Below are 70861 nucleotides of genomic sequence, written 5' to 3' on the forward strand. Positions count from 1 at the left end.
CTTTATAAAGAGAAGATTCAGGAAAAACAAACCCTTTAAGGATCAAATCCTTTAAGTGGATCAATTGTATCAGATCAACTAGTAGAGTTTTTTTTTCCCCCTCTGGAGACAAACTTGGCTTTGGATCAGGAAAGAGAATATTTTCAAGTTGTTCTTTTATTTTTAAACTGTATCCCACGTTCCATACATAGGCTTTAATTTGCTTTCCAGAGCACTTCAGTTAAATCCTCAACACAGATAGCATTCTCACCTAGCCTGAGTCTATGAATTTCCATTCAATGCTGATTTCACCCTTTCTTTGGAACATTGGCCCAAGGCCGGGCGGATTCTAAATGAGGGGACACTTGGTGATATCTCTGTGGGAAGGTTCTTTGTGACCGGTCACATCCTGATCTGCCAATTTATGAGTGAGGAGGCAGCTGCTGCTCCAACTTCACAACTGCAGCCCAGAAATAGAACTTGAGGTTCTTTTAATATGCACGTTATCTAGATAAAGCTATATCTGGGATGCCCCTGACAGGTTCTCTGACTCTTCGCTTTGTTTCTACAAACTAAATATAGAACTGTGAGCGACTCTTTTTTTTTTTTTTCCTCTTCTTCTCCTCGTGTGCATCTAAGCATACAAGGAAATCAGGCTGCTTCTAAAAGAAAAATAAGCCCTGTTTCTTCTTGGAAACCCTTTTGAGGTCAGCAGTTCTGAAGTACAGGGATCGGAGCAGAAAGGAGCAGAAAGGACTTCTTCTCTGATTTTCCCACCCTGCCCTGTGAATGATGTCCTTCCATGGTCAGGGCGGGGGAGCAAGGCATTTGTTGTAGTAATACTGAATAACCCTCCTGTGTAAAATCACCTCAGGTTGACCCCCACTTTAACTCCAGAGACCGTGGAAGGAGGAAAAAGTGCAGCCACCCTCCTCATGGTGACAATGACTGCTGGGTGCTTGCTGAGAGGTCTGTCCTGCTTGGTGTGATCACGGCCATTATTTTAAAAGCAGGTGACACTCTGATGGTTGGGCTACATCAACCGGGTACTGGGAGGTGTGCAGAAAAAGAGAGCTTTGTATTTTGAGGAATCTATTCGACTGTGGGGCCATTCCAAGGCAGAGGGCACAGTTTCTAAGCTACCACATCTTCATCATAGGACCTGGCTACCACACAGACTACTCCTTCAGCATGTTGTCTTCCCATGATGAATTTGATTTAGGATTTCTTATAGTGACCAAGAGGGAAATGTAGCAGCGATGAATGAGATTAATACATCTTTCAAGAATATCCGGGGGAGGGGGGAGGAGCCAAAGCCAGGGAGCATTTTATCACTGAGCAACAACAGCCCAGGCTCCTAGTGCGTGCGTGCATGAGTGAGTGTGTGTGTGTGCATGCACTCAAGTACATGTATCGCATGTGCCTATGCCGTGTGCTGCATATGGCGAGTTATGTGTTTGTGTGAATGTATGGTGTGTTTTAGGTATATGTCTGCGGTTCTGCAGTGTGTGTGTGTGTGTGTGTTGTGTATAGTGTATGTATGAGGGAGTATGATGTGTGCACATGGTGTATGTGTTTGTGTGTGGTGTGTGTGTGTATATGTCTGTGTGTGTATGCCCTATACATGTACGGTATATGTGTGTGGGTGTGTATGCTGCCAGAGCAGGGAGTATGAATGTCTACATGTTCATGTTAACACAGACGTGCATATGTAGAGGTCAGAGGACAAGCTCAGGTGTTCACTCTCGACTTGCACTTTTGGCTCTGTGTACACCAAGCTTACTGGGTCATGAGCTTCCAGAAATCCTGCCTCACCTCCCATCTCAATAGGAGTGTTGGGATTATAGATCTATGCATCTGTGTCTGGCTTTGTGTAGGTCTGGGACACTGGGCTCAGATTTTTGTGTTTGCATGGCAGATGCTCTACCCACTGAGCCATCTCAGCCCTTTAAGGTTTTCTTCCTCCTCCTCCTCCTCCTCCCTCTCCCTCTCACTCTTTTGTTTTTTTCAAGACAGGGTTTCTCTGTATAGCCCTGGCTGTCCTGGAACTCACTCTGTAGACCAGGCTGGCCTGAAACTCAGAAATCCGCCTTCTTCTGCCTCCCAAGTGTTTTCTTTCTTTCTTTCTTTCTTTCTTTCTTTCTTTCTTTCTTTCTTTCTTTCTTTCTTTCTCTTCCTTCCTTCCTTCCTTCCTTTCTTTCTTTCTTTCTTTTTTTCTTTTTTTCTTTCTTTCTGTTCTCCATGCATGTATGCTTGCATGCCAGAAGGGGACACCAGATTTTCATTATAGATGGTTATGAGCCACTATGTGGTTGCTGGGAATTGAACTGAGGACCTCTAGAAGAGCAGTCAGTGCTCTTAACTGCTGAGCCATCTCTCCAGCCCCAGCCCTACCCCTTTTTTTGTAAATGTTTGAATGTAGTGTGAGGGGGGATGTAAATGCATGTGTGTTTGCACATGGAGGCTAGAGATTGACTTCCACTGTCTTCACCTACACTCCATTTGATCTTTTGGGAAAGATCTCGGCACTGCTGATTGGCCAGCCAGCTTCAGGGATTTCCCTGTTTCTCCAACACTCCCGCCTCACTGTCCCCAGCACCCCTTGATTAGGGATGCACTCGGCCACCTGGCTTTTGAGATGGATGCTGAGGATGTGAATTCTTTGGTCATCTTGCAGCCTGTCAGGCATTTTACTCACTGAGCGACTTCCCAGCCCTGCTTGCCTGTTTGGAGATAGAGCCCCATCCTGTAGTCCAGGCTGGCCTTGAACTTATGGCAGTTGTCTTGTTTCAGCACCCTCCCCCGCAAGTCCTGGGATTTTTGAGAGTGAGCCACTGGAACCTAGATCACTCCACAGATACTCTGGTTTGTGTGTCAGCAGGGGACACAGTTGTGCTCAGACACAATCAAAGCAGGTACTTTACAAGGGGTCTCTCTTTTTGCAGAGAGGTTCTGGGTCACAGGTGTGTCTCTGCCTCAGTGGCCACCTGCACACTTCTCCTTTTCAAAAGATATGCTGGTGTGGGGGTGGGGGAACAGCTGAGTTGGCTGGGAGATAGAGGGAGAATAGTGGGAAATGTCCCTCCCTCCCTCCCTCCCTCCCTTCCTCCCTCCCTCCCTCCCTCCCTCCCTTCCTCCCTCCCTCCCTGCCTTGCCCTTTCCTCTCTGTGGTCTGTGTTCTGCTCCACCACCACCACCACCGCAGTCTCTCTTCTCCCCCTCCCACCCCTCTTCCAGTCCTTCCCTTTCTCTCCTCTTCCACCCTCTCCCACCCTCTAGCCAAACTGCCAAATTCATCATCCACGATAGGTGAGTGCGAAGGAAACATCTTGGAGTTCCCAGCTACTCCACATAGTAGTCAGACTGCAGCAATAGCTTACAAAGCTAAGTCCAAGCCAAGTCCAACAAGGCTGTGTGGATGTAGCAGAAGGAGCGTTCCCCAGTGTTTTGGGAGGTATTTGATAGACGCTATTTACTGTCCTTGTTTGACATACATCATTAATGGGTTGAACACTGTCTTATTTTTATTTGTAACAGGGAACTAAAACCCAGAATAAGCCCTTTCTCCCCTGAATTGCTTTCATCAGAGTATTTTAACCATATCAACAAGAAGAAAAAAATACAAAGACACTTGGTTACTTGATGGCTGTGTTGCCGCCACCCCACAAAGCTGAAACCCCACAAAGATAAGAACCACACTGACAAGCACTGCACCCCTGGAAGCTAACACATTATACACTTTAATCAACATCAGTGGCTAAAAGAGTTCCTACGAAGAAGACACGGGTCGGGGCAGTTTTACAGGCCAGCTTCCCGAGACTGCAGGAACAGATAACTCATCCTACGAAAAGAGACACACACCTACTGCTGACCAGCTGTGAACCAGCTGTGGACCCTTTCCGTGTTACCCAGACAGGAGAACCATCAACTCCAATCTTGATTACAGATTCAAAGTCTTAAGTGTGTTAGCATCTCTCTCTGCTGCACACTCAAGTGTGTGCGAAAGATAATGATTAACAAGGCTTACTTCAGGAGTGAAAGATTACTGCAGTATTAGAAAACATGTACATTAACAGATTAAAAGAGGTAAAAACATGGTCATTTCAAAACAAGGCTTTTCTTTTCAATCCAGGAAAACCCTACAACCTGTTTATAATAAAACAAACTAAAGTGCCTTAGTCAAACAAAGATGGGGGGAGTTCTTAGCATAAGTAATAAACTGTATCTTTAAAAACATCTCCCCTGAACATCATGCTTCACAAACAAGCTAAAAGCATTTCCTTCACAAATGAGGAATAAGGTGAGGCCCATAATTTCAATGCTGAAGATCCAGGCGTCATCCCCGAACCCTGACTGCAACAGCGGAGTGTGAAGGAGTGTTAAGATTTGGAAAGGAAAAGTGAGACCAAAAAAAAAAAGCAAAACAAGCTAGCATTATTTATTTTAATTTATATTTATTTCATGTTTATTATATTTATATATTTATTTTTATTATGTTTAATTTATCTTATATTTAGCACTAGAGTATTAAAGGTTGTCTACATAGAAAACTTCCACAAACAATAAGAGAATCTGGGATGTGACTCAGCCAGTAATACGTTGCTCATCAAACATAACGAGGGGAATTGGGATGCCCAGGACATGTGTGAATGCTGAGTGTGTGTGGTAAGACACACCTGTAGCCCCGGCACTCGGGAGGTGACGACCGGGACTCCCCAGAGCAAGCTGCCTAGCTCAACTAGCCGGATCCGAGAGCTCCCGGGCCAAATGAGAGACGGTCTCCATGAAGACAGTGGAGAGGAACGGAGGAAGAATCTACAGCCTCCACGGGCACCAGTGCCCACGTGCGTCCATGAACACACAACTCACTTGTGTGCAAATACGCATACTACACACACACACACACACACACACACACACACACACACACACACACACACGAGAGAGAGAGAGAGAGAGAGAGAGAGAGAGAGAGAGAGAGAGAGAAAGAGAGAGAGAGAGGGAGGGAGGGAGGGAGGGAGGGAGGGAGGGAGGGAGGGAGGGAGGGAGAGGGAGGGAGGGAGGGAGGGAGGGAGAGAGGGAGAGAGGGAGAGAGAGAGAGAGAGAGAGAGAGAGGGAGGGAGGGAGGGAGAGGGAGAGAAGCAGATTTCCATTGTAAAAGGGCACCATTTATGGTACTATACAACATAAGGGGCCTGGGAATAAATCTATCTTGAATATTTTGAGAAAATCGTCTAGAACTCTATAGAATTGGCTGAAATGCACACAAAGTCCACACCGGCCGATGGAGAAGCATGCCACAGGAACAGACAGGTTCCATTCTAAAGATGTCTGTTTTCCTCAAGTGCCATAGAGTGAACTCGAATCCAAATAACCTTAGTAACTTAATCTTGACATTTATATGAAAAACCCAAGGTCCAGAAAGTCCACCAGACGTCTAAGAAAGTTGAAAGCCCCTCCCTGAAAGCCCCTCCCCAGCAGGGATGGGAAGATATTGTAAAATTGTATTTATTAAGACAGCATAGAATTTCATTCAGAGATGGACAAGCTGACCAACTGAGTAGAAAGAGATGCCCAGAATAAATGTTTGGCAAAGCTGGCATTGTGGGCGAGTGGAGAAAACAGATTTCCCAATAGAAAGAACACTAGAATAACTCATGTGATGGTCAGAACTGGTCCTGAATCTCACCCTGTGCGTGCACCCACAGGTGAATAAATACTGTCACAGTGGCATGACACAGGCAGGAATGTTTGGACGTTTTGGAGGGAAAGTATGGATAGATTTGGTTATGTCTAAATTCATAACACTTCTCTATCAGAAGCCTGCCCCTGACAGGGGCTGGGGATGCAGCTCAGTTGTCCAGGGCCTGCTCAGCATCACTGAGATCATGAGTTCAATCTCTAGGACAGAAGCAAAAGCCAAATGAAAAACCATCACGGATTGAGAGGTAACACAGACAAGCCAACAGCCAAAGGAGGGAACCGGTACCAGCTTACAGTGGAAAACCTGTGCTCTGACGGGAGTAATTCTGGAGAATAAAATGAAATTGATACAATGATTGATAAAATGATACAATCCTATATTGGACAGATGAACTAAACTGTAACAACTGAAGGAGACGGATCAGCACAAATGTGGAGACACAGGAGGATCAGCACAAATGTGGAGACACAGGAACGGAGTGAGCTGATGTATAAAGTTGCTTTAGTAGTTTAATTACCATTTTAATATTTTTAAAAAAGAACTATAGACCTTCTCAAAAGGAGTGAAATGACTGATAAACACTTTTAAAAGTTTTCAGCATCAGCAGCCCCTAGGGAAATGCAAATTTAAGCGACTAGAGAGTCCACTTCAGCTCACTTGGAACAGCTGAGCTCAAGACGACAAAGGACAGGCCCAGCATGGGGGCTCTGGTCTTTAATGCCAGCACTCTGGAGGTAGAGGCAGGCTGGGATCTCTGAGAATCTAAGGTCAGTGGGGTCTCTGTAGTGAATTCCAGGACTTCCAGGGCTACACAGTGAGACCCTGTCCAGACAACCAAACAAATGACTGCAACTGGTGACAGATCGTCAAGAGACTGTGGCCACTGTGGAAATAAATCAGCGTGGGGATTCCTCAAAAGTCTAGAAATAAGAACTGGAGAGATGGCTCAGTGGTTAAGGGCACTTGCTCTTAGAGAAGCCCCAGGCTCAACTCCCAGCACCCCCGTGGCAGCTCACAACCACCTGTCACTCCAGTTCCGGGGAATCCAGCGCCCTCCTCTGGACTCTGTGGGTATTAGGCATGCATATGGTATGTATACATACATGTGAGCAGAACACTCAATAAATATAAAATAAAATGAGAAGCCTTTCATCTGGAAATAGAACTATCACAGCATCCAGCCAGACCATTACTGGCAACACCCAATGGTCTCTATCTTCCAGAGATACTTGCTCATCTGGGCTTCCTGCTCGTAATAGCTAGGAAATGCAACCGGCCTGTGAGTCCACCGGGGGATAAATGGGTAATGTAAATGTGGCACATACGCACAACGGAATTTTATCTAGCCATAAAGGAAAAAAAATGAAATTATGAAATCTGCATTTTAGATGCATGGAGCTAAAAGCTATTATACTATCCGAGGTAAGCCAGGCACAGAAAGACAGACAGCATGTGTCCCTCCCAGTGGATCCTAGTCTTGACTGTTCAGATGTGTGCGTTTAACTGAGAGAACGTGCAGAGTCCTGTAAGCTACAAAGGGGCCACTGAGGCGGGGATGCCCAAAAGAGGCGGGGACAGTGGAACGAGGGTAACCTGGAAGCAGAGGACAGATACGGGCGTGGAAGCGTTCTAATAGGGATGAGGGAGAGGTTGGAGGAGGCAAAAGGATGAGGTAGGGGCCACCTAAATCAAAGGCTGTATAAAAAAGCCACAGGGAAGCCTACTGTCGTGTAAGTCAATGGCAATGGATATGCTTTTAAAAAGAGCTTGCAGATATCCTGCATGGCTGGAGAAGACTGCTCTTAGAAGCCATGGGTCATTTTAAAAAAAAAAAAAATCCCAGTGCCGGGTGTGGGATACCTTTTTATGCATTGTTCAAAAACAAGGTTGCAGATGACCCCCTCCCCCCAACAGTTCATGTCCTGTCATTCCTCTTGGTTGTCCACCAGAACTAGACATTAAGAGCTTATTGATGAAGATACCACACACTTCCATCTTCAGATCTAAGAGAAATCAAGCTGGAGGCTTCCTTCCTGTGGGCTAGCTTTTATAGTACTAGAGTACTATACAACTATATAACTGTTTGAGATAGATGTTACCGTCGCCTCGTTGTAGACGTGAGAAAACAAAGACATGTTAAGTAAATATACCCAAGGAGACATGTTAAGTAAATATACCCAAGGACCCAGCCTGAGTTCAGAGTTGCTCCAAATACTACACTGTATTGCTTTAAGTGTTAAAATAAATGGTCCTGTGTTTGGCCACCACGACTTAAGCCACCATTACTTAAGGCAACGACTTTAAGACTCACTGGGCCAATAGTCAAAGGATAAGAGCTGGCTCATTTGGTAGTAAAGTATGTCTTAGTTAGGGTTTCATTGCTGTGAACAAACACCAAGACCAAGGCAACTCTTAAAAGGACAACATTTGGGCTGGTGAGATGGCTCAGTGGGTAAGAGCACCGGACTGCTCTTCCGAAGGTCCGGAGTTCAAATCCCAGCAACCACATGGTGGCTCACAACCATCCGTAATGAGATCTGACTCCCTCTTCTGGAGTGTCTGAAGACAGCTACAATGTACTTACATATAATAAATAAATCTTAAAAAAAAAAAGGACAACATTTAATTGGGGCTGGCTTACAGGTTCAGAGAGTCAGTCCATTATCATCAAGGCAAGAACACAGCAGCATCCAGACAGGCGTGGTGCAGGAGGAGCTGAGAGTTCTGCATCTTCATCTGAAGGCTGCTAACAGAAGATTGGCTTCCAGGCAGCTAGGGTGAGGGTCTTAAGCCCATGCCCACAGTGACACACCTACTCCAACAAGACCACACCCACTCCAACGAGGCCACACCTCCTAATAGTGCCACTCCCTGGGCCAAGCATATACAAACCATCACCGTATGTAAAGGAGAATTATTAGACCTGCCCATGCAAACAATGAACTGGGTGTGTGTGTGTGTGTGTGTGTGTGTGTGTGCATATTGAGCCCAAATCAGAAAATGCTGGGAACTGAACATAGATCTTTTTTCATTTTTCTAGCCCTTATAACTGCAGCTTAAGAAAAAAAAATCTCAGGGCATCATGGCCCATGCCTGTAATGGTAGATTCAGGAGACAGAGACAGGAGGATTATGAGTACACACTCACGTTCAGACACAGAGTGAGCTGGTGGGCAGTGTGAGCTACTGGAATCCTACTTCAAAAACATAATCATTTAATGTTTGTTGACTGCACATGCTGAGTGATACAGAGTCAGTCCTGAACACTTGCTGAACATTTCTTTTAGTACTGGGCAATGAAATTATAAAAAAAGGAATTTCCTTACGTGTGAGATGCTGGAATTTTCCTGGAGGAACAGATATGTAAATAGATATCTTAAATGCACTTAACAAAGAAAGGGCTCATGGGATCAGGCCAAAGACATGTTGGTATGGTGATGGTCTTTGGTTTTATGTATCTGTGTACATGAGTACAGTTCAAGGCCAGAAGAGGGCATTGGATCGTCTTAAGCTGAGTTACAGATGGCTTTGAGCCTCCTGATGAGAGTGATGTGAAAGGAACCCGGGTTCTCTGAGAGGAGACAGTCTGGGCATATCAGTGAAGTCATTTACATCATTTTAAAAATGATGTACCCTGAATGTGGGAGGCGCCATCCCATAGGCTGGGGTCCTAGGCTGAGTAACAAGACAAAAACAAGAGGACGACATTCATTTCTCTCTGCTTCTGACTGCAGAACCCAAGTGACCAGCCGCCTCATCCTCCGGCCAGCACAGCTAAGACCTGTTTTGTCTTCTTCTCCTTCGTGCTATGCCATACTCTCATAATGTGAGCAACAGGGCTGGAGAGATGGCTCCGCGGTTAAGAGCATCTGTTGCGTCCCTTTCCCAGCACCCAGAGGGTGGTTCCCAACCATCTACCTATAACTCCAGTCCTATAAGACCCTAAGACTCTTTCGTGTTGGCAAACACCGCTAATGTTGCAAAAGAGTGTGAGGGCACCAGGCACACACCTGATGCACACGCAGACAGTCAAACAAAACGTTTTAGAGGAATCCTTTAAAAATTAATTTTAAAAAGCTTAATGAAAAGCCGGGCGTGGTGGTGCACGCCTTTAATCCCAGCACTTGGGAGGCAGAGGCAGGCGGATTTCTGAGTTCGAGGCCAGCCTAGTCTACAGAGTGAGTTCCAGGACAGCCAGGGCTACACAGAGAAACCCTGTCTCGAATAACAAAAAAAAAAAAAAAAGCTTAATGAAAAGACTTAGGGAGATGACTCATGTACAACATGTAGAACCACGTTATTTGTAATTCTAAGAGCCTGACATACGTTAGCTCTGATGACCCTGACTTAAAATTGTCACCACCACCACCCCCATGTCACCGAAAAGGACTTAGTCCCAGGGAACCTCCCAAGTCTTTGCTGTCTTCCAGTCTGGCCACACTGACCATATCGCCGCCTTCTGCCTCCCGCTTTTAAGTTGCTTATTATGAACGAACCGGTGGCCAGACCTGACTTGGGACTCAGGTTGTGATTGCCCCCCAAGTTCGGAAATATCCACACCCCACAACCCTGGAGCCCGCCTCTGCCTGAGGCTCGGTGCCTAAGCTAGCTTGGTCCTTTCCTTAGGTTCTACACATACCCAGCCTCGGACCTTCGATTTATAAAACCGTAAAGGCCTGTTGTCCCACTTTTGACTCAGCAGAAGGACTTTATGTAAATCACCACCGTGCGTCCTTGGATGGCCCGTGGGAAGTCTGTGCATTTGCACACGCCCATCTAACACCGTCCCGCGAGGCCAGGGCCAGTGCACACCCGAGCTGCGCCCTTGGCCCTCGCTCACCGGGGGACAGCGAGCGTGGGAGCCCCGGCCCAACGCTACTCCCTGCTCCTCCCACGCCCCCTTTCCTTCCTGGCCGGAAGGACGCACTTCCGGCGGATGGGGCGGAGGGGTGGGCGTCTCGGCCCCGGAAACGGAAGTGAGCGGTTTGGCCGGCGGACTCGAGCAGGTTTATAGATCTCACAGAGCTGTTTCAAAGATGGTGAGTGAGCGCGGAGGGCCGCCGTCGCGGCGGGTACTCGTGGTGCGGGCACGATCGCGACTGCCCGGTCCCGGCGGGTGTCTGACGTGGGCGGGACCCGGGCTGCACTCTCTCGGGTGGTCCTGGCTCCGATCGGACGGCGCGGGTCAGTTCCCCGGGCCTCCCAGGCCACAGCGCCCCTTCCCAGCAGTGGAGGCGGATGCACTCCATGCACTGGGCACCTCCGAAAGCCAAGCCTTGTGTGCGTGTTGGGACACGCCACGTGCCTTCTCCCTTAGGGTGACTGCACCCCTACACCCGCCAAGGCGCACGACCGCCCGTTGCATTCGTACAGCTCAGCCTCGGTTTACAAACATCTCTCTGTGTGCCATGTGTCGCTCCCGTTTTGTTCGTATAGTTAGTGCTTGAACTCCCTCGCATCCCCCTCTGGCCTCTCCTCCCCTTCTGGCCTCTCCTCCTGCCCCACTTTCTGTTTCTCTTTGAGCATAGTCCTGAGTCACTATGGCACTCCTCCGCACGCCATCTGCCCACGTCCAGAAAGCTTGGATTGGCAGAGACCGCTAACCAGTGTAAAGGAATGTGAGAAACGCTGAAATATGAATGGTTTTTAGGTCTTCATAGACTTAACTTGTATCTGACACTGAACTAGAACCTTAAGGAGTCCTCATATTTTACAAAAGGACACCGGGACGATAGTAACAGCAATACTAGAGTTCAGAATTTCCCCTTTGTGTGTAGCGAAACTTCTCCTTTGGTGCTTTTCAGTACATCTGTCCCCAGGAGAACACTGTACTGTAGTGGTGTCAGTCAGCATTGGGACAGCTATAATCATAGACAGGGCCAGTCCTGGAAGTCTGTGCTTGACTGGCAGTCACGGAGTAGGTGACTGTCCAGGATAGATTACCTGTTGTCTTCCTGATCCCCGTGGTTTCCTGTGTGAAGAGTGGGGACACCAACAGTACCAGGCCCTTGAATTATAGAGTTGGAGCCCCGAACTCTATTTCTCAGATGTTAATGAGGTCTAGAAGGAGATTGTTAGCGATTTTGTTGGTGAGGTGGTGTGTTTTGGGGAAACCTTGTGCAGAATTGGGGAGACTGGTGAGGCTCAAGCAAGACCCAGTTGGGGCTGCTGACATTCCCCCCCATGCGAGCTGCCAGGTCAAATACACAGGTGAAGTAAGTCTATCAACTAGCTGCTTTCTCAGAATTGTTTGGTCTAGACTAGTAACAGAGACCAGGTCACCTGTATCTAAGCAGTTTGTGCTGTCAGATGTCGGGTGACAGTGACAGTTCCAAAGGAGCTGTTTTTAGCCTTTTGCACTGTTTCAACTAGCTGCATTTATTTTTAATCATAGAAGACAGCTCCTCCCCCTTTCTGTCAGATCCTATGACCTCATGTCTAGGTGTCATGCCGTAATTCCACCTCTGGTATTATATTTGACCTGCCTGTTCCCTGGGGTTCTGTCCTCAGCCTTTTCATTGGGTTAAAACACTACAGCCAATGGGAAGGTTCTTTCCAGTGAAGCAGATCTGGCTGATCATACCAAGATTAGGGTAAAGCTCAAGTTTTTTGGTACATACGACTGTCCACCTTTGAATTTTACCCCTTCAATCATGTCAGTCATCTCAAACTGGCCGTAGTTTGTCTTCATTCCTTTTCTTTTTCTTCATACGATGCTCTCCCTGCTGCCACATTTAGAAGTCAGAGCAGGAGTCTTTCTACCTTCGGATGCGGTGCTCAATGTACCCCGTGCGCTGGCTACCGCAGCACTTAAGGCTCTCTCTGTAGATCCTGGGTTCCTTAAGGGCACGGTTCTTAGCGCCTCTGTCCTCTAACCAGCGCATTGACTTTGTGTTGTAGAACGCCAGAGGTCTTGGGTCGGAGCTGAAGGACAGTATTCCAGTCGCGGAGCTCTCAGCCAGCGGGCCTTTCGAGAGTCACGATCTTCTCCGGAAAGGGTATGTCGGGGAGCTGGGGCTGTGTCTCGCTCGTTCTCACGAAGCGCTTCTTGTGGATTCTCTCCAAGGTGCTCTCCCTGGAAGGCTGTAAATGTGTATTTGATTCTTGCATGTTCCTTGTAGCTGGAGAACTCTTGTAGCAGAATAACAGCATGCGGGCTTGCAGGAAGGGGGTCCTCCTAGTGTCTGGGACTATTGGTAGGATTCTCTGGGCTCGTTTGATGAGGGAGCTAGCCCTGGAGTTTGAACCTAGGGTGTCGTATAATGGGAAGCAAGCGCTCTACCTCTGAGATCTATAGCCCTAGCCCTTAGTTTAGTAGGATTCTTACTGCTCGTAACTCAGCCGTTGACCTCTCGATGCTACTGACTGCAGGAGACACGAAAATATAGCATTTATATAGCAGTGGTTAACAAAGGACTGGGCAAGTATGACTTGAGTTTGGATCCCCAACACCCATTTAAGGGCAGGTCACCCTAGCCAGTTGATGGTCACTGTGCCAGTGAGAGCCTGCCTCAGAGCATAAGGCGGAGAGCAGCAGGGGAAGCACCACTGAATGTCAGTTCTGGCCTACATGAAACACACACACACACACACACACACACATGCACGCACGCACACACACATGAAACGCACACACACTCTGGCCTACATGAAACACACACACACACACTCTGGCCTACATGAAACACACACACACACACACTCTGGCCTACATGAAACACACACACACACACTCTGGCCTACATGAAACACTCACACACACACTCGAGCACACACACACACGTGCACACACGCACACACACACACACACACACACACACACACAGGAGAATCTCCGAATGTCAGACCTGGCATACATGAAACACACACACACACACACACCTCCTTAAGAAAGGATGGTGGCTGGGTGGCGGTGGTGCATGCCTTTAATCCCAGCACTTGGGAGGCAGAACTGTCCTGTGAGTTCCAGAACGGCCAGGGCTACATGGAAAGCCTGTCTTGAAAAGTCTCCCTCACCCCGTCCCACCCCACCCCTGAGAGACGGGGTCGGGGGGGGGGGGGGGGGGGGGGAGAAAGGATGGTGGGTATACACCGAGGAAACAAGGCCTTCTTTCCTGACACAGCAGTGCTAAAGCAAACATGAACTTGCAAAGCCTGTGGCAGGCAGCAGGCACAGAGCCGGCACAAGCCAGATGGGGTACCAGTGCTTAGGCAGGAAGTGGACAAAAGCCCCCGTCCATAACCTAGACGCTACACGTAAGGGCAGGCCAGACAAGCTCAGTGGAACTTCATTTTTTTCTAACTTAGAGATCTTTTGTTTATATGTTGTGGTTTCTGGCTTTGTGTTTTTATGAGATTACTGTGTGTGTAGAGGTTTGAGAAAACTCTTATTGTCAATAAGAATCAGAAAGGGAGGGAGAGAGGCAGAGACGGAGAGAGAAAGGATGACGTGCTGTGGCTGCTTGGTTTTGGGTCCCAGCTCTGTTGTCCCCTGGACGACGTCTTGTGACAGGTGCTCAGCGTTCCAGTCGGTGACCAGAGTGAACAGTACTTGTGTTACACAGTCGGAGCAAGGGAGTCAGTACCCGAGAACACGCACGTGTGCCCAGCTCGCTCTGGCACTTCGTGGTGGCTGCTTTTGTTTGTGTTCTCCAGCTCCCTGTCCTACCTGCTTCTGTGATTTCCTTCTTTAGACACCTGTTCCAGTCGTCTGCCCCTGGCACATCACTTTTCTGCTCATACAATACAAGGTCGATGTGACTTCCAGTGTATTTCCATCCTAACTGAAAATGCTGACTTTTCCTGCAGTAGAGTGGCATTCTGGCATCCTGGTGCTGAGGTCTGGGCACATACATAGTCCATTTTGGATTAGTAGGAAAGACACAGGATATGGCCTCTTGGAGTCATAATTTGATCTGTAGTAAAATTAATAGGCTGAGGGCTGGAGAGGTGGCTCAGCAGTTATAGTATTTGTTCTTCCTGAGGACCCTGGTTTAGTTCCCAGCAGCCCCATGGAGGCTCATAACCACCTGTAACTCCATTTCCAGGGAATCAGATGCCCTCTTCTGGCCTCTGTGGGAACCAGGGCAAACATGCACAGACAGTTTTTAAAGAAAATTAATAGGCTAGCCACCAGCTAGTCCTGCTGAGCCCCACCAACGACCGAACCCCTCCAGGAAATGTCATTTTTTTTCCCCAATTGTACAGGGAGACTGCACAGGAAGGCCGTTTTCATGTTCTCCCTCTCTGATGGCGATCTGTTCACAGTGCTCAGTGGGTGGCTGTGGCAGGGCTTGTAGGCTTTGGGGCCCTCAGACCCTGCTTTAGACAGTACTTAGCAGGACAGTGACCGTGGTCGGGTCCTAACTGTGGGTCTCTTAAGCATGTGGTTTGACATGTCTTTATAAAGGTACAGCACTGAAGGAAGAGTCTTAGCTAGCCTGTCTTAGGAGCAGCATCCCATCAAAGTGGCAGTAATATTAAACACATGCTTGTTGAGTTCTTGTAAAATAACTTAAACATTTTTACTAGAAGATTTAGGAGACAGAGGGATGGCTCAGTGGTTAAGAGCACTAGCAGTTTTTCTAGAGGACTGGGATTTATTTCCCAGCACCCACATAGCAGCTAACAACTGTCTGTAACTGCAGTCTTGGGAATCTGGTGTCCTCTTCTGTTCTCCAAGGGCATCAGACACACAGGTGCTACAAAGACAGACATACAGGCAAAACATCCATGCACATAATAAATATTTTAAAAATTAATTTACATGAGAACCCATGAAAGACATCAAAATAAACAATGAAACTCAGTGGGAACAGTTAAATGGTAAAAATATTGCACAGCTTTTCAGTGGCATTACTATCAGGGCTTTATTATAGATAGAGGACTGAGCTAGCATCCACGTTTGCAAAGCCTTTGTCTTAGGGTTTCACTGCTGTGAACAGACTCCAGGACCAAGGCAACTCATAGAAGAACAACATTTAATTGGGGCTGGCTTACAGGTTCAGAGATTCAGTCCATTATCAAGGCAGGAACATGGCAGCTTCCAGGCAAGCATGGTGCAGGAGGAGCTGAGAGTTCTACATCTTTATCTGAAGATTGCTAGTAGAATACTGATTTCCAGGCAGTTAGGAGTAGGGTCTTAAAAAGGCCAGGCCCACAGTGACACACCTACTCCAGCAAGGCCACACCTCCAAATAGTGCCACTCCCTGAGCCATGCATATACAAGCCATCACATTCTGCTCCCTGGCCCTCAAAGGCTTGTTCAAACACATGAATCTGTGGGGGGCCATACCTAAACATAACAATGCAAAATACATTTAGTCCAACTTCCAGAGTCCCCATAGTCTATAGCAGTCTTAGCAATGTTAAAAATCCAAAGTTTCTTCTGAGATTCATCCAGTCACTTAACTATAATCCCCAAGGCAAGACAGGAAACCAGCGGGGCAAACTCCAAACTCTGCATCTCCACGTCTGATTTCAAGGCGATCTTACAGATCTCCAACTCCTTTTTCATCTTTGTTGACTGCAACAAACTTCTTTCTCCTGGGCTGGTTTCACTCCCTGTTAGCAGCTTTCGTCAGCAGATAGCTCTGGCATCTCGAACATCTTGGGGTCTCCAAGGTAACTTCAGTGTTACAGCTTCTTGTTTCGATGTCTGGGATCCACACAGGAACTTCTGGGCTCCTCCCAAGGGCTGGTATCACTTCTCCAGCTCTGTTCTCTGTAGCACTCTAAGCTCGGCTTTCATCCACTCCACTACGGCTGCCGTTCTTACTGATTATCCATCTCCAATACACTAGGGTCTTCCTCTGTACCTAGGCTTCACCAATAGCCTCTCATAGGCAGGCTCTCTTCATAGTGCCAAGCCTCAACTCCTTTGCATGACCCCTTCAGTCCTGGGCCATCAACTGTAACTGAGGCTGCACCTTCACCAATGGCCTTCCATGGTCTTTCACAGTGCCGAGCCTCAGCTGTTCTTCATGACCCCTCATGCCTTCAAAACCAGTACCACCTGGGTAACTCTTACACATTACCAAGTACAGCTACAGCACAAGGTACAACCTTGTCTATCTCTGGAACACAACTTCTTTGTGCTCTCAGAAAACACTTTCCAGAAGATTTCACCTCAGTGATGCTGGTCTCTTCATAATCACCACTAATTTCTTAGCTCCAGCTAAGTAGAATCAGTTGTCCAGGTAGTCCCTTCTACTTTTCACTCTAAAGCCAGAGCCACATGGCTGAAGCTGACATGTTCTGGAGCTTCCTGAGGCTGAAACATAGCCCCCACTTCCTCTAACACCAGCTTTCTGTTTTCTGACTCCTCTGCCTAAGCTTAGCTGTCCCGGTACTTGCTCTGTAGATTGACGTTGAACACAGAGATCTGCTGGCATGTCTCCTAAGCATTGGGATTAAAGATGTGGTCCACCAAGCCCGGATTTAAGATTTTCTTCACCTAGAACTTGCTCTGTTCTAGACTGGCCTTGAACTCAGAGACCTGATATTCATTGCCTCCTGGGATTAAAGGCTTGTACTACCACGCCTGACCTAAATTTAGCTGCAAGGAATCTTGCCCCAAGATCACTCACTACTCCCTTAATTCAATTTAATCTCCTTGCGCATAGGATTCAGCTCCATTTCACTTCCTGGTGCCCCTTTAGTATTCAAACAATAGATTTTATATTTTTCCTTTCTCAGCTTGCTACACTTACTTAAAGTGCTCTTCATGAGACTTAGCCAGAGAACAGAGTCTATGATAGGTGTTTTTGAGACTTCCTTTGTCAGTGCAATTAATCTGAGTCTCTTCACCTTAACCTCAGGCAGACTCTTCAGACAAGTGCAAAATGTCGCCACGTTCATCACCAAAATACCATATTTTGAAATTCACCTCTTGGGCCACTCCCTGGGCCAAGCATATCCAATCCCTCACAGCCTCCATGTCATTGTATAGCAGCAGTGTCTGTAACAGATGCGTGAGGAGTCTGGCTGCCTTTCATTCATAGTTATATGTATTTCCACAAACGTTCTGTCCCTATACTGAGGGGCACCATCAAGATGACATCAGTGTTCTCTCCCCCAGAAAACCTATTGCACACTTAGGGTTTTTGGGGGGTGGTGGGGTGGTGGTTTTTTCCAAGACAAGGTTTCTCTCTGTGTAGCTCTAGCTATTGTGGAACTTGCTTTGTGGCCAGGCTGGCCTCGAACTCAGAGACCCGCCAGCCTTTGCCTCTCAGGGGCTGGCATTATAGCCCCCACCACCAGACTAGGTGACTAGGTGACTGGGTGTGTCAATTGAGATCGTGTCCCAGGCCTCATGCTTGCTGAAAACACGTTCACCCACTGAGCTCCACCCCACGCCCCAGATACTCCACAGTTACATGTGCTGTCTTTTATTGAAATATTTCCTTGTTGCTTTCTAATCAGCTTGCATTCTACTGTTGCACTGTTTATGTTATCTATGCTGTCATAAGAGTGGCGGCCATCCACCTTCCAGTCCACAGACTGTGCAGTACCCAGGAGAGAGTGCTCTGGTCAGAGACCCGTGTTGTGTCTGATGGGCAGGGTTAGCAATCTCATCAAAAGTGTTATTTCCACTGAGTTTAATGTCTTCTGCTTCTTTCTGTTAGTTGGTGGCTCCTCCAGGGCTTTGATGGTGAGGGCAGAGGCACAGGGCACCACCTCAGTCTGGCCCTGTCTGTTCTGATTGGTCAGGTTCTCTGTAACCCTGAGACTTTTCCAGTCGCCAGTAGCCTTGGCAGTGTCATCACCAACTTGTTTTGGATATGGACCCAGAGGACTGATCTTGGGGGCCGAGGCAGTTGTGTCACCAAATTGGCCTCTGGTGCACCTCACGTACGACTTTGATCTTGTTGGGGCCAAACTTGGGCAGCATGGTGGAAGCACCTGGTGTCAGATAACCCGGATTTGGGGTGATCAAAGAAAATTGCACTGTAGCCCCCTCTGAGCAGAAAACCAAAAAGATGGATGTTCACCTGTACAGCTTCGAGCTATGATAGAGCAATATGCATAGGAGCCTGTTAAATATTTGTGGGTTTTTTTTTCCTTTTAGGTTTTCTTGTGTGAAAAATGAACTTTTGCCCAGTCACCCTCTCGAGTTATCAGAAAAAAACGTGAGTGTGTTATGTGTCTTTCTTTTTTAAAACAAACTATCTTAGGTATATTGGTATTTTGTTAGCATTTACTTCTGCATACCAGTAGAGGGCATCATGACATTGTGAGCTGCCATGTGGGTTCTGGGACTTGAACTCAGGACCTTCAGAGCTCTTAACCACTGAGCCATCTCTCCAGCCCTATGTCTTTTTATCCCGTGGTAGAAAATTAGAAGTAGGTATGGGCCCTTTGAGATCAGACAGCCATATTTGAAGACACTTGGGGTGCCGTTACTGTATACAGGAGGGGAGGCGGGCAGATCCCTGGTGATCACTGGCTGGCCTAGCTGAATCTCTGGGTTCTGGGTTCAGTGAGAGACCCTGTCTCACAAAATAACACGGGACTGTTGAGGAGAAACCTGGCGTTGACTCTGTCCGGTGTCTGCAGGAATACATATACGTGAACACACATGAAAACCACACATACACATGCCACACACACACACAGATGCAGAGACATAAATGTTATAAAATCTATCAAGAAATGTTAACTCTTGGCTTCAGGATTGTTGGTGTCGCGTGTTCAGAACAGTGTTGCTCCCTTCATAACTAACGAGCTTTTGGGTTAGAGTCACTCTGTCTTCTGTAGTTCCAGCTCAACCAGGACAAGATGAACTTTTCCACGCTGAGGAACATCCAGGGTCTGTTTGCTCCCCTGAAGTTACAGATGGAATTCAAGGCAGTGCAGCAGGTGAGTCTGCCTCTGTCCCTTGTGCCGATGTTCTCATGGTGGCTCTCAGACCTGACCCTCCATGCTCCCTGTCCTGCCTCCCTCTGTAGCACATGACCCTTGTTACTGCTTCGCATAGGAAAAGTTGTTAGGTGGAGAACGGCTTCATGTCATAGACGCAGTGTCTGAGAATAGCATAGTTTTCTGCCTTCGTGATTCTCTGCCCTCTGCAGGCAGCTGTGCATATACAGCTGGGTGTGCCTGTTGCTAAGGGATAGCTGTGTGCAGATGTCCTTCTGCCTGGGAGAACTGTCCCCTGCCTGGGTTCTGGGCCCCATTGCGTCACACTGCTTCAGGGAACAGCTCCCTGCCAGCAGCCCTGCCTGCTGGGACACCTTTTTCTTCTCTCCTTGCTTCAGCTCATCAGAAGCAGTCACAGACATTCAAATCCCATCTTAAAATTGTATCGATCCCTAACTAATTAGTTTTGAGATAGGCTGTCTCACCAGAAACTTTAACTGGCCTCCTAGAACTTGCTTTGTAGAACATGCTGGCCTTGAACTCCCAGGGATCTGCCTCGCCCCACATCTTTCCTCACTTGTCTGCTGGTACAGGTTGAGCTGCTGGGAGCCATTGTTCCCTATGTCTGTCACTTTGCTTCCTTCTCTGAGCCAGTGTCTTCTGGCTCCGGCCTGTGCGGGGTTTGCTCCTGAGCAGGGCAGACATTTTCTCACCCCAGCTTCTCCCTTTTCCCTGTATTTTTATAGACCTTAAATTGGTGTCCCCTTCCTCTCTGAAACCCATTTGCAACTCTGTGGTTCCTTCTGTCTGTCACCTGAGATGCTGGTGGTGTTGGGGGCCAGCTTTGTTCTCTCTCCTGTTTCCTGCCTGTACTCTGTGCTGTTGACTTTCTCTAACTCTCCTGACCTGTTTTTCTGGTTGGAAGGCCCACAGGCATCTTGGATTTCACAGGGGGTATGTAGAATAACTCATTATCCTTCACCTTGTGGGTGAATGGGCTTCTGTCTAAGGACGTTGAAGTGTTTGTCTTGTCACCCTCACCCTAAAGATCTGGTTCTTACCAGATCTCCATGCCACCCAGCCCCCTTCCCCCAGAGTGACTGTAAACCTCTCACTGTGTCCTGCTTCTCACTTTGCCCTCTAGATAAAGCCCAACTGCCTGGTGGATCAACATCTGCCTCCTGCTTTAGACTTCCATGCATTTGTTTCCTGCTACTCAGGATCGGTTCTCTGGCCTAGCGAGACCTTGAGTCTTGCAGCCAGTGCTATGAGTGCCATTGATTTTATAGGTGTGAGATTCTGGAAGCTACTTTTAGGACTTCTTTGCAAGAATACAACTCTAGCTGGGCGTGGTGGTGCACGCCTTTAATCCCAGCACTCGGGAGGCAGAGGCAGAGGCAGGCGGATTTCTGAGTTCGAGGCCAGCCTGGTCTACAGAGTGAGTTCCAGGACAGCCAGGGCTACACAGAGAAACCCTGTCTCAAAAAACCAAAAAAACAAAAAAAAAAAGAGTACAGCTCTAAAATGGCTTCAAATGAGAAGACCTGAGTCTTGAGTGTTTTAGACTAATCTAAATCTCAGTCTCACACTAATCTGAAAACTCGAGAGTAGCAGTCTGAAGCACATTTATTGTTGCTTAAGGTTTATTTAGTCTTATTGTGTGTGTGTGTGAGGGGTTGGGGGTAGGACCTGACTCATAGGCTGTCCTTAGCCTCTGTGTAGGTGCTGGGAATCTAGCCTGGTTTTCCTGGAAGAACAGCCAGAGCTCATTGGTAACTGTGAGTCATCCCTCAGGTCTTGCCAGTGTGAAACGGAAGGCCAGTCAGGACAGCACAGGTTACTCTGAAGGTTCCCATGAAATGGCGTTTGACACAGAGCGCAGCCTCCCTCATCTCTGTCTTTGCCTTGGTTTGAGCTGCATATTGCTAATAAAACTGAAGGTCTGAGTTTTTAAATATCATTTTGTTGAAAATCTTTGCTCCTGTATAGTCCTTGTTTTCCTGATCCCCGTCCTTGGGTTTTGCGAGCCCTGCCTCTGATGCTCTCCACCTCGGATGCTCTCCCGGGCCCTTTGCTCTCTTCTCCGCTTAGAGGTTCCCGTTTCTATTTCTGTGTCTTCCTCCTTCTCTCTTCTCCATGCTTCCTTTTTCGGTTTTGAATGACAGCTGGAGAAGTTTTTTTCACATTGTAAAGACTAAATAACGTAGGCTGTTGGCAACTGAGAATGGGTCCCCTCACTGAGTAGTGGGGGAGGTCTCCCGTAACTGCCTCTGCAGACACTGACCACGGGATTAGTTTCCGTCTTGGTGTCACTTGCTGCTGACCACCTAACTCTTGGTAAAGTATAAAGTGATCTGCAGCTCGAGTGGCAGTGGCCACCCTGTCTGTGCACGGGCTTTGAGGTGGGTAACTTGTACTGAGCCACATGACTGGGTCTGTGATCGTCAGACGATGAATGTTTCCAGATGTTTCTGTCTGCACAGCCTGTGCCCCTTTCCCGTGTTTCACTTGGTTTCCAGTCCACACCTGTCTATTGCATGACATTGGCTGCAGTGACACTGTAACTTTAAAGGCCTCCTGAGTGAGTTTGGTCTGCATTTCCGGTTAGCACTGCGTTTGGAAGGGTTACCTTTTTTACCTCTGTGCTAAGCATTGCAGAGCAGCAACAGTGTCCTTGGCTGAGGAGAGTGACTCTTTACTCGCCAGGTCCTGTTGGAACTTGGTCTCCCTGAGCTGGAGCAAGGTGGGCTCGGGGTGGGCTTTTCATCGTGCTATCGTTTCCCCAAACAGAAGCAGCTCCCAAGCGCAGGTGGGCCTGGTGGGTTAGGTGGTGGTAGTAAGCACTGGCAGATGTGCTGGGTAAAGTTATGGTGCCAGCGCCAGCGCCATCATCAGTGCACTTTAAAACCCGGTCTGTCCCTAAGACGTGAGTTCTTATTTCCCACTGGCTGAATGACAGTTTTACTTAGTTGTATACATTCTTCAAATAAAGAGCGAAGTGCATGGTTGGCCTCCCTGAGCCTTCTGCAGCTCTCTCTTCCCTTCTCCCCAGGTTCACCGTCTCCCGTTTCTCCCGAGCTCAAACCTCTCACTGGATATTTTGAGGGGCAACGATGAGACCATTGGTTTTGAGGATATTCTTAATGGTGAGTGGCACTCAGCACTGTGGAACACTATACTTACTATACAAGGTGACATCAGCCCGCTGCGTCTGTCCCAGGGACATCACAGAAGTCACTCGTAGTCACTCACAGCCCTAACATAGATTTAATGGTAATTATTGTAAGTAAAGCTGGCTCGTTGTCCTGAGATCTGGCATTTCAGTCAGTTTAACAGTCATCCATTCATTCTGTGTTGTGCTTATTGAAACTGAAGTCTGCTCTGTACATCTGGAGATCCATGGTGATGTGTGCTTCCAGGTCCACAGCGTTTGTGAGCCACTGTTCCCTGAGGGGACTTCATGAATGCGGGAAACTTGGAATTGCTGAGCTTGCTCAGACTATTATATATATAGTTGACGCATATCAAAGTCTTCAGAACTTACGTGTTTAAAAAAAAAAAGAAGATTGTGAGCATCAATTCGGTCTCATATTAAGGCACTGGGCAAGGCTGTGAATACAAACTGTGAACCTTAGATTTGCCCTCAGATAGAGGAGGTGGACTTTAACTGGGCGGGCGAGGAATGAGTCTTGTTGGGTTGGGAGAGTCAAGTGCCCTCAGGATATGATAGATAAGCTCAGTTCAAGTCCGAGGAAGACTGTCTACAGCCAGAGAAACCTTAGACTCGGGTCTGTTGGCTAAGGCTTGAGAGGGGCTGCCCGACGAGCAAGCCGACAAGGTAGCGTGCTGCAGGTTTGTGGATGGTGGGAGAGATGGGAGACTCCTGATGGCAGATAGACAGATGCCTGCATTCTGTGGTCCCTGGTCCCTGAACTGCACTTCCTGTGGTGTGCAGAGGGCAGGTGACACTTGTGTATTTGTCCAATTTTTGTTCCGGAAAGGAGGACTCTGTATCCAGGGCTCCTCAGCCCTAAATCAGGCATTAAAGCTGCTTATTGTGGCCATCTCTGCCTTTGGGGACTGCTGCAGGTGTAACCACCACAGTCGGGCACGGCAAACAGGCTTTCATTGTGTGTGTGTGTGTGTGTGTGTGTGTGTGTGTGTGTGTGTTGAGCACAGAGGCCATTGTCTGTCTGCACTGTTTGTGTAAGACTCGGGTGTGCAGTAACGTGGCTCAGTGGTGCTTGTTTCAAGACTCACACAGTCTGTGAGGACTTGGGTCCTAGAGTGGTGGGGACCAGTAAGAAATGGCATGGAGTAAGGTGAGGTTGAGAGCCAGACAGGCCAGACAGAGCAGAACCTGCAGCCCACAGACAGACAGACTGGCCAGATAGAGCAAAACCTGCAGAGCACAGACAGACAGACAGACCACATAGAGCAGAACCTGCGGCCCACAGACAGACAGACTGGCCAGATAGAGCAGAACCTGCAGCCCACAGACAGGCACTGGATGCTCACTCGGAGTGCACCATTGAGTCAGCTTAGGCTGAGCAGATCTGATCTAGTCTCATGTCTCAGACAATCATGAAATGAGCTCTCTCTGTTGTGCATCTCTCTGGGGTAGAAATTAGCTGCAGAGTTCCCCTGTTGAGAGGGCTGATGTCCACTGCCGTGAGACTGCTACAGTGCACATGAGTAGCACCCCTTGGTTGGGAGCTTTGTGTGCATAGATGGTGTAGCTGAGGACTACCATGGCTACCCAGAGTGGGTCTCTCCCTCTTTGCTGCATTAATTCACTGTGGAGACCTTCCTTGTCGTCCGTCTTCCTTGTTCCTCACTGAGTGACCTGCACACTCATTGCTCCTCTACCCGCTGCCCAGATTGCAGTGTGATCTCAGGCAGCGTTCGCTTTCTCTGCACATTTTACGAGAGCATCAGCTAAATCACACTGCACTTTTCAGGGCTCTCCCACCTCCATACTTACGGTAATTGAGTAAGTGCACTAGTAAAGTTACACTGGACATTTCAGGGTCTCCCACCTCCTTACTTACGGTAAGGGAGTGAGAGAGTGAGTTGCAGGTTGAGGCAGGGCTTGTCCTGTGTCCTGGGAGCTCACTGCACATCTCCTAACTTGCCGCCTTGCTGTGTGCTTCCTGTTTTGGTAAGGGTGATGACACACTCTTCGAAAGTTGGATCTTTAAGAGCTGGAATGGAAAGAACGTTAACGAGTGAGCGCACTCTGTGGTCACAACAGCACACCAGCCACGCTGGCTCTTTGCTTTCCCAAGCCTGCTTTGCTCGCCTGTTTCCTTGGTCTTGGCTTTGTGCAGACCGTACGGGTTTGGCACGTTCGGCTCGGTCAGTGTTGCGAGGGTGAGACTTGGCCTGGAAGCTCTCTTCCATTGCCAGGACTTGATGGCGGCTTTCGTGTTACCACAGTCCAGAGCAGTGTTTCCAGTCTAAACTCCAGGTGCTGGGTTTTAAGGTGTTTGTGCTTTGGAATTCTGATTTCTCTGTGTGTGTATGTGATGGAACGGAAAATGGGAAAGATAAAATGTTTTTACGGCTTAGATTGTCCTCGGTTAGGTGAGGCACCATGGGGAGCATCAGAACCTTGGAAGAGGGTCTGTCTGTCTGTCTGTCTTTCTCTCTCTCTCTCTTTCTTTCTAGGTTTATTTTTATGTGCATTGGTGTTTTGCCTGCATGTATTGCTGTGGGAAGTGTATGTAGTTGGGTCCCTTCAAGCAAGATACAAACTTGTTTTACCGCCCACCCCAACTTCCCTTGGCCTCTTGGCCCCTTTGCAGTCAGTTCCAGCTCCAGCCCTAGCCAGCCTGCTTGTTGTCACACTGGGTTGGTTCAGATGATCACAGATCCTGATATGATGACTCCTGCGTTCCCCTCTGTGTCTGAATGCCCACTGATAGCGCTTCTTTCTGTTTCTTTCCAGATCCATCACAAAGTGAACTGATGGGTGAGCCCCACGTGATGGTGGAACATAAGCTGGGCTTGCTGTAATAAGGGGCCCGCGCAGGGAGGAACGACGAGTGTGCTCAGCATAGTTGCCTGCTACAGTCTGATGTTCACAGCAGTAAAGTACAGAGAGGATCACTGGGCCATGTGGAAGCATTTGAGGCTTGGTTTTGGGTTGTGGGTCAGTTGAGAGCCTAGAGGTGGTTCTGAGGTTATAGCAAAGCTCAAATTCTGAAAATGTGTGTCTTATAAATGTTATAAAAACGCAATAAAGTCCCCGGGAGTTACCTTGAGAATCATGTGTGTGGTTGGGTTTGGTAGCAGCATCCGGCGCAGAGCCTTAGTGTTGCTCGGTAGAATGCTACTCGCACTTTAAGGGTTATAGCCAAGTATTCTTACAAGTTGAGAAGTTTAAGTTTGCAGAGTTTGGCCTTTTTTATGTGAGAAGTTAGGTATAGCAGCCGGGGCATGAAGCTTGAATGATTGTGGTTCAAAGTTTTATCTCACCTGTTAGCTTATCAGTGTTCTGTGGAAGGAAGGTACAGGTCACTTGGTTTTAAGTTATGTATCAAGGTACAGAAATGTTTTTAAGTTATGAGAATATTCCTGTTATACACCCATGAATAGTTCCAGGATGACCGCACAACCACCATGTCTCCCTACCCCCTGACACACTGGCATCTCTGGGTTCTAATATCCAGCCGTCTCTTTAGAACACTGACCACAAGGCAGCCAGCCCTTGTTATCAGCCCCTTGGTCCATGGAGACCTGTTCTGGGACCTCCAATGGATTTCTGAAACTGCGGGTAGTATCTAACTCTGTCATGCTAGGTTTTTTCCTTCAAGACATAATGTCTGTGATACTTAATTTAATTAGGCAAAGTCAAAGGCTAACAGCAATAGCTGAAAATAAACTGAAGCAGTTGCTGCAATACCCTGTAATAAAGTCCTCTGACTGGGTTTCAAGACAAGATACTGTTTGTGGACTCTGAGCACGGGTGACTAAGCCATTGAGTTGAAATGATGAAGAGATGGGTGTATAGAACAAGAAGAAAGGACATGGTGCTTGTGCGATCATCCTGGAACATGTTCCTCTCTCGTGACGCAAACTTTGAGGACATGAGACAGCCACACTCACTGGGCCAGCAGTTGAGACCCTCAAAATATAGGCCACTCAAGTAGGTTTCTGCTCAGCCAAGAAGCTGTCTATTGCCCCTCCACTGTAAGACCATCCTGTCTAGTCTCAATGGCAGCCACTGTAGGCTGTTCAGGTGAGGACAGGCAGTATAGTGCATGCTTGCCGTTGCTTTGCCGTATTGGGATCTAATTCAGGGCCTGGCATCTGGTATGCAAGTGCTGTGCCACTGTGTCCAGTCCGTCTGCATATACTGATACTATAGAAAGGCCAGAGTCCAGCCTCGAGTTCCTGAGGCTCACCTTCCTCGCCTGTCACGTGGGAAATGAAGAGCCACTTTACAGGGTCACTAGCAATGCCATACGTTGATAAGGAACGAGCTTTGTAAACATAAGTGGTTTTTCCCAGATTATAGAAAAGTCACGGCATCTTTATCATTACGTATGAAAATGGAGAAGTCTGGTAAAGGGCCCGGGGAGGCAGCCAGGTAAAGTGCTTGCCTTGCAAACAGAAAGCCCTGTTTCCAGTCCCTCAGGCACCATCTGAAAAGCCAGCTGTGTTGGTGTGTCCCAGTTGGCCAGCCAGCCCAGGCTCCTTGCAGAGCCCCAGAGCAAGGACAACCATTCTTAAGAAGCTAAGGTGGGTAGTGATTGAGCATCAGCAGCCGCAGTTGTCTTACACAGGTACAAACAAATGCACCTGCATGGGAACAAAGGATGGAAACAAGATGAATTGGCTTGAATGGTGCACGGGCCAACACTTCCATCTGTTTGCAGGTTTAGCTTAGGAACCGGAGAGGAGCGGTTACTTCACAAATCATTAGGGTTGGAATTTAAACAGTTCTTGCAAATGAAAATAAAGAAATTGTAGCCTTCACATTTAGTTCTGCAGACATTTACCAAGCATGCAATGAGCAGAGACTGTCCCTGTCCTCAAGGAGACCTACCAGGAAAGAAAGAAATATGGTCTTGGGCTGGAGAGATGGCTCAGTGGTTAGAGCACTGGCTCCTCTTGCAGAGGACCTGGGTCCAGCTCCCATCCCCACGAGGCAGCTCACGACCATCTGGAACTCCAGTTCCAGGAAGTGTAGCACCCTCTTCTGGCCTCCATGAGCACTGCGTGCAAATGGTGCACAGATCCTCTGTGGAGCTCCCGCAGAGCACACTTGGTTTAGGAGACAGGGCAGGCGCACACTTAAAAATCTCTTTAAAAATACATTGGAAAATGCTGGGTGGAATTCTTGTTTATACAAAGGACTGTGGAAGCCCTGCTGAGACTTGGCGGGCAGGCTACATGTCAAGAACCCTGGGCACACAGGGAAAGCAGGGATTTTTGGCTGAGACAGTTTTACGAAAACACGAGAGGAGGGACGAGTTGAAAGTGTAAACAGGAGAGGAGGTAGTATTTGGGGGACAAGGATGGATCTAGGTATGGGTATGGGGGTGTGTAACGTGGAGTGGGGTCACATGCTTGCCCGCTTATTCCCCTATGAGCAACAGTTGCTGGAAAAGATAAGATCTGTGTTTTAAAAACATCCTTCTCCGTACAGTGTGGAGCCCGAGAAGGGGGGAAGGGAAGAAAGATCAGAGGCAGAAGCCCAGCCAGGGTCTGTGGACTATGACAGCCTTCTGCCATGCCACAGGGTGAGCACAGGCTATAAGGTGTGCCTTTATACCACACTGAGCTGTCAGCTCAGTTTTAAAGTTTAAGACAATTGTATTTATAATCTGATGTTCTACTCACTCCCTTCATTACACATAAAAACATTGTCAGGCTTGTCAGTGAATAAAATACTAGGAAAAATGAAAACCACATATTTTAAAAGGTACTTCTGTTCAAGGACTTTTCATTCCATTAGTAGAGCCTTAACAGGCTCTTAAAACATCAGTCAAGTATGGGAAGAACTAGAAATGCCTGAAACATTATTTCAACAGTGATTATTCTGAATAAAAATTCCTCATTATGTCTTCAAAATCCCTGAGAGGCCAGCAAGCCCATTGTGCAGACGGAGAGACTGAGGTCAGAACTCCTCAATCACATGGGAGACTGGAGCATGCCAGTGAAGTTATTGCTTTTAAGTTTTAACAAGGTTCACAAGCCTTCCTCGGCTCTTCACGGGGTTTCTCTGGTCCATGGAGAAGTGAGCATGGTAGGTGCTGGGCCTGTTCTCTGTAGAACACAGTGTGCTGCTGGGTGGTCCCAAGAAGCAGCAGAGCTGGGTGCCTTCCTCCCGACTCACTTGGGTTAGGAGACAGGGTTTTGTCCTGTGGATTGCTGATGAAATGCGATTGTGGAGTTTATATTCTTCAGGAGTTGCGCAGAGGGACGTGTGCATTGCTGCCGACTGTCACTAGTCTGATGTGTGCTCACTGCATAGGGACATGTGCATTACTGCCGACTGTCACTAGTCTGATGTGTGCTCACTGCATAGGGACGTGTGCATTGCTGCCGACTGTCACTAGTCTGATGTGTGCTCACTGCATAGGGACGTGTGCATTGCTGCCGACTGTCACTAGTCTGATGTGTGCTCACTGGGTTCTTCGTGGACGAGGAGTGTGTAGCTTCCCTCTTCCCAGCCAATGCTCTTGACGCAGCTGCAAAAACAAGAATTTGGAATGGGTTAAGAGATACATAAGTTACCAAGATTCTGTCTTTCCCGCCCACATGTGGCTTTTAATAAATTGCTCAAGTTCTATGTAGCAGGTTTATCCTGGCATCTTGAACCCCACTGATTTGTTACATATAGTGTTCTGAAAATTAATAAACTCCTTGAGATTTTTCCTCTCTCCTACACTCCCAAGATACTCAGTTGTTTTGCCGTGGAATCTTAGAGTCCCATAAAATGACTCCTCTATGTCTGTGACCTAAGGCCACCACCCCCAACTAGTTCTCAACAGCCAGTGGCACTATCTCATTTTAAGTTCTCAAGTTATCGACAGGTGTATTCATGACCGATAATTCTTGAGAAAAGCATCCTCTGAAGCCAAATGTCAAGAGCCTGTGTCACTTTGCTGGTAGAGGTAGACGATTCATTCAACCCGATCGCCCTTTGATGGAACGAGAGCTACCTACCATAGACTGATGGCTGGGAGGACCAGGAGGCCAGCGGACAGCAGGAAGATGAAGCCAGGGTACCAGGCAACAGTGGCTGAGTAAATCCCACTGTACGCAGAGGTCGAAGTGACCCCAGCCAGCGTTTCTAAGAAAGCTATACAAGCAAACAACGCACCTGTTTGGGGCAGAGGCGTGGAGGGAGAAAGGAGAGGAAAAGGCAGTTACAGAACAGTCAAAAAGGGAACGGAGAGAACTTGTTCACTGAAAACAGCAACAGGCGATGCCTTGGCGAACAAAAGCCATCCCCTCAATATCCTTGAGAAGGTGCTGGGGATGTGACTCGGGTGTCAGAGCGCTTGTGCTAGCTCGAAAGAAGCCAGCGCAGCACAAGCCAGGGGTGGTGGCACACACTCCTGTGGTGCTCGGGATCAGAAACTCAAGGTCCTTCTTGAGAGCCTGACTCAACAACAGCTCCATGCCCCCATCCCCCAAGGTCACCGATGCGATTTGCAGATGAACCCTCTGAGCCAAGGCGCTCCCTGTGAACCTGTTGGGAGAGATGTTGAAAACCCCAAATAGCTGAGCTCCGATGTCTACAGGGGAAAGCTGACACAGGTACCAGCTGCTGACTCATTTGGAGGCTGGAGTGTCTCCAACCCAGCCTCAAGCTAACCCTTCACGTTAGACAGACATCTAGCCACAGATAACAACTCCTGTGTGGACATTTACGTATCTCCGGTCTGAGTTCCAGCTCTGTCAACTCCACGCACACATCTGTTCTGCTTCTGTGAGGTCCTCGGGGGCCCAGCTGTCCTGGTGCATGGTAGCCAATTGATAAACGGGTTAAGTAAGCAAACAAAGGCTTACCTCTGGACTCTGCTCACCAGTCAGCCAGTAGCATGTAGATAGATGTACTGCCCTCGTGGTTTATGGTGATGCACAGAGTTGGTTTAACTGGCTTTCCTACTTGCTTAGTTACGGTATTTTGTTTGTGTTTCTTGCTACTCCTGGGAATAGCACTATAGCACAAAACCCTGACTGTGCAGTGCTGATTCTGAGACACAAGGAAGTCTATCCATTCTCTTAAGGTAAATAGGTCAGGCTGGGTGCTGTCTGTCTACTGCAGTACACTATTACAGAATAGTGTTGATTTGTTGCTTGACCTCTCTCACTGGGCAATCCAGTGTGTTGAATAAGCTGGAACAAATACATCCAGAGTGAGTATAGACGTTAAAAAAAAAAAAAAAATCAAGTGGGCTGGAGTGATGGCTCAGTCAAAAGCACTAGCTGCTCTTCTGGGGGTCCTGAGTTCAATTCCCAGCACCCACGTGGTGGCTCACAACCATCTACAACTGTAGTCTCATAGGATCAGATGACTTCTTTGGTGTCAGATAGATGTGTATCAGATAAAACATCCCATGTACATAAAATAAATGAATCTTTAAAAATAATTATAGCCGGGCAGTGGTGGCGCATGCCTTTAATCCCAGCACTTGGGAGGCAGAGGCAGGCAGATTTCTGAGTTCCAGGCCAGCCTGGTCTACAGAATGAGTTCCAGGACTACACAGAGAAACCCTGTCTCAAAATAAATAAATAAATAAAGTAAGTAAGTAAAAAAATAATAATAAATAAAGAAAATCAAGCCACTCAGAAGTCAGAACCATCTTATTGTATCCTGATTTCTACTCACTGTGAGTTTGTGCGTGTCCCCAAAGCAAGACAGCAACTATAAGTCAGAAGACTTAAAAACACAGGAATTTTCAGAAACATTACCAAAAAGCTATTTTTCTCTCCCTTCTGGTTTTTCAGACATGTCCTTTCCCACTGAGCTGTGCCCTGGCCTCTGAACACTCAGATTTCAGCTAGCAGACAGTGGTTGCACCTGGTGGCCTCTGTGGTCTGTCCTCTCTCTCTTGATCACTCTAAAATTCATTATATTTTCACAAAGTAACCTTTTTTTAAAAAAAAGAAATAAAGCATTGGGACTATATTAAGATATTGAAATCTGGCCACTATCTAAAATACTTCTTAGTTTAGGCATAGAAACAAGATAATTATTATAATTATTCCTTTTAGATTTATTTATGTATATTAATGTTTGGCCTGTGGCTGTGTATGTACCACATGCATGCCTGGTGCCTATGGAAGCCAGAAGAAGGTGTTAGATCCCCTGGAACTGGCGTTTACAGATGGTTCTGAGTCACCATTTGGGTGCTGAGACAGAATCCAGATCTGACAAGAGCAGCCAGTGCTCTCAACCACTGAGCCATCTCTCGGCCCCTTAACTAAATTATTTTCTTTTGTTGTTATTCCTTTGGTGTCCCATCAGAGGAACCACTGTGGAAGTCATGAACGCAGGTCTGTTTGTCCATGGCATCTTTATAGAATTTTCTGTTCCTAAGTGCTCTCTAGATAACTGTGGTGGTTTGAATATGCTTGGCCCATGGGATGTGGCACTAGTGGGTGTGGCCTCCTTGGAAATAGGTGTGGCCTTGTGGGAGAAAGTGTGTCACTGTGTCAGCCAGCTCTGAGGTGTCCTAGTGCTCAGTCTCCACCCAATGTGGAATGAGAGTCTCTGCCAGGCTCCCTTCTGCTCAAGATGTGGAACTCCCAGCTCCTCCTCCAGCACCATGTCTGCCTGGACACTGCCTTGTCCCCACCGTGATGACAATGGACTGAACCTCTGAAACTGTAAGCCGGTCCCAATTAAACATTTTATGTGTAAGAGTTGCGTGGTTACGGTGTCTCTTCACAGCAATAGAACCCCAAGACAAGCTCCATCACAACACAGTCTATGAAGACCTTCGAGGGAGACGAAGCTTCAGTTTACAGGCAGCCAAGAACCGATCATCATGTTTTAAACCTGAGTGAAGTATGCCGTTTTCCCTAGCATTGACTAAACAGACACAAACGCATGTGCGCTAGGAGGAGCGGTTTCACTGATACTCTGTAAGAACACTCGTTCAAGGCTCAAATACAAGACACAAAAAGTACCCAAGTCTGATGACAGTCCTAGAATACTGAGGGAGGACAGTGCCGCAGACACCAGCACCCACTTACTGCTTTCCTTCTCTACCCTGTGTGGTAATTCTCTACCTGCACCCCCACAGCTCCCGTCTTCTGTGCTCCCGTCTGCCACTGGGGCCTTCCCTGCTGGCCACCTTGCACTCGGTCAAGGGAAAGAAGCAGCACTGGGCTGGGCGTGGTGGCGCATGCTTTTAATCCCAGCACTCGGGAGGCAGAGGCAGGCGGATTTCTGAGTTCAAGGCCAGCCTGGTCTACAAAGTGAGTTCCAGGACAGCCAGAGCTATACAGAGAAACCCTGTCTCAAAGAAAAAAAAAAAAAAAAGAAGCAGCCCTGGGCTATGGTGTGTCTTCTCTGGGCCCCTCTGTCTGGGGCCCCTCTCTGGCTGCCTCTACACGGCCCATCCTCTGTATGACATTGCATGGAATTCCCTGGGCTTGAACCAGCTTTGAGTTTCCAACTTGGTCTCAGGTTAAAGCCCAGAAGAAAGCATTTCTGGGGCCCAAGGCGAGAATGTAACTGAAGGTTACGATCACCTTCTAAGCATAGATGGCCCTCCATATACATGGGCTTCAACATCTGAAGGTTCTGCCAACTACCCATCAAATCTACAGTTAGGCTCTAAACACACAAGACAGCTTTTTCTTGTCATTATTCTCTAAGCAGTAAACAGTAAAATTACTATTTAAATATTTGTATCATCTTAGATATTACAGATCATCATGATATTACAGAGATGAAGAAAGCCTAAGGTTATGTATAAATTATATGCAGATATCATACAGCTTAAAGTTGGTTTAACTATTTTCATGGATTTTTTTGGTCAGTGTGCAAAATAGTAAGTTTGACTGAACTTTTCATATGTACGCCACTGTTTCTTAGCTAAAAGAAAAACCCACAAAGGATAAAGTATGCTGTGTCTTTCTACTAGGGAAGGCCAGATGCAATGATGGAATTCCCAGGCTTTTCAAGAGTTCCATTTAGAAACTAGACAGCAGCGAGCGAGCTGTCCAACGACTGCAGCCTGCTCCGTTTGACTTCCCCTCAAGGTCTGGCTCAGAAGGATCATTCGCAACGAGGTGCCAACAACTTTGTACAGCAAGGTCAGGGCAGGCCTGCCTATGAGGAGTCACTACTGGTCCCCACTTTGGTGGGGGCTGGCACAGTCCATGGGAGAGGGTCATCCAGGCACTCAGTGGACATGAACCAGAGTGGCCCCAGGAGCCACACTGCAGCTGGAGTGTAGGGGGGCTGAAAGTGCACAGTGGGGAAAACCCCTTGGCTCCAAGGTCTCCTTCCTTCTTCTGGCTGAGACAAGGCCAGAGGAGCCTCCTAAAGCAGGGTCCCCAAGCAGGGCCCCTCCACCTGAGTGTAATCTGGCTTCTAACAAAGCCGGGTGCTTCCTTCAAAAGGAGGCCCTGGCCGGAAAGAGGCTTCGAGCATCAATTGTAATGACTGCAGTTGGCACATCTGTTGCAGGCTTTAAAGCAAACTCACCTTGCTCAGTCGAGTGGACCACCTTTGACAGCATGGACCTCAGGACGGAAAGTGGCATGATGGTGAAAATGAACGGAATCCTGACTGAGAGAAATAAATGATACAGTCAAACCAGGCTAAGTCGGGATGTCCTTGCACCTAGACACTTCCTCCTAGGAACACCCTGACTCACTGCGGCTGAAGATCCAGCTGACTGCAGTTTTACCTAATAGATCTGAGGCTTGCTTTATTCTAGAATTCTGGGTTTGGTCCTACAAATGGCATTCATGGACATTTTCATACAAGTGTGTTCAGTCTGCGCATATGGTCCAGATGAGACCCATCTGCCTATTTCTCTAATGATGTAATAACTTATTTAGCAAGTTTTGACTACTAATTAGCTTTTACTCATTTTAAAAATATTATTTTCATTTTTGTTAGTGTGTGTGTGTGTGTGTGTGTGTGTGTGTGTGTGTCCCATGTATATGTATATGCCCAGGTGAGCAGACGAATGTGCTAGATTCCCCGGACCAGGTGGTCCTCAGCCTGGGAACTGAACTTAGGTCCTCTGAAGGGCGGTGCCTGCTCTTAACTGAGGAGCCGTCCCTGCAGCTCCTCTTCTGTGTTTTTTATTTTTATTTTATATGTTTTATTTTGGCATTTTGGGGACTTTTATCCCCTTACTGTAAAGATTCCTTTATAGGTAAGCTGACTCCTTATTGTCCTGTTGGTTCAGTTTTTGGCTGGAAACTGTGAACACAATTGCCTCTGCTCTTAAATTTTATACATATATTAAAGTGTGTGTGTGCTGCCCTTACTATGCTGCCCTTACTAATTTGGAACTTACTATGTAGACCAGACTGCCCTCAAACTCACATGTACACCTGACTCCTACCTCTGCCTCCCAAATTCTATTCTTTTTTTTTTTTTTTTCCTGAGACATGGTTTCTCTTGTAGCCCTGGCTGTCCTGGAACTCACTCTGTGTACCAGGCTGGCATCGTACTCAGAAATCCGCCTGCCTCTGCCTCCCGAGTGCTGTGATTAAAGGCATGTGCCACCACTGCCCAGATCACAGGCAGCTTTAAACTATGCTTCTTATAGAATCATTTTTTAGTCATATCACCAAATAATGGCATATTCTTTTGCAAATAACATATTTACATTTTCCAGAGTATTTGCATGCATATGTTGACTAACTATGGTCTTGGCCCTCTTCATGAAACAGGGGCATAGCTCCCACTGTCTAAAAGGCACTGGGCTAAGTGCTCTCTAGTTCTCCAAGATTCAGTGTAAAACCCTCTGAATGGAGCATTCCTGTGCCCATCAGCGGAAGGGCTCAGAGGGACAAACATGCCAAGGTCACCCAGCGATATAGGAGGAAGTCAAGTCTTATTCTTCAAACTGTTTGTCTGGCAAGGGACAAGGATGTGATACCTTCATGGTAGAGACGACTGACTTGGACCAAGATTCTCTATTACAGCTCCATAACCCTTCCCAACGTAGCATTCAAAGGATCACTCATTTCAGTGGAAGCTACACTCAGGGACTGAACCGCACACAAAAAAAAATGTCTCTCAACGTACTTTTGGCAAATATTCAAATTTGCAAAATCTTGTTGGTTCTGAGAACTTGTCATAACTTGGTAAAGCTGGCTGTCTGATTGTTGACTTCTGGCAAGCTAGCTGTTTACTTGCAATAGAATGGGTTCGTAGAGAGCTTTGTGTTGAGTGTAAACCCCTCCCTCTAACAGACTGAATTCATTTTCCATAAAAATCAGACACATTTGTAACTTACCTAAAAACATCATTAGAGTGGTCCTGGTGAAGGCAGCCAGCGTCATCCCCACCATGGTGGTAAAAATGCCAATATAGGCAATGTGAATATCCTTCAAACAATAAGAAAATAGCCAGATGCCTAGGAAACTACTTAAAAAGGAGACACTGCCCAGAGCTGAACCATAGCCTATGTAAACCTCATTCCAGCAGAGCGGAGGGCCCAGCTCATAAAGTGTAAAAATTGGGGAGATTCCGATTATCACAAAGAAATAAATGACAAGGGTAAAAATCAGCAGACAAAGCAAAGCCTGCCGCTTACTGGAACCATTTTTAAAAAGCATGTAAGTCCGGTAAAATAGGTCCTTAAGGCTTTCGATACATGACATAGTCACAATCTGAGATGAAGACTCCTTTATGGGATCATTGAGGAAAAATAAAATGTAGGCCAGGTTGACTATAAGAACCATGGCAGTTATGAAATAGGACCACACAAAACCCAGTTCTCGGATAAAATAGCCAGATGACAGGCCTGTTAGCCCAGTAACGACTCCAAGCATGAAATCCAGGATGGCTATGCGGATGATTCTATGCTTGTATTCTTTCTGCTGATCCACAATGTAGGCGAAGCAAGCTCCCCAGAACGTGGTGTAATTCCCAAAGAGGGCGCCAATAAAGGTGGATGCTATCAGAAGCTGGAGAGGAAGGTCAAAGTAGGACATCATGCACAGCCAAGTGTTGGTACCCAGAGAGCCAAGAGATGACAGGACCATGGGAAGTTTCCGTCCGTGGTTGTCGCTGCTCGCTAAAAGCATGAAGGTAGACACCAGACCAGGAATTAAGGCACTCATTTCCACCTGCAGGTTGAAGAGAGATGCCTTTTTCTGAACTTCCTGCAAGGACAAACACAAAGGGTTGACAGATACAGTGACTGTAAAAAGACTGCAGTGTTGTCTCGGGTTATGAGCGGGCGGCCCCCGGGTATGTGAGGAAACGGTGCCGATTAAGTTTTCATGCGGTTCATAATGCACACGTTAGAAGGTAACACACCCACACTTCATCATGAGACCCTGACACCATGCAGGGTAGAGAGTCAAAGCTACAAAGAGAAAAATGTGTGCCTTGGTGTGTCTGTCTATACAATGGACATATGCATGTTACAGACGCTGGTGTTGGCAATAGAATGGTATTCTCCCACTCCCACCGCACCCCACCCCATCTCCATAAACCATTTGCACTGAGACACCATTGTGACTCCTGTTCAACACATTCAGTGATGATGACCGTTGCTGTGATGTGTCTTCTTGCCTAGGCTACAGGAGCGAAGTGAACATATACACTTTGTGTCTATTTGCTTGGTAGTTGTCTTAGTTAAGGTTTTAGTGCTGTGAACAGACACCATGGCCAAAGCAACTCTTATAAGGACAACATTTAAGTGGGGCTGGCTTACAGGTTTAGAGAGGTTCAGTCCATTATCATCAAGGTGGGAACATAGCAGCGTCCAGGCAGACATGGTGCAGGAGAAGCTGAGAGTTCTACATCTTCATCTGAAGGCTGCTAGTGGAAGGCTGGCTTCCAGGCAGCTAGAATGAGGGTCTTACAGCCCACACCCACAGTGACACACCGACTCTAACAAGGCCGCACCTCCTAATAGTGCCACTCCCTGGGCCAAACATATTCAAACTATGACAGTAGTCTCTAACTAAGCGGACCTTTGCTCCCCTTTAATCTTTGTGTCCACTGATAGAACTAATGAGAATAGATTCCTTCATTTACTAAAGAAGCAATGAGATAGATCCAGAGGAAGAGTCTTACATTGCTTAAGACAGTCGCAGCCATGGACCAAGAATATGATGACAATAGACAAGAGGCCATGTGTGCACAAGGGCACACACTTGGGGAGCTGTGACACTCACTATGGCAGCCATTTGATGGGAAGAATTTGGGGCTATTTAAATACATTATGTGGGGCTGGAGATATTGCTCAGTGGTTAGAAGCACTGGCTGTTCTTGCAGAGGACCCCGGTTTGATTCCCAGCATCCACATGGTGATACCTAACTCTTATAACTCCACTTCTAGGGCATCCAGCATCTTTTTCTTGCCTCCACAGGCACCTAGGTATGTACACAGTGCACAAACTTGCATATAGACAAAACACCCATACACACACACACATACACACACACACACACACACACACACACACACACACACACACTCATTTTAAAAGTCTTTTTAAAACATATTATGGGTCTTGGAGAGATGTCTCAGCGGTTAAGAGCATTGGCTGCTCTTCCAAAGGACCCGGGTTCAAATCCCAGCACCCACATGGCACTTCACAACTGACTGTAACTCCAGTTCCAGGGGCTCTGATGCTCTCACATGGAGGCAGAACACAACACCAATGTAAATATACTTTAGTAAATATAGTAAAGGCATATTGTGTTTGCCATGTCTTAGTTTTGTCTGATTCATACACTGGGCATGTTTATAATGTGAAATACTGTCTGTGAAGAGCAAAAGGCCCATGCTGTCGGAGAGCAGCCTGATGATTAATGAGCCTAAAAAAAAAAAAAAATTGAGTGTTTTTCCTGCCCCACTATAACCTAACCTACAGTTGGCCAGACCTTTGTTTTCCTACTCTCGGTGTCACTAACTCCGAGGACAGTCCTGGGCACACAGGGCAGGCTCTCGGTGGGTACCGAATGAACACATGGCTGAAGGAGATAAGGCCTCTGCTCCTTGCAGGCAGTCGAGGATACTATCAAACAATTATATCTGTCACCACTTCTTCTGACAGGAGGGAAGTCAAACTTACTTTGATGGGAGGGTTAACATTGAGAGATATCTGAATTGCTCAGCGCAAGGCCTGGGCAGTGTTCAGTACCGAGTCTTGCCTGTTCCATGAGTAGCCATCAGGTAAGTATTTATCGAGTAAATATAAGGCCATCTTTTAACCAATTTCTCAAGCAGGTTTTCCCCTTGGGGTTCCTGTTCCCATTGATACTGGTCCACCCAAGCCTGTCTTCCCCTTTCTTCTGTTAGTTCTCACCCAGTCTTGACCAGCCACAACCTCCTCTGTAGTCTGGGAAAACTGCTTGTTGCTTTTTTTTTTTTTTTTTTTTTTTTTTTAAAGATTTATTTTTATTTATTATATGTAAGTACACTGTAGCTGTCTTCAAACACTCCAGAAGAGGGAGTCAGATCTTGTTACGGATGGTTGTGAGCCACCATGTGGTTGCTGGGATTTGAACTCTGGACCTTCGGAAGAGCAGTCGGGTGCTCTTACCCACTGAGCCATCTCACCAGCCCCCTTTTTTTTTTTTTTTTTTTTTTTTTAACAAGATCTTTAACAAGAAAAACTCAAAGAACAGCTCCATCTGGAGTTACCACTGGGGGCATAAGAAAGAGACTATGCGTCTGGAGAGTGGCTCAGTGGTTAGGAGCGCTGGCTGCTGTTGCAGAGGGCCCACGTTCAGTTTCCAGCACTTACATGGTGACCCACAGCCATTCGTAACATCAGTCTCAGGGGATCTGATGCCTTCTTCTGCCCTCTGAGCGTACTGTACATCAGACATACATGCAGGCAAAACATCCATACACTTAAAATAAGAACATCTCTTTAAAAAGAAATTACCTGAGAAAAGCAGTCTCTGTTATGACTCCTGTTATTAATTTACTACATGAGAAGTAATTATTTAACAAGGAAAGGGTATTATCAAGTGGTTAGAAAATTCCTTCCTCTACAGAAGTCATCAAACATGGCTAGAACCCACTTCTTTTCTTCTTAGCCAAAAGTATCAACTATGGTGTGAGGTCCCTGTGTAGATCAAGCCTGGGATTAGCACGGAGATGAGACTTCTGGCCTCTAGGCTCCCAAGAATATGGATGCGCACACTCACATATTGGGGTGATTTGAGTAAAAATGGCCCCCATAGACACTTGTTAGTTTATGTGGCCTTGTAGGAGGATGAGTGTCCGTGGGGATGGGCTTCTAGGTTTCAGAAGCTCAAACCTGGCCTAGTGACGCTTCTTCCTGCTGCCTGCTGATCCAGATGTAGAACTCTCAGCTCCTCCAGCACCATGTCTGCCTGTGTGCCACCATGCTTCCCACCGTGACAATAATAAACTTAATCTCTGAACTGTAAGCCAGCCCCAATTAAATGTTTTCCTTTATAAGAGTTGCCATGGGGCTGGTGAGGTGGCTCAGTGGTTAAGAGCACTCACTCACTGCTCTTCCAAAGGTCCTGATTTCAAATCCCAGCAACCACATGGTGGCTCACAACCATCCATAATGAGATCTGATGCCCTCTTCTGGTGTGTCTAAAGACAGCTACAATGTACTTACATATAATAATAAAGAAATCTTTGAAAAAAAAAAGTTGCCATGGTCATGGTGTCTGTTCACAGCAATAGAACACTAAGACATACACATGTACACACACACACACACACACATACACATACATATACACGTATGTATGTATGTATGTATGTATGTGTTAATAAAAAAGGGTTGGGAAATAAGACTTCCCCTTAAGATACAGTCTCTCAAGATATGGAATATTGGTGCGAGAGCTCAATTTATTCTTTAATTATTTTTAGTTTTTTGAGACAAGGTCTCCTTATATAGCCCGAGTTGGTCTTGATCTTGTAACCCTCTGCTTCTCTCTCTCCCTGGTGCTGGGATGTTCAATAATAATAAATAGGGCTTATTATGACATATTTGGTGGTGACAAAGATTGAACCCAAGGCTTTGTGCATGCCAAGTAAGCCCTCTGTCGTTAAGCTATATCCTCAGCCCTTGGATTTTTGAGATAGAGTGTCTTACTAAGTTTCCCAGGTTAGCTTTGAACTCATGATCTTCCGGCCTGTCTCCTGGGGGCTAGAATTACAGGCAATGCACCACCATTCCAAGTTTAGTTAAGGCTATTCTTCTTTCTACACCTCGATATGTCACATGCTAGCTAGCACATAGGCACCTGTGGGTGTATTTGTTATTGGGATGTGTCATAGTCTGCTTCAGTTGTCAGCCTGACACACAGTCAGCTTGGAGGAGGGAACCTCAAAGGAGGAGCTGCCTCCACCAGACTGGCCTGTGGCCATGTCTGTGTGCATTTTTCTTGATTGTTGTTTGTGAGGGAGGGCCCAGCCCACTGTGGGTGGCACCATTCCTAGGCAGCTGGTCCTGACGGCATAAGAGAGGTAGCTGAGCAAGCTATGGGAAGGATGCCATTAAGAAGTGTTCTCCCCTGGCCTCTGCTTCAGGTTCCTGCCTTGCCTTCTTCCCTCCATGATGGGCTCTAACCAGATAAACCCTCTCCCCTTCCAAGTTTGTTTTTGGTCAGCATTTTATCACAGCAACCGAGATGCAGACTCTGACCAGAAAGACAGACAACTATGTCCTGTCATAATGCACAAGGTCCTTTTACACATAATGGCACTTGGGGCCAGGTGATAAGAAAGGAATCTTGTTTTTCTAGTACTCTCCCAGGGCTGGCTCCTTATTTTTTATTTTTTTGTTTTTTGAGACAGGGTTTCTCTGTGTATCCCTGGCTGTCCTGGAACTCACTCTGTAGACCAGGCTGGCCTCAAACTCAGAAATCCACCTGCCTCTGCCTCCCGAGTGCTGGGATTAGAGGCGTGTGCCACCACACCCGGCTCTCATTTTTTAAGGTGACCTGTATACAAACTCCTAGCCCCGTATTTGGAAATCGAGGGGCCAAGATCATACAACAGAGCCAGTTGCTAGTAATGGAAGCTCTGAGTAGGAGAGCAGGCTTTCAGACTGAGATGGAGGACGGTATTCTCTGCGAAGTCACGCAAGGACAGCATCTTGAAAGGGCCCAGAAGGAAGCGATGCAGACAAAAATGAGGCTGTCAGTCTCCCTTTATGTCCTGTCCTGTCCTGTCCCAGCCGTGGCCAGCAAGGTAGGGTTGGGCAGGGGAATAGGGATGGAGTGGGGTGGGGTGTGGTGGGGCAGTGGTTTCTACTTCCCCACTCTTAGGGAAAGCACCCGAGATCTGAGGGCACCAACTTTGGGGAACAAGACTTAGAGTATGAATAGTCTCTTGGCTGGGCTGCGGTGCCTCACACTTTTAACTCCAGCACTCGGGAGGCAGAAGCAAGTGGATCTCTGTGTGTTTGAGGCCAGCCTGATCTACAGAGCAAGTTCCAGGACAACCACAGCTACACAGAGAAACCCTGTCTTGAAAACAAAAAACAAAATAAAACATAACAACACCCCCCCCCCATAGTCACTTGAATGTTAGTCCATTTGAAAACAAAAAAGGAAAAGAAACATCAAATTGGAAGTTTGCCTTAAAGCAAAAAGAGACCACACTGCTCTATGCAGTGTGTGTGTGTATGTGGGGTGTTGGTCAACAACTAGAGCTGGAGAAGCCAACACTGGCCTTCCTTCAGTGTAGAACACAAACAGGTACTTCCCTCCCAGGCTCCAGCTTCCCTCCCATACTGCAGCAAGGGGCTTGCCCCGGTACTCGGGGAGGGCTGAAAACAATCCCTGACTCGATCTCAGAAATGATGAGCTCCTGGAACCTTCTCAATCCTGGGAAAGATGGATCTTGAAACATTTTTCTTTTAAGATCTGAGGAATCCAGCCTAGGCCCTTGGACATCATAGTCATGTGATCTAGTACTTAGCTTCTTCCATCTGTCTGTCTGTCTGTCTCTCTACCTACCTCTAACGATCAATCGATGTACCTATCTGTCTGTCTGTCTATCTATCTAGCCATCCTTCTGCCCCTTTATTGTTGTTGTTACCTTGAGACAGGGTAGCCCAGGTTGATCTTGAACTCACAACCCTCCTCCAGCCTCCTGAGTGCTGTATTACAGACGTGAGCAGACTTTGTAGAGGGCAGTGAACCACTGGTGAGGCCCTTATGACTCTTTATGGTTGTGCTGTCCCCATGGCTGGTTGGAATGCTCTATTCCAAGAAAGCTCTCCTCAGCAAGAGGGCATGAGTGAGGGCAGGCCTTGGCCATGCAGGTGAACTTTGTCCCATCCACTTCTGCCTGCTACCTTTGGGCTGCTGCGGGGGGCCTCAGGCCTTCCCATGGGCACTCTCTGCGGGTCCTCACCCCAGGCTCATTTGCCGGTACAGAGAGACCCTACGATCAGGGAAGGCAGCTGTGCAGCTGCCTCCACCCTCTCTTGTCTGTGCGGGTGAAGGCAGGGCCAATCTTTTGTTGCCACCAAATATGCCTAAGTGAGCGCAGTTCTGAGCTTGCAAACGCAGCCCTGTAGATAAACAGCTGACGTCTCCTGAATCCTGCTTGACAGAGCCTGCCTCATAAGAATGATGAGAATGATGACAAAGCTCTTGTCAGATACACACAGAACCGAGCGAGTCCCCACCACGTCTAGCTAAACGGTTTTACTGAGAGCTAAAGTAAGCACTCGCCAGCCCAGATGTGGATGCAGGACTCAACTCCAGGGAGCCCAGTTTATCTTATCTAAGGCTGCCTCCAGACCTCAACAATTGCTGCCCCGCCCCCATGGGAGGCAGCTGACTCTGGTCAGTTTTTCTGGACTTTTGTTATTCAAGAGACCAAGGAAGAGTGGGTGAGATTGTAGTGAGATTTCCTAAGGATAAAAGAGTTGGTCCCACAAGGTGGGTGGGGATTGGGGACAGGAGTGGAGGTGCCTTAGAGAGTTAGAAAGAGCCAGATTAAAGGTGTCAAGAGGAACTATTAACCGAAATAGGAACAGAGAGAAGGTGGCTTAATTTCAGTGTGTGTGTGTGTGTGTGTGTGTGTGTGTGTGTGTGTGTGTGGTCACACCTTGGAGAGCCTCTTTGGTTTGGAACCTGTTTCCATTCCCTGTGACTCCAGGATGGGAGGTTTTAATTTTAATTTCTTACCTCCCGGAATGCAAAGATGGAGCTGCTTTTGTTTTGGTCACACTCAGAGCCATTGCTATTGGAAGCAAAGGTGTAGTTACCGGTTTCCTCCCAGATCCTCCGGTACACGTACTGCGCTGTCAGCGGGATGGTCAGAGTCATAGCAAACGCGTTCAGGAGAATGGCGGGCTCTATGAATGAAATCTTCATATTGCTCAAGTGGGCAGATCGAGTCTATTGCAGAGCGGGAAGCGGGAGGAGAGAAACGGGGCGAGTGTGGGGGGGGGGGATAGAAATCATCAGTTGATTTTTTATCCCAGAGGCTAAATTCTCAAAAGTGGGGAAGTTGGAACAATGTGTCATAAACAAACATTAGCAAGCAAAAAGAGTTCCAGATTTCTGAGAGAGTGCCCTTGCCGGGAGAGGGTACCCTAGTTCTCTCCGAGGAGCAGGGACTAAGTCAACCTCCGCCCCCGACTCCGCTTAGCTAATGCTCACAGTGCTGAGCAGAACAGCACCGGCCGGTTCCCATAAGGTAAACAATGAAGTTACCCGGGGACCCGGAGGTTATGTAATTACTATTATTTTGGCTGCAGGTTAAGGGCCTTGTAAAAAGCAGCTCCCGATCGGAAGGGGAGTTTAGTTTCTGTTTTCGTTTTTAAAACTCACCCCACGGTTACAGTTTTCCTGCTAGGCTAGGCACAGGTGGGACCGTAGTCGGGACTGTGTTCTCCGTTACCCAGTGCGGGGCGTAGCGCCCCCGGGTTTTCAGCACGGTTCGCCAGCTGGGAAGAGCCAAAGGAAGGGGCAGCGAGGTGGAGCTAGACCGCAACAGGGGGACGTCCCTTGGGACGGGACACTCGAGCCCTGTTAGAAGGCAAAGAGAAATAAGCGCACCTCCCGGACTCTGTTGGCCCTGGACTCAGTCCCCGCCGCTCCCCGCGCCGCCGCACTCTTGGTCTTTGGGCCCTAGTGGTGACTCGGCCGCCGAGCATCATCACTCTGCCAAGAGCTGGCAATCTTCGGCCGGAGCTGTCACCCGCTTCCCTAGCTCGCTTGTGATTGGGTATGGCGGCCGGCGCCCCCGTAGCGATTGGTCTAGCGCAGTGTCATTCTCTTGCACCCGCCCCCGAAGGTTCAGCGGCTGAATCTCCCCGAGTTGCTGGGCAAGTTGGGTGATCCCGGCAGCTCTGCGAAGGTTCTGCTAAGCGTATCTGGATAGGATTATTGGTTTTCGCTGAAGCGCCGTGGAGTCATAGGTATCTGGATCGAGAGTTCGAGACTAGCCCAACGATATAACAAGACTCCTGTCCAAAGCAGATAATGATAATAATAATAATGATAATAATGATGATAATAATAAGTGGTTGGAAACGTCATACGCTAGGGTTGCAGTTCACTGCAGCATTCCGGTGGACCCAGCAAGCGTCTGCACAAGCAATGTGAGAGAGAAGACACTGAAAGTTCATGAGAGGAGAAGAGTTCCGAGTAGGGGAGTTGTTGGCCTTGGGAAAATTTAAACGAAATATTCACTACATTTTACGTAGTCATTTATTTTATGTGTATGCCCACGCCGAGCAGAGGTCAGAAAATGGTGCTAGAATTTGTGTTACAGGCAGTTGTGAGCTGCCCTGAGAGCGTAGAAACGGAACCCAGAGCAGTAAGTGTTCTTCATTAGTGAGCTTCTCTCCAGCCACCCCTGCTGAGTTGCGGGGGAGGGGATTGTTAAATCTCTCTGAAAGTCGGCTCTTTCTCTGTTGAGAAGATGTAAGTAAGTCTCACAAAGCCATGGCAACACCCTAGACAGTAGGACCGCCGCTAATGGCCGCCAACGCGCACAGCTGGAGCACACCTGCAGCTGATAGGGGGTTACTTCCTGAGGAAGAGAAGCAAGCTGAGAGTTCTGTGATTTGGGGACCCGTCCAAAAAAGGAAGACCTTAGGCTGGAGTGGTTGCGTCAGGAAGTGGGGGACAATCCTGCAAATGCGCCTCTTACTCTTATCTAGAGATCAAGGTCAGATGTGGGCCAGAGCCTTATTGATAAAGGAGTAACACTCCAGACTATGGGCTATTTTTGCCCAGATGAGAGTACTGGTGCAATGCTCCTAACCACTGAACCACCCTCTCTCGAGGCAGATCTGGAACAGCTTCAGAGTGGGAAGGGCGGCTAAAGGAGCTGACTAGCAGAAAAGGATATTCTGTACTGGAGAGAAGGCGATCTGATGACTCTAGATAGCCACAGAGAGAATTGAGGAAGTAACTCTCAACATCGCACTCTTGACAGTTTCACAGCACTGTACAATCTTCATATGCCTAAAATAACAAACATTGCTGCTAGCTGATCTACAGAGTTTGATTGATTTCCAACCTCTTGTTGACAATTTTTCTTCTTCTTCTTCTTCTTCTTCTTCTTCTTCTTCTTCTTCTTCTTCTTTCTTTCTTTCTTTCTTTCTTTCTTTCTTTCTTCTTCTTCTTCTTCTTCTTCTTACTTCTTCTTCTTCTTCTTCTTCTTTCTTCTTCTTCTTCTTCCTCTTCCTCCTCCTCCTCTTCTTCCTCTTCTCCCCCTCCTCTTCCTCCTCCTCCTTCCCCCTCCTCCTCCTTCCCCCCTCCTCCTCCTTCCCCCTCCTCCTCCTCCCCCTCCTCCTCTTCCTTCTTATTTATTTATTTTTATTTTATGTATATGAGTACACTGTCACTGTCTTCAGACACACCAGAAGAGGGCATCAGATCCCATCACAGATGGTTGGGAGCCACCATGTGGTTGCTGGGAATTAAACTCAGGACCTCTGGAAGAGCAGTCAGTGCCCTTAATCGCTGAGTCATCTCTCCACTTGTTAACGATCTTAACCACAAGGAGTGACGTGTTCAGTTCAGAGGTTTGCTTTTCAAATAAAAATCCAGGAGGCCAAGATCACTAAGATCTTAGAGAGTGATCTACTCCTAGTGGGACAGTAACTGTCACTTGAGCTGCATGTCCACCTTGGGTCCCGGGAAACTTCACTTCCTGTTGTGTTCACTCAGGGACAAAGGTGATGGAGTGTCCTTCTGAACTCTATCACTGCCACAAGGGGAGAGGGAAGGGAACTTGATGGAGCTGATACCAGCTCTAAAAGGTTCACCCCAGAGAGGGTAAAAGCCACTTCTCACACGCCATTGGCTAGAACAGGTCACTCGGGACATGAGGAGAAGTGCAAACCTATCAGGTACTCAGGAGGAGGAGGAAGGGGAGGAGGAGGAAGAAGAGGAGAGACACCATCTATGTTCCAGGCCATATTTCTCATGGAAATCAATAGGCAGCAAAAGGTCTCTAAAAGGCATGTACCTATAGGGTCAAATTAGCACCTGCTCTCCTATGCTGTTCTGCTATCCCACCTTTCAGCATGAAGAAGAAAGTCAGGGCATCTGTGGTTAGCCAGGAGGCTCACAAGTTCAAGGCCAGCCTGAGCTTCGGCCTTGTTGCAAAACCACCATCACCACCACCACCACCAAATAAATGCTTAAGTGCAAAAAGTGGATCCACAGGTCCACAAGTATAATCTCCAGGGCAGAACCTTAGGGATAATTGTGAAGTTCTACATTTTTAGTTCACTGACTTAGGAATTTTAATTTTAGTGAGTGTACTATTAATTGTCACCAAGTAGTGACATTTAATGTCAGTGGCCCATATCTGAATTCTCCTTTTTGTCATATTAAGTCTTATTTACTGTGACTATTTTGATATGTCAGACATATGAGAGAAGACTTGACTAAATGGTTGACAAGATGGCTCAGCGGGTGAAGGCGCTTGCTGCCAAGCCTAAGGACCTGAGTTCAAATCCTGGAGCCCACATGGTGGAAAAAAAAGAACGGACTCCTATAATCTGTCTTCTAGCCTTTCTACATGTGCTGTGGCATGCCTGCACTCCACCCTAACCCCCCAAACAGAAACAAATTAAATGCAAATGAATGATTTAACAACAACCAAAAAACGGGCTGATTCTACAAACGCTATGTCTACACTAAGAATAGGAGGGATGGTGTTATGCAATGCTAGTTGGGAGAAGCTCTCTCATGGTGGGGAGTGTGGTGGAGTGTGGAGTCCTCCTCTTAGTAGACACGCTAAGTACAGAAGCACACATACTGTGCAGAATAGGGCCATGCTCTAAAGGAAAACAGCAAAAGAAACCATGGCTACTGAAAGCTTGTGTTTTCAAAAGGAATGTGACTTTGCATTTCTGATCAAATTGACTAAGATGTGATGAGAGCACCCTGCCCTACCCCCACCCAACCCCTTAGTTACACCAAGCCTTACATGGCCAACATAGGGCCGATAAGAGTGTACTATGGGTCTGTCTTGAATGCAGATTGTAGACAGCAAAGGTCTACATATGACTCGGTCAATGATTTGCCTAAAGAGACCTGAGTTTATTTAGTTGAGAAATTTGTTAACTTCTCTTCCTTAAGCTCCATTGCTTAGAAACTGATCAAAAGATTCCATTCAGATTTCAGGACCAGACCTGGCTTTCTTGGAGCTCTGGGAGGCCCTTTGCAGTTTCCTCTGAGAGTTTGCTTCCTGCAGTCCATGGTTCCACCCTCACTCCTGCCTGTGACCGGGCTGTCTGGAATAGGCTGCCCATCCCCACTCCTCAAACCACTGTTCTTCCTCCTAGGTTCCACCCAACAGTTACCTAGCAACAGCCAGGTAGTACTGGCTTGTTATGAAAGGGACTATTAGGCCTCTTTCTCCTCTCTCTGCTCGCTCTGCTCTCTGCTCTCTCTCTCTCTCTCTCTCTCCCTCCCTCTCTCTCTCTCTCTGACTCCTTTCTCCCTCTCTCACTGTACCAGCTGGTTTTGTGTGTCAACTTGACACAAGCTGGAGTTATCACAGAGAAAGGAGCTTCAGGTGAGGAAATGCCTCCGTGAGATCCAGCTGTAAGGCATTTTCTCAATTAGTGATCAAGGGGGGAGGCCCATGGTGGGTGGTGCCATCCCTGGGCTGGTGGTCTTGGGTTCTATAAGAAAGCAAACTGAGCAAGCCAGGGGAAGCAAGCCAGTAAGTAACATCCCTCCATGGCCTCTGCATCAGCTCCTGCTTCCTGACCTGCTTGAGTTGCAGTCCTGACTTCCTTTGGTGATGAATAGCAACGTGGAAGTGTAAGCTGAATAAACCCTTTCCTCCCCAACTTGCTTCTTGGTCATGATGTTTTGTGCAGGAATAGGAACCCCGACTAAGACAAATTGGTACCAGCATGTGACAACCTGACTATGTTGTCACATGGAGGAGTACAGTGAGGAGACCACGAATGCCACTGGAGCACCTTGTGGCCCTTAAGAAAAGTACAGATCAACAGAAAGCAGAACCAGGCTCATAGCTAGAAACCAGGGGCATCCCACTCTGAAGCTGCTGATTCTTGACAGCAGCATACCTGAGCGGTAGACTTCCTGTTCTCTGTTCTCACTTCCCCAGAGCAAAGGGAAGCTAGGAGCCAGGATCAGCATCCTGACTCCTTGCAAGCAGGACTGAGTGAGCCTTTAGACCTAGTAAGCCCCTCCCCCAATGCTCCCATTCCTGTGGGGAGTTACCTCTCCAGGAAGGGAGCCCTGGAGAAAGAGTGAATGGCCATCCCAAGCAGAGGAGAAGTCCTGATTGGCTTGTGTTTGTCTAGTGAATTCATTGTGATCTACACAGCAGGGCCAATGGCCAGGATGCCCCCAGAAGGGGCTCTGCCTCATGGTGGGTTTTCCATTCGGTCTGGGTTTGAATCTACTGATCATTGTCTCTCCTGATCATTGTTTGAGCGACTTACAGAGAACAACGAGGCCACTGTTCCGAGAGAGTGTTTTGTCCTTGAAGGCACTGGTCTAGTCTTTAATGGGGTTACGTGAGGGAGGGACTTTAAGGTTAGCAGGCTGAGCTGAATTCACCTGTGTGTGTGTGTGTGTGTGTGTGTGTGTGTGTGTGTGTGTCTTAGATGATTCACTTCTGTCTCGGGCTCCTTGTCCCAGGCTTCCCCTGGGACCCACTGATGCATTTTCCTATCTAAGAACCGCAATCCTTTAACCCATTTTCCAAGCAGTAAGGGAGCATGGTCCTTCAGTGTTTGCCATGGAATTCAGAGTTAAATCCCACCTCCATTACCATGGCTCCCAAACCCCCAAATAATCGGGCTACTCTGCATTCTGCACATGGAGCCTGCAGAACTGCCTCCCACATTAGGATGGCTAGCCCATCTTCCCTTCCATTTAAATTCGCGCTCCATTGCTTTGGCTTATGGCTCTAGGTCTGGGAAGTTTAGGCCCATGTTTGGCATCTGGAGAGGCTTGTTAGCTGTGTTAAACATGTTAAACACAAGATGATGTGTGCTACCTTGGATCTCCCTCTGGTAAAGTCACTAATTGTCACGACGGGGTCTTCAGTCTCCTTGTCTCACCTAACCCTAATTGCTCCTTAGAAATCCATGTCCTGGTTTGTTTTCCATTGCTGTGATAAACACCATGACCACAAGCACCTTGAGGAGGAGAGGGCTCATTTTGCATCACGGCTGACAGTGCATTAGAGAGAGGGGGCAGGGCAGAAACTTGGAGGCTGGGACTGAAACAGAAGTCATGGAGGGACACTACTTACTGGCTGCCACGCCTTGGCTTGCTCAGCCGGATTTCTTACACAATCCAGGACCACCTGCCCAGATATGGAACCATCCACAGTGAGCTGGGCTCTCTCACATTAATCCTCAATCAAGAAAATGTCCCCGAAGCTTGCCTGTATTTTCCCAATTGAGGGTCCCTCTTCTGCAGATTCTAGGTCTTGAAACTAACCAACTAGTTAGTAAAGTAACCAGTACAGGCCCCATCTCCAGATACATTCATTACACATGCCTTGGAGAGGGTTTCTAGCATGGGTCTCCAGGGGACACATTGAAACCAAACATACCTTTTTTTTAGGTATTAGCGTCAATGTCACCTTAGAGAGACAGGCTCTGAGCTCCTTTTGCTGTTTCCTATCATAAAAGCAGCACATCACGTTCTACGTGGCCTCACTTATTCCTTTTCCTCCTTTGGCCTCTGTAGCTGTGGGAGGACACATGCTCATAGAGTGGCTTACAACAGTCTGCGATTGCAATTCCAGGGGATCCAACGCCCTCTTCTGACCTCTGAGGGTACCTGCATGCACGTGTTACACAGCACTCAAACACATACACATACACATAAAACACCCTAGGTCAGCATTTAAAACAATTAAAAACCCTCAAATTAGAAAACATTTGAAAACTAGAAGAACAACATACCAAGCTGCACTGAAATCTTTATACATCGGCTATCTGGCATGGCCTGCTGTGGAAATGATATGAATTTACAGACCCACATAAGATAATTAGATTGATATTATAAATCATGAAGTTGTCTACTTTGAAAGTATCTAAATGCAGTCAAGTATGGTCTTAGAAATATACACATCTCTATAATCTATGGAAGAATAGTGTATACATACAGTTTTATGTTTAGAAAGGTCACTTTCTTGTCACAAGGTGTTTAACTACAAGGAAAATTAATTCCATGTTATGATGTTAAGTAGAGAAAAGCAGTCAACTAAAAAGTACACACTATATCCTAAATTTTCTAGAATAAGGATACCTCTGAATGTGTAGAAACGTTCGTAAAGTTGGGTCTGGAGAGATGGCTCAGCGGTTCAGAGCATTTTCTTTTCCTGCAGAGGGCTTGGGTTTGGTTCTTTGCATCCGCAAGGAGTCTCATAACCATCTGTAACTCCAGGTCTAGTAAACCCAGTGCAGTCTTCCGGTTCTGTGGGCACCCGGTACATATGTGCACATACATACATACTGCACACACATATACATATTTGTAAGTTCTTCATACATACATAAAACAAATAAAAATAAATAAATCTTTAAAAAAACAGAAAAGCCCATAGACTAATATAAAAATGTTAATAGCAATAATCTCTGAGTAGATTGCTAACTTTAAAATTTTTTTTCTATTAAATATCGCAGACAATATAATGTTCTGTGTCTTCTATGTTTATATTTAATCAGAAAAGGGCTTAATGAAAAGGGGAAGAGGGGCTGCAGAAATGGCACAGTGGTTAAGAGGACCCGGGTTTGACTCAGAGCACCCAGGGGATCCACTGTCCTCTTCTGGACTCTGCAGGAGCCAGACATGCTTGTGATGCACAGACATCCATGTGGGCAACACACACACACCCATAAAATTAAAAAAAAAAAAGAAACGGACATAAATAATAAACGGCTACATGCAATGCTGTTCATATTCATTAAAAAGCTTTAAGAACAGAACAAAAGCCAAACCTGGACCAAGGTGGAGGGAAAGTCCTCATCTCTGGCTTTCAGGTTGACTGAGAAACTGCCTAGCAATATCACCAATAGCCAGAGCTAAGTCAGGACGGACGCTAATTACCGACCAGCAACTGTTAAGTCCCTTATCTCGAAAACAGATAAGAGACTGGAAAATACATTAGAAGAAGGGACTAGGGCGATCTTTTGGACTGTTGGGTCAATCAATGTATTTAAAGCCAGGCACACTAAAACTCGAGTCCAGGCATTCTCATACTTCCTAATGCTGCGACCCTTTGATGCAATTCATGTTGTGGTGACCCCCCACCATAAAATTATTTGTGTTGCTATTTCATAACTGTAATGCTGCTACTGTTATGAATGTAATGTAAATATCTGTGTTTCCCAACGGTCTTGGATGACTTCGGTGAAAGGGTCACGACCCACAGGCTGAGAACTGCGGCTCTCGTCCAATCCCAAGACTCCACCTGTAAGAAGAAGACTCCTCCTCACTGGGTGCATCAGCCAATCTCCTGCAGGTTGGGATTAAAGGTGGCGAGCCATCATCCCCTGCCCACTTTCAACTTTTAACATAACCTGATAAACCCCTGGAATTTCCTGTAAGAAAAATAAAGGAAGACAGTGGCCTGGGGAGCCTGGGTTTTGAAAAGAGCTCTATAGCGGGCTTTCTGACCAGGCTAGCATGAGTCCCAGGCTTCAAGGTGAACCTAAGGAGGAGTTGGATTCAAAATCCTCCCGTCTTTCTGTCTTTCTACTCTCTCAGCCACTTCCACCAGCTGCTGCTTGTATCGTTCCTGGGTTTTACTGCGTACATCTCTGGGCAGTGGACTCCCTCACAGTTAAGGAAATAGCACAACCACGTTATCCAGTTCTTACAAGGAGACCCCCACCCTCGGATGCTTTCAAATGACCCATTCATAGTTTACTGGATGCTATCTTCTCTGCAGGCTGATAAGAGAGAGATTCATTGCATCAATCATGCCTGCTTATAAAATGTCCAGGAGGTAGCCCCACCCACTCCCAGGTGCCGGGATCCATGGCCAGGAGCAGCGGCTGGAAGATGAGGCTCCTGGGTGGCAGCATCCTGAAGTTCCCTGTGCTCCTACAACCGGCCTGTGGTCTGCTTGTGGACTTCTGCGCGCTGTGCCTCAGAGTGACTCATCTGTTCTGGGTGAAGACCGGAAGCTCCTGTCCTGGAAAGGACACATTCCCAAAAAAACTGCTGCAGGCCACCACCAGTCCACAGCCCTCCCAGAGTGGGGGCCTACACCTCCTTGGAGCATCTAGAAATGACAGGTCCGCCCCTGACCCCAAGCCTAAGGTAACACAAAAGCACTGTTAGGCTTGGACGGTTGCCTCGGCAGGAGATGCTGTGGTCAGCGCCCTCACTGGGTGTTCAAGGACTGAGGGTTCAGTCACCCTGGAATTATGACCATGATGCCATATCCTGTGACTTCTTCTGTCTGTCATTTTGTTGGCCACCTATGAGGAGTGGCCTTTGGATCAGAGGCACAGGAGGGTAAAGAAAAGGCGGTGTCAGCTTTCAGCACGGAGGTTGCGTGGGGTGGGATGGGGATACAGGGGACAGTGTGGGGGTTGGATAGGTGAGAGGGAGATACAGGAGACTGTATCTGACACTGGTATTAGGAACGGAAATTGTATTTTTTTTGCCTTTGAAATGTAATAATATAATATGAAGACATGAACCCATCTCTGTGAAAAAAAACTAATAATAAAAATACTCATAAAAACATTGTATTTAGCCGGGCATGGTGGCACAAGCCTTTAATCCCAGCACTCGGGAGGCAGAGGCAGGCGGATTTCTGAGTTTGAGGTCCGCCTGGTCTACAAAGTTCCAGGAAAGCCAGGGCTACACAGAGAAACCCTGTCTCAGAAAAAAAAAAAAAAAATCCAAACCACCATTGTATCTACACTGAACAGGAACAGACTTCTTCTTCTTCTTCTTTCTTCTTCTTCTTCTTCTTCTTCTTCTTCTTCTTCTTCTTCTTCTTCTTCTTCTTCTTCTTCTTCTTCTTCTTCTTCTTCTTCTTCTTCTTCTTCTTCTTCTTCTTCTTCTTCTTCTGTTGTTCCTGAACTAGCACAGTGTGTCTACCAAGCACATAGCCTGTGTGTTGTATCAAGTACTGTAAGTCAATCAGTGGTGACTGAAGGTGTGGGGGAGGGCTGCTGGCCTGGCTCTAAATGTCACACCATGTCAGAGAAAGAACTAGAACATTGTGGATCTTGGTATCAGGCCTCTGTGGACTTTAAGGGGATCTCCATGCAGAATATACCCGAGCTGAACTCTGTTGGTGGCCTTTTCTTTCCTGTCTATTTCTCTCTCTCTTTCTCTCTCTCTCTCTTTAAAAAAAAAGATGTATTCATTTATTTTCTGTATATGAGTACACTGTAGCTGTCTTCAGACACACCAGAAGGGGGCATCGGATCCCATTACAGATGGCTGTTGGTTGTGAGCCACCATGTGGTTGCTGGGATTTGAACTCAGGACCTCTGGAAGAGCAGTCAGCGCTCTTAACCCCTAAGCCATCTCTTCAGCCCCCATTTATTCCTCAAATACGTATTTCTTTGACTATTGTGTTGCTGTGCTGACATCGTGACCAGTGTCCCCTTCTCGCCCAGACACACCCTGTACCGAGCTGTCACTCCTTCCTCAGGTTTATTCAGTCCACGGATTTGTTCATTTGGACTTGCTGCTGCTGCTGTTGCTGCTGCTACTTTTACATTTTTTCCATTATATATTTATTTAATGTATGTATGTATTTATTTTATGTATGTATTTATTTACTTGGTCTTGTGGGGGCACTTGCAATGGCACATATATAAAAGTCAGAGGACAACTCTTGGGCATTGGTTCTCTCCCTCTATCCTGTGGGGCCCAGGGATTGAACTCAGGTCGTTGAGCTTAGCAGCAAGAACCTTTACCCTCTGAGCCATCTCAGCAGCCCTCAGTTCTTCTTTTGATTCCAAACAGATGTGTGAATGGACTTCCAGTTTCCTCCTCATTAAAGAAAGGAAATTCAATACACTAGTTAATTGTAGTGGTGAGTTTATACTATGCCACTTTGGCTCCAGGTGGATCGCACGCACGCACACACTCACCCAGGTGCTATCTTTGGATTTGGGGATGAAAGCCACACACAGACACAGACACAGACACAGACACAGACACAGACACAGACACAGACACAGACACAGACACAGACACAGACACAGACAGACACAGACACAGACACAGACACAGACACAGACACAGACAGACACAGACACAGACACAGACACAGTCACAGACACAGACACACACACAGACAGACAGACACACACACACACACACACACACACACACACACACACACACACACACTAGCTTATTTTAAAAATGCCTTGGATACCTCAAAAGCCAGGCACTCCTAAACCTTCCCCTGCTACCCCAGGCCCAATCAGTAAGTGGCCACCCACCCCATTTCTCACATGGCTCGTTGGCTCTCTGTAGCTCTCCTCTTTGGTCTCCCACCCCATCCTAGCGATCCTCCATCTCCTTCCCCTTGCATCCAAGCCTGCACAACTCTAAGGGTCCTGCCCTGTCTCCCTTTGCCCAACCATTGGCTGCTGGCATCTTTATTGATCAATCAAAAACCAATTTGGGACAAGGACCTTTAGCATTTGGACTTGCAGATTCCCGACAGAATCAAAGCATTAGGATCAATCTCCATTTTATACATGGGTGGGGGTGGGGTGGAGAGGATGACGTCAGGGTCCTGGCAGTGGGTAGGGGGACCAAGAGGTGGAGTGGGGAAGAGAGAGATTGGGTTCAACTCCATCTTCCAGGTGATGGAAACTCGGTGCCCATATTCATATGTGAATGTTAGGTGGAGCTGGTGCCTCTGGGAGTTGGTTGTGGTTAGATGAGGTTCTACAGCCTGAGGGAAAAGAGGCTTAGGCTGCCATGCTTGCTCTGTAACATCTTGTGATGGCTTCAGCCTTGTTAGGATGTAGGCTGCACTAAATCCCAGTGCTATTCTCTTGAACTTCCCAGTGTGTGTGTGTGTGTGTGTGCGTATGGTGGGTGAGTGTGAGTACATTTGTGTTTGTGTGTGTGATGTGTGTATATGGTATGTGTTTGTGTGTTTTCATGTGTGTAAGGGTGTGGGTATGGTATGTGTGTTTCTGTGTATGTTTCTGTGTGTGTGAGTTACCATGTATGTTTATATGTGTTCGTGTATGCATGTGTGTCTCTGTGTGTGTGCGTCATTTCTCAGTTTCAGCTATGCAGTTATAGCAGAAGATAAAGAAGTGAACTATTTATTCATTCTTCGTGCCTGTCTCTGATCCTTCCCTCCGCTGTCTGCCGTGGAGGATCAGCCTCATCCTTTAGCTTTAAGACAACACCTGACTGCTCTAACACTTCTATACCTGGTGTTACCGGTCAGTCTTACACCACTGTAGTTCATGCTTTGCTCTGCTGCCTGAAGACAGTCTAGCTCAAATGTAAAGCAGACTCTTTGTCCAGCTTCTCCATAGAGAGAAAAACTCGAGGGGTAAGGGCAGAAAGCAACAGTGTTGAGTAGGTTGGCAACAGGCCATTTTGAGAGGGGGAAAAAAAACTTGAGTTACACTCACAGGATTTGACATTCTATTTGGATAGGGAATTAAAAGAGAATTCTAGGTTAGCCTTGGGAGCTTGGGGGTAGGGTGGGGCTAGTCACATAACCCCCAAAACTTATATAAGGCAAATTTATAATGCATGGTGCTTTCCTTTCCTTCTTCCTGAGATGTATGGTGAGCAGCGAGGAGCTAGTGCGACAGTTACGCCCCTGTACGGGGCAGCATTCTCAAAGGGAAGACAAGGACCAAGATGAGAGGAGCCTGGTCTGAAGAAGCTTCGACCCCCATGACATCAGCTGGCCTCTTCTCAATGTGTCCTCATGATCTTTCTCCTGGGGGAGAGAGTCTCTCCCTCCCTTATTAAATTTGGTAACTCAGGTTAACCTTTTAAATATGCTATGGAGGAAGTCCCTTTCCCGCCCCCCCCCCCCCCCCCGCCGAATAGGCACAGCAGGGGTTAAGGCTTCAAGCAATAAATCTTTGTCAAACAATATTCCATCCACGAGGGAGGTGGAGCAATGGCTCAGAGGTTTGGTTTCCGGCACCCACGTGGCAGCTCAAAATTGCCTGTAACTCGGGTTCTAGGGATTCTAGCGCCCTCTTCTGGGCTCCAGGGGAACTGCGTTAGGCAGTGCGCAGACATATCCAGGTGAAACACTCATAACATAAATCTTTAAAAAGACTTTTTAAAAAAAATTCCCATTCGTGAGATAATATGCTAGGTCACCTGCTGTCATTAATTCTAGGAATTTAATCCCACAAACTTGAGATTTCTCCCACTGTTCTTCTTCTAGAAACCCTCAATGTTTTCTAAAACCTTCCCGGGAAGACGGAATGCCTGGTAGGGAGTTCCTCATTTCACTGGAAAAGTGGGTTAATAACTTGTACCAGGGAAAGTGGAGGGAGAGAGGTGGGAAGAAGTGGAGGAGCTTGATCAGACTCCAGTGTATCAAAGAATCTATTACCTCCGACAATAAAAGGAAGCTGAGAAAACTTTATTTAGCGCATGACGAGGAGGTGGGTGTGTCTTAGCTCCCTACCCACACCCGTTCCATGGGCATCTGCTCCCAAAATGGTGTTATCACTAAGCAATGGCTATAAGATTAAGAACTGAGAATGCCAGCAGCCATGGGATATTTATTGATCGCCATGGGATATTTATTGATCCTGGGGAGGGTGACTTTTTCCTACGGCTTCCCCTGTCAAACTCAACTGCTTATTAAAGTGAAGGGGGTGTGACTAATGTTTCTACCAAGGCCAGTGTGCACAGGGAAACTGGACCCGGAACCACGGCAGTGATTTATTGCGGGTTATTCCTCGGTGACTCAGGGTACAGCTACTAAAATGACCTTTCCTCACTTAGGACAAGGGGTTCTCCCTGTCATACGCCTCATGGCTAAAGGAAGTTAATGAAGCAAGTTATTGGAATGCCAACCTCTGTATAACTCTTGTGATTCCAGAAAGGCGCCCCAACTCTGTTCTTGTCTTTAATTCCCACCAGTTTAAACATGACTTTATTTTTAATTTTGTGCCCATGTGGGGTTTTGCAGGGGGTGTGCACATAAGTGCAGGTGCCTGTCGAGGGCAGAAGAGGACACTGGATCCTCTGAGACTGGAGTTACAGGTGGCTGTGAGCGTCCCAGTGTGGGTGCTGGCAACTTTTCCTCTAGAAAAGAACCGAGTCTCTTAACTTCTGAGCCATCATCTCTCTAGCCCCTACTGCTTGTGGATTCTATATTTTTCTTCCCTGAGCTTAAAAAGGAATTGATTGTGTGTCCCTGTGGGTGTCTGTGAGAGCACATGTATATATGTGCACAGGTCTATGGAAGCCGGAGGTGTTATCATCAGGAACTTGGCCACCTCCTTTGGGACGAGATCTCTCATTGGTTCAGAGCTCACTATTAGGCTAGGCTGCCTGGCCAGGTAGTCCATGGGAGCCATCTGCCTCACTTCCTCAGTGCTGGGAGGACACCGCTGCCTGATGTGTATGCTCTGGGAATCGAACTCAGGTCCTCACGCTTCCAAGAGTGCTTTACATCCTCCCAGCCCTGCCTCAAGCTTTTGGATGTGTGTTCTCAGTCTTCAATAGTAGAAATCTGGGCTGGTGAGATGGCTCAGTGGGTAAGAGCACCCGACTGCTCTTCTGAAGGTCTGGAGTTCAAATCCCAGCAACCACATGGTGGCTCACAACCATCCATAACGAGATCTGACTCCCTCTTCTGGAGTGTCTGAAGACAGCTACAATGTACTTACATATAATAAATAAATAAATCTTTTTAAAAAAAGAAAAAAATAGTGGAAATCCAGAACTCGACCTACCCCCGACCCTCCCTGAAGAAGTAAACATTAATGGGAGGTGGGGGGTTTCTACCCCATGTTAGATCATTTAGTTCCCAAAGAAAAGACCCAAAACCTGATATTTATAATAAGCCTTAAAAGTACCAGAGCTGGGCAGATATCAACCTCTAACCTATTTTGTCTGTGTCCCCGTTAATAACCTGAGATATCACTTGGTATGTTCCACCTGGGCTGCTCCTACTCCAACTGGCTGGTCCTCGTGGGCACAAGGTCATGATCCACCTACCCCATGATGTTTTCTCCTCTCTTCTCTCTCCTCTTCCCCCCGGGATCCCTGCCTCAGATCCCCAAGTCCAGGAACTGAAGCTTGCCTACCTCTCCTCTGCCCAGCTATAGGCTGTCGGCATCTTTATTTAACCAATAGTTTTACATTTAGGAGCAAGGCTTCATATCATCCCTTGGGGCACAGGAGGATCTCCTCGTTTTGGGCAACCAGATCTTAGGGACCAGTATTTAATGTTACAATACGTAGCAACAGACCAAACCTCAATACTCACCCCAAAGAGAAACCAAACCCATAACTTGCTGATTGATTCACATGAGGTTTAAGCTTGCTGACGGATTGGTAGTCTGATAGTAGCTTGTGACATGTAGCCTTTTCTCCTAAAGTATAACACAGAACCTGCAAACGACAAAACACTGCCCATGGGGTATTCTGGTCCGCATTAACCACACTATAAAAATAGGCACTTATCTTACACTAGAAATGCCTGCCTTGGTAGAGAAGAATCGGGCCGTTCCTTCTAATTAACCAGGAAGAGAGTTTAAAAAAAATTACCAGCAAACTGCACAGTCTGGAAACCTGGGAGAAGGAGGCGCTGAAGGACAGGTTCCCTCCTCTGTCCCTATTTACCCCCCGCCACGTACACATTCGCTCACACCTTGCTGTTATAGCTCCTGTTGGTTCGTATATTCAGGTTTTCAGTTCTAATCCCGAGGGTCTATGTAAATCACTCTTCTCCCACTTTGGTGATGGCGTAGGTGTAGCCATGGGTAGGTGCTGTAACCCTTGCGGAGGGCATGTGCAGAGCTGCCTACCTGGATGCTCTGTGCTGAAAAGGGAACTGTAGAATATTTCTGTATATAGTCTCTGTAAGGCACATAACTGTGGAATATGGAATGTTTGCAGCCATTTTAGGACCACGAGGAAAGTCCTAGCTGAGGACAGAAGGCCAGGAGAAAGATCGGAAGAATTCAGGTTCCCAAATGCACTGTTAAATGGGGCCACAGCAAGACATGTTTTTCTCTGGATATTCTCCTTTTTCTTTTCTTTTCTTTTCTTTTCTTTTCTTTTCTTTTCTTTTCTTTTTTCTTTTCTTTTCTTTTTAAGTTTTCTACTGATGTGAGAGATTTTTTTTTAGAAAAAGATTTATTTATTTATCATTATATGTAAGTACACTGTAGCTGTCTTCAGACACACCAGAAGAGGGCGAACCACCGTGTGGTTGCTGGGATTTGAATTCAGGACCTATGGAAGAGCAGTCAGTGCTCTTAACCACTGAGCCATCTCTCCAGCCCTCTTCTTTTTCTTTAAACATATCAGGCATCGATGATTCAAGTCTATTGATAAGATTTGCATAGGTGTGTTTCTGCTGGGTTTTATTCTTACTATCATCTTCACAAGGAGTCCTCTTTGCCATGCATATTATGCAAAGAATGTTGCCCACGGAGAACGGTGTCTGAGAGGCCTGGGGTGGAGGGGTTTCCTCTGCACAGGATTCACTACTGGCAGGCCCTGTGGGCTCTGTTGGCCAAGAACAACTTCAAGCTGGTATCTGGCTTAAGGTTTCAGAAAGCAGCCTGGGGCGGCTTTTTGGCTTCTTCACTTAAAAATATGCCTACAAGTAAGTATGTGCATCAAATGCATGCAATGCCTGCAGAGGCCAGAAGAGGGAGCTGGATCCTCAGGCACTGGAGTTACAGATGGTTGTAAGTCATCATCTGGGTGCTGGGCTCGGAAACTGAGGTCTCTGCAAGAGCTGTGGTTGCGCTTAACCAGTGAGCTACCTCTCTGGGTATGCCTGTCTGCTTCTTTACTGTGATTTACCTGGAATTGAACTCAGTGCTTTACATATGCGGGATGGGTATTATATCAGTGAGCTATATTCCCAGATCCCTATGGCATGGTGTCCAGCCATGCCCTGTTCTCATGGAGAAGTACAGACCGCGTCAGGGCACTTCTTCCTGCTAAGTCCCTGACACAGGGTTATTATCACTTCCCCCTTTGCCCTGAACCTTATCCCATTTCGCCTGCTGTAAGCAGTTTACCCGTGGTTATAAATGACACCTCTTCAAGGTTGATGGTAACAGGCTACGGAGCTGACAGCACATGCGCAGTTCATCCATTTCTCCCTAACCTCCAGCTGCTTTCCCGGGCCTCAGCCCACGAATAGCTGCAGCAAAAGGGACAGTTTATGAAGGAGAAGGTCCAGAGGCACCTGGCAGTGCGCCATTCCTCCCATGGCCTGTCTCTGAGAGGATGACAAAAGAGGGGGAACAGGTGAGGTCTTTCCTAAGTGTGCTCCCTCGGCGAAACAGAGCCAGGTTGTTAACCCAGTCTTGCTCAGCTGTGGAGAGGAGGGACTCTCTGTGGCTCAGCTGCCTGCAAACTGAGCAGGGGGCTCCAGAGTCCCGTCCCCCACCCCCACCCCTGCCCCCACCCCCGCCCCCAGTCCCCACAGTCTCTCCCGCTGTCTGTCATCTATGCATGTTACTCTCTGGAGCTTTTTCTTGGGCTATCTGTTTTATTTTCAGGCTATAACAAAGTCACGAGGGGGGAAGCTTGACTGCCTATTTTCTGGACTGACTTGTGCAACGCAGCCTTGTGCAATGTGGTCCCATGGATTTGTGGGTAAGGATGCCAAGTATGCACCCTGTAAACAGACCATGGCACGCTATCTCCATTGGACTGGAAGTTCTTATTCTGGGACCTGGAGTCACCTTCCCTGGGGAGATGCCTCTTCACCACAGATAGCCAACAACAACAAAGGGGTAATCTCATCCAAGTCCAGTTTGGTGCAAAGAACCCAGTGGGTTCTTTTTAAGAGACAAGCATAAATGAAGGGTTAGTTACAGAAGTGTGGGTGACCCTCCCAAAAGTTCTGTCATAACAAAGCCCCGCCCAGTCATAGATGGCAACCTCATGGAAGCTGCAGCACGGTGGTCCCTTTCAGTTAACTGGCTAGCTTCTTGTAATCTAACATCTCCCATAGATCACTTGCAGGTGATGGTGTCTTGATTCCCCTCTCCCGTAGGGAATGCCAGTATCTCCTTGACCATAGCCATAGACTTGAGTAGCACTGTATTATTCTGCTGTGGTCGCCATGGCTCCTGGGGGGTTAGGGTGGGGGCAAAGTCCAAGATGGCATCTGATAGGTTATTTCTAGCCGGGTGAAATGAGCCAATTCAAGGCAGATTAGATTATATTAAATGCACGTTTATGGGGGAAGTGCTTTTGGACAAGGTTCCAAGGACTGAGGCCAGGGAAGTCACCAGGCGGAGGGACAGGAGAGAGGAGGAAGAGAAAGAGAAAAAGGATGTGAGCGCAGAGAGAGAGAGAGGGAGAGAGAGAGAGAGAGAGAGAGAGAGAGAGAGAGGAAGGAGGAGGAGGAGAGGAGAGGACAGGAGAGGAGAGGAGAGGAGAGGAGAGGAGAGGAGAGGAGAGGAGAGGAGAGGAGAGGAGAGGAGAGGACAGGAGAGGACAGGAGAGGACAGGAGAGGAGAGGAGAGGAGAGGAGAGGAGAGGAGAGGAGAGGAGAGGAGAGGAGAGGAGACCAAATATCTGGATTATATAGGGAGAGTTCAGGGTTGAGGGCAGGGTATGCCAGGTAGGGACTGAGGGACTGAGAGATGCTGGGAGAACCTGGAGGCCAGATTTGCTTTGATATGTAAGACATGCACCTCAGTTCCTTGTCCCCAGGTCCAAAACCAAACAGCATTTTGTCATGAGAAAAAAAGTGAAACGTAACAGTTCTTCTCCTAAAATCGCAGGACGGTAACTGTGAAGGCGGCTTCAATCAGATAAGGTTATTTGGAGCTGGCATCAGGGAGTCAGGCCTGGCATCCTGAGTCAGGCCTGGTTCTCAGGTTGCCTCGGTTAACTCCTCTAAGCGTCTTTGCTTCCAGCTCCCCGCTCCCCAAAAGGCGCCAGTGGAACCATCTATAGGAAACTTCCAGAATGTTGTTCTATGAAGGCAATTTTACAGACTTGCTTTGGGTTCATTCCTTCCCAGCCCGCCTTTGCCACGCCTTCTCCTGGCTCCTCCTGCCCGCCCCTCCCCCCACCTGCTCACACTCTGTCCTAAGTTGGTGGACAAGGCCCTGGAGCCTGCTCCACCTGCCACTCAGGCCTGCCCAGGTAATCAGGGTCCCAGGTGAAGGGAGGTGCTTGGGCGACCCACCCCCACACTGGCCCTGGCTGCTAGAGCGGAACAGAACATCCCACGGGCTGCGTGCTCCTTCTCTGGAAGCTGGAAATCTGCAAGGTGTCAGAAGGGCGGTTCTCCGAAGGTTTTCCTCCCTGGCACGACTTCTTACTGCACTCTCCAGTGGCCCTTCCTCCTGAACCTCTCCCCAGCCCCCCTGCTGGCTCTCCTTCCTCTTAAACCGGAAGGAGCCCAACCTCAGTGCTTCAGTTAACTCACCTCCCTCAAGGTCTTGTCTCCAGTACAGCCATGTTCTCAGGTCCTCAGGACCCGAGGAATAAGAAGGCTCAGTTTCATCTGCATCTTAAGAGCCTCGCCACAGATCAGGGCAACTTAAAGGGCCAGCCCACTCCACAGCTCCCCAGTCACTGGGAGTCACTGGTCCTCTTTCTGCCTTCCCTCTCTCCTAGGTCAGTCCAGTGTTGCCTTCTGGTAGCTTCCTGAATCCTAAGGGTCACCTCAAGCCTCAGCTTCCTCCAGCTCACAGGGAACCAGGGCAGAGGCACAGGGCCTCTCTCTCTCTCTCTCTCTCTCTCTCTCTCTCTCTCTCTCTCTCTCTCTCTCTCCTGGGGAAAGAACACAATACCTCCACTATTTCCTCAAAATGAGCTGCTTCAGGAAGAGAGGCCAGCACGGAGCTGGGCAGGGGGGCACAGCCTGAAATCCTGAACTCAGCAGGCTGAGGTAGGAGGATGGTGAGTTCAAGGCTAGGTTTGGCTGTACGGCAAGAGCTGCTCTCAGAAAAATGAATGAATGAATGAATGAATGAATACAAAGAAGAAGAAAGAAAGACCAAACCAAACCAAACCAAAAAACCCAAAGTGACCAGAATGGAGGGTGACCAGGAGGGGTGGGACAGACAAAGCAGCCAGGAGACTTTTACCAGCTGCTTCGCCCACCCTTCAGTCTCACCTGTGGCTCTCTCTTAGGTTGGGGCTCAGAGCCGCAGATGCTACAGGAACAAGAGTTCCAAGCTCTGTACCTGTTTCTCTTGTTCCTGGGCCACATCTAACTCCCTTTCCAAGTTCTCAGGGCTTCAAATACTTGAACTTTTATCTTTACGGATTGGGACCTCACCTGCCTATCCTAGAAACGAAACAAAAATCACGTGAAGCGAGAGTCCAAAAACTAAAAATCTCTTTCTCTGGGGTCCAACACGGAGCAGATGAAGGTGTGAGCTGACTCTGGACTCCGGTCGTAATTGTTACAGGAGGACATGGCCTTGGGGGGAGGGGCTGGACACCCTGGGAGATCCGTGGAAAGTGGTTTTGCTTCCAAAGTGGTTCTGTGACCTTAGACAACTGCAGTCCTGGTAGCCTCCTCATGTTTCTCTACAGAGTCGCTGCCTGCCTATCTTGTGTCCTGACAGTGAGGCACACCTTCCTAAGGAGACAGGTGGGGGAGGAGCTGCGTCTACAGCCTTGCGGGGTCCCCTCACCTGTCCTGAAGTGAACAGTGGGTCCGGAAGTGATTGCACATTGCAGACAGGCTTTTTGGCTCATTGGAAGCAGCTATGGAGTACTTGTGAAGAATATGACTGTCACATTCATGTAGAAAAACAGTCACCTCTTGCTAGGTTGTTGTCCCTATTAGCAATGGGCTATTGTTCCCAGGTCCTATAGCCTCAACAAAGTGTATTTATGTCTGTCCTGTTTCCTCTAGGAGTTCCATATACGCCCTATAGGGAAAAAAAAATTCATGTTGAGCCAAACACGTAACTGAGATAAGGGGACAGGAAGTGCTCTAAGATTTGGAAGGAAACTTCCTGAAAATCAGACAGGAGGAAAGGATGGCCTGGAGGATTGACTGTTCTTAGATCTGTCTCCTGCCAGCTGAGGGCCCCTAGTGGAGCCACTGGAGAGCAGCGTGTGTAGCCCCTCGGCCCTGGGGATGTCATCATAGTAACCATTAAAGGTTGGTAGGAGGTTTTGTAGAAGGTCATAGGGAACCTGGGTACGAATTTGGGGGCAGTTGTGAAGCCAGGACATTGGAGGCCCTCGCTGTGCAACACCAAAACTTTCTCTGCATTTGGTCAAAGGTCAAGGCTCTGGAACATGAGGGAGTTTCTAGAAGTCCTTTGGGGGTGGCAGGGGACAGACACATGATGCATGCATGCACGCACGCATGCAAAAATGTGCATGTGGTCCAGAAAAGGGCTTCAGAGACTGTGGATCTGGAGGTACAAGGCATTGTGAACCGCTGACCATGGATGCTGGGAATAAAACTCAAGTTCTCTGCAAGAACAGCAAGCACACCCCACCACTCCGTTCTCCAGCTCTTCAACTCTCAAATTGTGAGATTCAAAGTAAACCCTAATGCTGTGATAACCATACTCGATTTTGTCTATGGAAACATATATTTGTGACAGAGTGGAGAAGCATTCTAATGATGAATTTGATGAGATCAATGTCTTACTAATTCCCTTTTCTTACTTTAAAATTTTTATTTTATGTATATTGGTGTTTTGTCTGCATGTATGTCCGTGTGAGAGTGTCGGATCCCCTGGAACTGGAGTCACAGACGGTTGTGAGCTGCCATGTGGATTCTGGGAATTGAACCAGGGCCCTTAGGAAGAGCAGCCAGTGTTCTCAACTGCTGAAGTCATCTCTCCAGCCTCATAAGTTGCTAACTTCAATCTACATTTGAAGAAGCTTGTACGAGTCCTTGGCGCCATGGGACAAATAAGCATCTATATGCCTTGGTTTTTCTGTTTTGCTTTTAAAGATTCGTTTATTTATTTTATGTGTATGGGTGATTTTACACTGAGAGCTGAACCCAGGTCCTCTGCAAGAGCAGCCAGTAAGTGAGGTTAGGCACTGAGCCATCTCTCCAGCCCTGACCTTGGGATCTTTAAAAGTGTCCTTGAATGTGGAGCGCTGGCTGTGTCTGTGTGCTAGATTCGGATCTGTACTTTGTGTTGCTTGTCTGGCTGTGGAGAGTGCGCAGTCTCTATAAATCCTATATTCGTTAAGAGAATTTTGACTCGGATTTTTTTCCCATCTGAAAAACAAAGACTTAAGGGCTAACAATTTATCCTTCGTGTGTCAGCCTTTTCATCTGATTTTTAAAATAACTTTCCAGGGGTGTTGAAAACACACACACACACACACACACACACACACACACACACACACACACACACACACAGAGAGAGAGAGAGACAGAGAGACAGAGAGACAGAGAGAGACAGAGAGACAGAGACAGAGAGAGACAGAGAGAGAGACAGAGAGCGAGCACTGTTAGCCTTTTGTTATTTCTTCAAGACAAGGTCCCACATAGCCCGTGCTGGTCTCTAACTCAGATTTGAGTTGCTGATGACCTCTTACATCACCTCCCCAGTGCTGGGGTTACAGCCCGGTGCCAGTTACCCCTTGCCATGCTAAGCATTACCAAGTGTGTAGTTCTCTGCTATTAACCAGTCTATAGCACTGTGCGGCCATTACTATATTCATGTGAATATCTGTACCCACCTACAACCATCCCCCCTCCCCCGTTCTCCTCTGCTTCCCACCCTGGTACCCACATTTCTCTACTCTTCTGTATACAAACTGGACTCCTTCAGGTCCTATATCCATTTGCACTGGTTTGTCTGCTGTGAAAGCTTTATTTCATACAGACTAATGTTCTCAAAGCACATCCGTTTTAAGGCCGTGTCATATTCCGCTGCAAATATGAACTTTACGCACTAATCCATCAGTAGATATTTGGGGTGCTTTTGCCCTCTTGGCTATGGTGAACATGAATAAGCAAATCTGTCTTTATTACTTTTTTTAAAAAATGATTTATTTATTTTATACATGTGAGTACATTGTCACTGTCCTCAGACACACCAGAAGAGGGCGTCAGATCCCATTACAGATGATTGTGAGCCACCATGTGGTTGCTGGGAATTGAACTAAGGACCTCTGGAAGAGCAGTCAGTGCTCTTAACCACTGAGCCATCTCTTCAGCCTCAAATCTGTCTTTAAGACCTTGCTTCCGGATCTGCCCAGTGTGTGTCCAGAATGGGGGTTCCTGGATCACATGGTATTTTAATCCACAACTTTTGGAGGGACCGCACCCTTGTGCCCATGGCCACTGTATTACATTCTCATTCTCTCTCTCTCTCTCTCTCTCTCTCTCTCTCTCTCTCTCTCTCTTTTGAGACAGGGTTTCTCTGTATAGCCCTGACTGTCTCTGAACTCACTCTGTAGACCAAGCTGGCCTCAAACTCAGAAATCTGCCTGCCTCTGCCTCCCAAGTGCTGGGATTAAAGGCATGTGCCACCACTCCCGGCCTGTATTACATTCTCAACCAGCAACATGCGAGGGTCTGCTGTTTCTGCACATCAGTACTGATTTTCTATTTCTCTTTGAATATGAGAAATTGACTAGGTTTCAGTATTTCTGAACTTGTTCTTAAGGTCTCATCCTCAGAACATTGTGGAACGTTTATAAGATTCCGACTCTTGACACCCCCCCCCCCCCACCTCAGACCAAATGGGACCAGTGAGGCTGGGTGTAGCGGTTTGACAAGCCCCAGCGCACGCTGATGCTTCTAATGGTGGTGGGAAGGCTTCCTGCAGGATGATAGAAGGAGGTGGGGCAGGACTCAAACCACAGCAACGGGGACTTCAAGCCACGTTCTCAGGGACCATCCTATCGCGGGGCACAATTACAAACAGTTATCTGTCTGTCATTACAAGCCTGAAGTCTTTGCAGACGTGGACCTGTAAAAATTCAAGTCAAGATCTGGAAATGAGACATTTCTAACTAAGGAAATGCTCTTCAAAACTTAGAATTTTTACCAGCGACCCTCCAGCAAAATGCTCTATTATCAGCTTCCTACAGACCTCTTGAGAGCCACCCTCAGGCATTATTCCGGAAGCAATCCTCCCCGGCTCACTTCCCTGGCTGGGCCGCCCTTCATGAGGGGTGAGTCACGTCTTTTGTCCTGTGCCTGGAATTTGGGGATGTTTATGAAAAGCTGTTGTAAATAGTAGTCATAATTCTTCTCTTCGCAGATTGATTTTTTTTTTAATTTGAGAAATGAGTACCTCATCACGTACAAACGTCACATCACTTCCTGCCTCATTGTCACCTTGGAATATTCTCTCCACCGCTTCTCCGGAACAGTGTGTCATAGACACCCTCCAGAGGAGCTTGGACTGCCACCAACAGTGTGTGGCAAACATCCACACATCTCATCAGTATCTTCATTTCCCATCTTGGAGTCATGGTTGAGGTGCCTACAGTGAGAGAAAAGCACACAGATCCATCTGATATCCATCTTCTGGGACAGGAAGAATTCCTAAGGAATGAAGACCCTATTAAAGACAATAAAGCAGATTTTTAAATAATAATTTATTTTTTTTAATTATAGTAAAATTATATTATTTCCCTCTCCCTTTCCTCTCTTCAGCCCTTCCCATGCAACCACTATGGTATCTCTCAAATTCATGATCTCTCTTTCCTATAATTGTTGTTTTATATATACATATGTATCATATATATCATATACATATGCTATATATAACACATACATATACACACATACACATATATATCATATACACATGGTATATATAACACATACACATATACACACATATATCATATACATACGCTATATATAACACATACACATATACACACATACACATATATATCATATACATACACTATATATAACACATACACATACACACATACAGATATATGTTATATATATCATATACATATGCTATATATAACACATACACATATACACACATACACATATATATCATATACACACATACACATATATATCATATACATACACTATATATAACACATACACATATACACACATACAGATATATGTTATATATCATATACATACACTATATATAACACATACACATATACACATGCACACATATATCATATACATCATATATTATACTATACATAACACACACTTATATACACACATGTATCATATGCATATACTATATATACACATACATACACATTTATACATATATTCCTAAATACATAAACACAAAAGTACAACCTGCTCCATCCATATACTATTACTTTTATGCATATGGTCTCAGAACTGATCATTTGGTATTAGATAAGCAGTTTGGGGGCTCTCTTCTGGTGAAGATAATTTTTCCTGCTTTTGGTGTTCCCCAGTTGCTCCCAGTTCATTGGTTGAGGCCTCTCGAGTTCTTCTTTTCCATGTTAGCATGTCCATTGGTGCCGTCCTTGTTTGGGTCTCATTTAGGCAGCCATGTTGATGAGACTTCATGCATGTAGCCCTGACATTTCTAATGCAGAGAACAAGAGATCCTGTGATCCCAGCCCCAGCTGATACATCTACAGCACAATTCCTGTTCCTAAGGCTCAGGGACCATTGAGGAAGAGGGGCAGGAAACAGTGTAAGATACAGAGGAACAGGACATTTGCTGTGAGATTCTGTCTCTCAGAAATGCCAGAAAAAATGTATTTCGTGTGTGGAAGGCCATGCTGACTGGGTCAGGAGCTTCTGCAATGGAGTTTTGTAGCCCCTGAGAGAGGGGCGTGTTCTTGTCTTATTAGTTTGTATGAAGAAGTAGGTTGTTATGGGGATATATGGTTGGATAATGAAGTACCAGCTCATGTAGGTAAGGTGAGATATCAAAGCTTGCTTATTCAGGTTCCTCTCTGTGACCTTGTGACCAGAGTGACTATTTTTTTTAGCAGGTATAGGAACGGCACCTCTCAAGTCAGAGGGCATTTCCTGGTTTGTTAGTGGGTTGGTACTGGGAATTGAACCGAGGGCCTCATGGGTCCTAAGGCCTTGGTGGGCAGTTGAGCTGCACCCACAGCCTCTTTCCTAGGTCTGATCCCCTAGCTGAGGGGAAGTGATGTCGCCATTTCTGCCCTCATCTTCTGGAGCGCCATGTACCATATTTTGGAGTGGCATGCCCTGAGCCTGTTGTTACCAATTTCATCTTGTGAGGGAGAATCTTGAGGTTAGAAGCAAATGCTACCAAAAGGGAAAACTATCATTTCCCATGTGAGCTTCTTAGTTCTGACTCGAACACCTGTCACTTTGAATACCCCCCCCCCCCAAAAAAAAAAAAACAAAACCAGGTAGCCGTATCCGACGCGTGCAGCATGAGGATATTCAATAGAGGACAATCGAACCTCATTTTCAAAGTAAACGCCTTTGGTGGGGAGCACTACCATGACACTTGTGAACTTGCTTTGGTTTTTGAGATAGTATCTCCCTGCGCAGCCCAGGCTGGTCTGGAATTTGTGATACTCCTTCCTGTCCTGGCATCCTAAATGCTGGG

The 70861-nt window shown here is 47.1% G+C and overlaps 2 protein-coding genes, 1 long non-coding RNA gene and 1 pseudogene across 6 annotated transcripts; 2 read left to right on the forward strand and 2 right to left on the reverse strand.

The window, feature by feature from the left end:
* The first annotated feature begins 10657 nt into the window (after positions 1 to 10657).
* Positions 10658 to 25814, forward strand: Pomp (proteasome maturation protein). Its single transcript, NM_025624.3, has 6 exons — positions 10658 to 10721; positions 12583 to 12680; positions 18753 to 18813; positions 19442 to 19543; positions 22596 to 22689; positions 25494 to 25814. The coding sequence occupies exons 1-6, from the start codon at positions 10719 to 10721 to the stop codon at positions 25559 to 25561; spliced, it is 426 nt and encodes a 141-aa protein (NP_079900.1). The 5' UTR covers positions 10658 to 10718; the 3' UTR covers positions 25562 to 25814.
* Gm35648 lies at positions 17846 to 18961 on the reverse strand (annotated as a pseudogene).
* A 112-nt stretch (positions 25815 to 25926) lies between the features above and the next one.
* Positions 25927 to 44891, reverse strand: Slc46a3 (solute carrier family 46, member 3). Of its 4 annotated transcripts, none has more exons than XM_006504867.4 (7): positions 44511 to 44891; positions 43863 to 44075; positions 36001 to 36871; positions 34227 to 34310; positions 29723 to 29879; positions 29173 to 29244; positions 27876 to 29118 (listed from the first exon to the last, which is right to left on the reverse strand). In XM_006504867.4, exons 2-7 carry the CDS (start codon positions 44049 to 44051, stop codon positions 29109 to 29111), a joined length of 1383 nt encoding a protein of 460 aa, XP_006504930.1. In that variant the 5' UTR covers positions 44052 to 44075; positions 44511 to 44891; the 3' UTR covers positions 27876 to 29108. The 4 variants fall into 4 exon arrangements, with proteins under 4 accessions (NP_001343931.1, NP_082148.1, XP_006504930.1 ...); XM_006504865.4 differs by having other exon boundaries at positions 28442 to 29244; positions 44511 to 44626; positions 44739 to 44849; NM_001357002.1 differs by having other exon boundaries at positions 25927 to 29244; positions 44739 to 44845.
* A 23191-nt stretch (positions 44892 to 68082) lies between these two features.
* Positions 68083 to 68896, forward strand: Gm46943 (predicted gene, 46943). The gene is made up of 2 exons (NR_166727.1): positions 68083 to 68468; positions 68558 to 68896. It is a non-coding gene; the product is annotated as a predicted gene, 46943 (long non-coding RNA).
* Positions 68897 to 70861: the final 1965 nt, after the last annotated feature.

This window comes from Mus musculus, chromosome 5, assembly GCF_000001635.26.
Source record: "Mus musculus strain C57BL/6J chromosome 5, GRCm38.p6 C57BL/6J".
Lineage (NCBI taxonomy): Eukaryota > Metazoa > Chordata > Mammalia > Rodentia > Muridae > Mus > Mus musculus.

What these genes read in the sequence shown, in the direction of transcription:
- Pomp (NM_025624.3), top strand. An exon ending in CACGATCTTCTCCGGAAAGG is followed by an intron (nt 12,681 to 18,752) that starts GTATGTCGGGGA and finishes TTTTCCTTTTAG; the next exon opens with GTTTTCTTGTGTGAAAAATG. An exon ending in TTTTGAGGATATTCTTAATG is followed by an intron (nt 22,690 to 25,493) that starts GTGAGTGGCACT and finishes GTTTCTTTCCAG; the next exon opens with ATCCATCACAAAGTGAACTG.
- Slc46a3 (NM_001357002.1), bottom strand. Translation starts at nt 44,051, where the DNA reads ATGAAGATTTCATTCATAGAGCCCGCCATTCTCCTGAACGCGTTTGCT. An exon ending in CCATCTTTGCATTCCGGGAG is followed by an intron (nt 36,872 to 43,862) that starts GTAAGAAATTAA and finishes TTGTCCTTGCAG; the next exon opens with GAAGTTCAGAAAAAGGCATC. An exon ending in CTCCCAGCCATCAGTCTATG is followed by an intron (nt 29,245 to 29,722) that starts GTAGGTAGCTCT and finishes TTGTTTTTGCAG; the next exon opens with CTGCGTCAAGAGCATTGGCT.